The 72089-nt window shown below is 36.0% G+C and overlaps 1 protein-coding gene across 1 annotated transcript; it reads right to left on the bottom strand.

Annotated features, from left to right (window-relative positions):
• Nucleotides 1–39814: 39814 nt before the first annotated feature.
• Nucleotides 39815–40177, bottom strand: LOC122751132 (40S ribosomal protein S19-like). Its single transcript, XM_043998075.1, has one exon. The coding sequence runs from the start codon at nt 40175–40177 to the stop codon at nt 39815–39817; it is 363 nt and encodes a 120-aa protein (XP_043854010.1).
• Between the last annotated feature and the right edge of the window lie 31912 nt (nt 40178–72089).

The raw sequence follows: 72089 nt of genomic DNA, 5'->3' as shown, positions 1-72089 counted from the left end.
ATATTGTATCCTCTCCATCATTAGACTTCAAGCTCTTTAAAGTCTGGGAAATATGTGTATATATATATATATATGAAATTGTATTTTCAGTAGAGCATCTAGATGGTGCAATAGATAAAGCACAGACCCTGGATTAAGGAGGACCTGAGTTTGAATCCAGCCTCATCCACTTGACACTAGCTGTGTGACTCTGGGCAAGTCACTTAATTGCCCCCTGCCCCCCTCCTCCCCAAAAAGGTGTTTTCTCCATTAAACACAATACCTGGTATAAAGTAGGCATTTAATTACTTTTTTCCCCTAAGTCCTAAGTTGAAGGGACAAAGGTCTGAAGTTCTAACATCAGGCATCAACCAATGGGTGTGCTAGCATCTGTGGAAAGAGAGCAATATGACTTTGGGAACAGCCCTGAGCTTTTACCAGGTTGGTAGGTGGCTGCCTCCATTGTCTAAGGATCCTGCTTACATTATACACTGAAGTGATCACAGGACTATTAATTCCAAAGGAGAGGAAAGAAGTTCCATTTATGGTAACTCTTAGGTTAGGAGGCAGTTGGACATTATTATATTAATAAATAATTCAAGATGTATTAATTAAACACCTACTATGTGCCAAACACTGTACTAGGTACTGAGAATACAAGTACAAAGAATGAAACAGTCCCCTGCTCACAAGGAGCATATGTTCTTATGGAGGAAAGAAATATGTGTGTGTATGTATAATATAATAATGTAATTTTATATATGTATAATGTAAAGTGAATAACTACAAATATGTATAGAGTAATTAAAACCATGGTATTTTAAATTGTGGCATGTTGCCAAATACTCTTATTTTTTCTTTTTCTTTCTTTCTTTTTTTTTTTTTTTAGTGAGGCAATTGGGGTTAAATGACTTGCCCAGGGTCACACAGCTAGTAAGTGTTAAGTGTCTGAGGCCGGATTTGAACCCAGGTACTCCTGACTCCAGGGCCGGTGCTCTATCCACTGCACCACCTAGCTGCCCCTTCTTTTTCTTTTTTAAGAAACAAAAGTATATTCAATACCAAAGCAGTTAAGAATTATAGCCGTCCCATAAGTTCATGTCATTCACAATTATCCACTTGCTTTTTGAAATTCAATAGAAAACTGAACTAGAAATGGCTATCATCATATGGCATCATCCTTAATCAAAGTCCTGTACCACTATCCCCTGGTAACTGGGAGGAAACAATGGACCCAAACAAGATCACAGCCATGTAGTTATCTGCCTCTATAACAAAGGATTTGCTATATATTCATCAACTTGTGTAATTGTATGAATATAGACCTTTTATCCTCCTTTATCAAACATCAAACATTTATGAATTTGAGTTGAATTTTCTCCCTCAGATTCTAAGTTCCTCCCAAAGTTTATCTCTAAGATGAATTTAGAATGCTACCCATTTCAGTGATTTCATTGTTTCCATAACCAATATGAGTTAATTGGCAAAAAATACTGAACTCCAGATGGATGTGCACAATATTTTGCAATTGGATGACATATAATGATGTTCAAATCACACATTTCAATTCTATTTCAAAAACTTATGGGGCAGCTAGGTGGCGCAGTGGATAGAGCACCGGCCCTGGATTCAGGAGGACCTGAGTTCAAATACAGTCTTAGACACTTAACAGTTGCTAGCTCTGTGACCCTGGGCAAGTCACTTAACCCCAATTGCCTCACACACACACAAAAACGCCTACTATGTACAAGACTTTGGGTGTAAAAAGACAAAAATTGAAATAGCTTCTGCCATCAAGAAGCTTATAGGTTAATAAGACATGAACAAAACTAAATGTGATTTGAGGTAGAATTTGATAAGAGCAAAGGAAAGATAAATTTCAGTTGATGAGGAATCAGGAAAGACCTTAGAGAAAATGGTTTTGAAGGAAGATAAGGATTTTCCACAAGAGGAGATGAGGAAAGAGTTCATCCCAGGAATGTGAGACTTGCTGTATTAATATATGGAGGTACTGAAAGGTATATTTTGAAATAGGTCTGAGAAGGTAGGTCAGAAATAAATCATAGAAGATCATATGTGATAGACAAAGATATTTAAATTTTAGTGTGGGAAAAAAGGGGAAGTCCCAGGAGGAAACAGTGGTCACAATAGGAAAGAAATGGTAGTATGATGAAATTGTGGAATATAAAAAAATAATATTTTTCTAGCTGTTTTGAAGATGAACTGGAGGAGGATGAGATGAGGCAGAGAACTGTCAGGAGGTTATATGTCCTAGTGGTTTTGATGAGGGAATAGCTAGGAGGTTATTCCAATAATCTAGGTAGGTAATGATGAGGGCCTGAACTAGAATAATTTGAGATAAGAAGATGATTAGAGATAAGAATATGGATTTGAAGCATTCTGTGGGAATAGACTTTTTAGTAGGGATGTGAAAATTTACTTCTTGCTTTTTAAATTTTAAGCTTAAGTGCCTAAGGGGAAAAAAGGTCAAAGGATATAGTGTAGTTTGAAAGAAGAATAGATTTAGATAGAGGGGATGATTTCAGTTTTAGATATATGGGCATAAATGTTGAGATGCCCATCAGACAGTTGGTACCATGGAACTTGATTTCAGGAGAAAGAGTAAGGCTGAATGTCTTGGAGAGTGATCTCCAGGGGAAATTTGACTGAATACATAAATGATATAGTATATGGAGAGAAGAGAAATGGATTTACAACAGTGCCTTGTGGGTATATCTAAATTTAGGAAATGGGAGAATGATTGGTGAAGGAAATGGAGAAATAAACACTAGAAATATGGGGAAAGGGAGAAATGCAGAGGGAGGGAAAGAGGAAGAAAGAGAGGAAGAGAGATGCAACTATATACAAGTACTTATATAGGTACATATATAGGTACACATATGTATATATGTGAGACCTAGTTATGCTTCTAAGCAATAATGGTAAAGGAGCTAGTTGGCAAGGGAGAGCCTGAATGGGAGAGAAAGAGACAGAGAGATAGACACAAAGGCAGAGAAAGAGAATGATTAGGGATAGCATATTTGATAAGATTTGAGGAAATGGTAAAAAATATAAGAATATAAATGATGGCATTGGTAAGAAAGATTAATCTAATCTTCCAATCTAATATTCTGATTCACTCATTAAACTAAAAAAAAAGTATTTAGTTTTTGCCTTGTGTAAGACATACATCTAGTATTATAAAGAATACAAAAAAAGAATAAAGCATGAGCCTTGCCTTCAAAAGGCTTATTGTCTAGAGGGAGAGATTATACAAATAATTATAGTACTACAATTAAGATGAATGATTGTGAATATAATACTGCAATTATTATGAATATAATATTGCAAGAATACAATTAGAGTGAAATAATTGCATACAGGATCAAGAACACAGTCTTATTGGACTTTGTGCTGGTTAGATCTCATTTGGAATAGTGCATGTTCAGTGAGTATCCCATTTTATAGGGATACTAATAACTTAGAGCATATCCAAAGGCATATAACCACAACAAAAACCTATGTCACTTGAGAACAATTGCTGGAAATTGATGTATTTATTCTATATGATGTACAAGAAAAGCTGGTGTTTCATAGTGCATAGAGTGATAGATTTGAGGCCCAGAAAACCTCAACTCAAATTCTACCTCTTACATTTCCAACCTAACTGCAAAGTTGGACAAGTCACTTAACATCTTTGTGCTTTAATAAATTCCTCAGGATTTATATACTAAGTCATAGGTTATAATCTGTGTTGGTAATTCCAAAATTGGGAATCTCCTTCATTTAAAAATCACCTATCTTTTACTTATTATTTGTTAGACAGATGAGGATTTCATACTTTTCCAGAAGGCAGAATTAAGACTATTAAGGAAAAGCTACAGAAAGTGAGATTTCAAGTTAAAAAGTATGGATAGCATACTCATCAAATTGGGAAAGATGAGAAAAGGAATAATTGGTGTTGGAGGATTTGTAGAAAGGCAGGCACACTAATGCATTGTTGGTGGATCTGTAAACTAGATTAATCATTTTGGAAAATGATTTGCAATTTTGCTAATAAAATAGGTAGATGTCTATTATATTTAACCCATAGATTTCAATACTTTCTTTTGTCCCAGGGAGCTTATTGCCAAAAAGAAAAGCTCTGTACAGACCAAAATATTTACAGCAACACTGGTTTTTTTTGTGATAGAAAAGAACTGGAAACAAAGTGCTATACAATCAGAAAGTCATGATTGTATTACATAAATGTAATGGAATAGTACTGTGCTATGAGAAACAAAAAAGAATCCTGAAATGCTGTGCATGAAATGATGAAAAGTGAGCTAAGCAGAGCCAGCAATATGCAGTGATAATAAAAATGAAAAAGACAATGAGCACACGCCAATCAAAAGTGAATGTTGCAAAATTATAAGTAACAAGTTTTTCCCCTAAGAAAAGATATAAGAAGACATTCCCATCCCGTTCCCATAAGAGCTAAGAACCAATATCTTTTGTTGCATTGATTATTTTTTGCTGTTCTTTTTCTTTTCTCCCTCTTAAAAAATTCTTTATTTGTAAGGAATGGTTTTCTGAAAGAGGAGATGGGGATGATAGATGAGCAATGTAGATTTTGTAAAACAAAAGGTGTCAATTAAAAATCCATTTTTAAAAGTTTGTGGATAGCAATGTCCAGCAACGAAATGGGTTGCCTTGAGAAAAGTGGCAAACTCTTATCCACTAGACATGTCCAAGCAGAGATAGGATCATCCTTTCAGGGACATTATTTGTAGAAGAAATTTTGGTCTCCTGATGACAGAATACATTCTTTCCGTAGGTCTCAACTTGAATCCTTTCTAATTTTAGAGGCTCTTCTAGAACCTATGCTCCACTCTCATTGCCTTCAGTCACTTAGGATAACCTTCAAATCTGAATAAAATAACAGAGTGAGTCTTTAGTGGCTCAATAATAATAGAAACTTACATTTTTATTGTGCCTTAAATACTACTAAAAGGTATTGGTTAGATAGGAGGTAATATGAAAAAATTAAGGTTGTTCTCAGCTATAATAGCCTATGATTTTGAAATTTTAAGATTTTCTTCCTTGGGAATATTGGCTAAAAGTAATATTTAGTGAAAGCTAGGTTGCACTATGGATAAAGTACTAAGCCTGGAGTCAGAAAGACCTGAGTTCAAACCTGACCTCAAACACTTACTAGTTGTGTGACCCTAAGCAAGTCACTTACCCTCTTCTGCCTCAGTTTTCGCAATTATAAAATAGGGATAATAATAGCACCTACTTCCAAAGGTGGTTGTGAGAATCAAATGAGATAATACTTATAAGGCACTTAGCACATTGCCTGGCACATAGCAGGTACTTAATAAATGTTTATTCACTTTCCCCTAACTTGGTGTTATAAAACATTTATTTTTCCCCTGGAATCCTGATGCCTGTGCTTTGTTCCCTTCAAGCTATGTTCTTTTTTTGTGTCTTACTAAGTTCCATTACCATGACTAGTTCTCCCAAAACATAAAATATTGATGACAATGACAATGATACTTCAAGGATGTGTTATAGATTTTATATATCTATATTTATATTATATATCTATATATTGTATCTATATATTATATATTATACTTATAGATATTATTTATGTTTATCTTTAAGGTTTACAAAAGATTCCCTATATATTATCTTGTTTTTGTATTACAAACATCCTAAAAGGTAGATGATATGTTATCCCCATTTTACAGATAAAGAAACTGAGGCTGATTTGTGCAGAGTGGCATAGCTTTTAAGTACTAGGATCTGAACTCAGATCTCTCCCAATTCCAGTGTCTACCATCCCATATGGCTATCTTGAATGTGGGTACATCTTCCAATAATGGAGAACTTGACTACTCTCTGCCTCAATATATATACTGTCTTCATGAGTTGCTTTGGCCAAACAACCACCACCACCACCACCACCACAACAACAACAAAACCCCAACCCACCCGCCCAACCAAATAAACAAACAAAACTAGTCATCATAAGGGGACCAAACCTTTCCCTACATGGTGAACCTAGTCCTCTGATGACAGAATACATTATTTCCCTAGGTCTGTACTTGAATGCTTTCTATTTTAGAGACTCTTCCATAATTTAAGCTCCATTGTCATTGCCTTCAGTCACTTAGGATAACCTTCCAATCTTAATTAAATAACAGAGTGCATTTTTAGTGGATCAGTAATAATAAAAACGTATATTTGTATTTTGCTTAAATACTACTGAGATTTACATGAATTCTCCATTTTATCTGTCCAAACACTCTGTGAGATAGTTGTTGGGGTTGGATGGAGGACTCCTGGGTACACAGAGAGGTTACCATGAAAAGTTTAGGAAATCCAGTAGATAAATTCTAATTACATGCTCAAGAACACATGAAACTAGATAAGCACCAAAAGGGACAAGATAAAGGGGGTGTTTATTTGGAAATGGAGGAAGAGGAGAATAGGTTAAGAGACTTCATAAAATGAGAGATGTCCATGCCTATGTTATTGGGAATGTTCACTGATGCATAAGGAGAAAGGTAATGTAACTGAAGGAGGATGGGCAGTGAAACAGAGGAAAGGTTACTGACCTGCTTGCTCCTCTTCATATCTGGTATTCAATTCATTCCCATCTATGTTACTTTACACAGACTTGTCCCTTTTGGATAGAATGCACTCCCTTCTTACTTCTACCTCTTAAAAAATCCCCCACTTTTTTTTCAAAACTCATTCCAAGTGCCATCTTCTAGGATTTCCTAGTCTTCCAAAATGCTACTGCCTCCACAACCTCTATCTATGCAGGGTTTACTCTAATAGCCCTGTTCTGGGCTTTCTTCCCTTCTTTTTTTTCTCTATATCTCTATATATCATCATTTCAACTACCATCTCCATATAAATAACTCCCATGTCAATATTTACTGGCAATAACTAACATTAAAATATGTTCAGGGTCATAAAACTCATTAATATCATATTTTGAGAGCTGGAAGAAACCAGTTAGGTGGCGCAATGAATAAAGCAAAGCACTGGCCCTGGATTCAGGAGGACCTGAGTACAAATCCTGTCTCAGAAACTTGACCCTCACTAGCTGTGTGAACTGGGCAAGTCACTTAACCCTCATTGCCCAGCAAACAAACAAACAAATAAATAAGTAATAAATAGATAAACAAATAAATGAATGAATGAATGAATGAATAAATAGATAAATAAGTAAATGAATAATTAATTAAATAAATAAATGGAGGGCCTTATTTGATTTTTGTTGTTGTTGTTGTTTGTTTGTTTGTTTGTTTTGGGTGAGGCAGTTGAGGTTAAGTGACTTTCCCAGGGTCACGTAGTTAGTGTGAAGTGTCTGAGGCCAGATTTAACTCAGGTCCTCCTGAATCCAGGGCCAGTGCTCTATCTACTGTGCCACCTATCTTCCCCCTTAGTATTTTATAGAATAAAAGTTATCCTTAACTTCTTAGAACTAAAATCTAAGTTAGTTGAAGTTCACATAGGTACTAAGTGGCAAAGTTAGGATTTGAATCCATATGTCTGACTTCAAAGACAGGGAACATTTCAACTGTACCAATCTTTATATAGATTTTCAGGTAATCCTTAAAACAGGCTTATAGGTGCTACAGCTATTATTACCCTTATTTTATAGATTCAGAAACTGGAGTTCATAGAAGTTAAGAAACTTGACCATGGGCACTGAGCTGTGATGATCAAAGATTACCTTCAAAGGCACGAATTGGTAATGGTGGTGGGGGGCAGGGGTGGGGGTTGTGTATGAATACTGAGGAGATATGGGCCAACCTAGCATGTACAAGTCTTACTCCCATTTTATAGATGAAGAGGGCTTTGGAACTGCAGTTAGAAAGATCTGAGTTCAAATGTGACCTAAATGTATGACACTGAACAAGTTGCTTAAACTCCATTTGCTTCAGATATCTCATCCATAAAATGGGGACAGTACTAGAATCTACCTCCCAAGGTTGTTATGAGGATCAAATTACTTCATACTTGTACGGCTTTACAAACCTTAAAGCACTATTTAAATGTTAGCTAAGACTCAAAATGGTGACATAACCAAGCTCCCATAACTACTCAGAAGCAGGTGCAAAACTTGACCTTAGGTATTCTATGTCCAAGTACAATGTGCTTTCCTCTTAATACAACTGCTTTCCAGGCTTACTCTGAAATTTCAATTAAAATGTAAGTTACTTAAAGCAAGAGAATATCACACTTCTGTAGTTATACCTCCAGTGCATAGTAGAAGTCCTGGCCCATTTCAGGTGCTCAAAAAATGGTTTTTGCTTGTTGATGGAGTGTTTTTCTGGATTTGCATCAGTTGGTGGGAGTTGGAGGAATGATGACAATTGAATGTTTTCCCCCTCTGTAGTCAGAGTAGAAATGATCAACAGTTCTTTTAAGGTATTTTGGCTCTTCTCTACTATTTCCCCCTTTAAATGAACAAGTATTCATCTCTAAATGAAACAATAAGGAAAGAAATATTTTTGTTGTTATTGTTGATTCCTTGAATATAGTCTTCAGACAGGAGGATGCAGAAATGTGATGTAAACTAGAAATGTTGAGTCATACACAAAGAAGCATGGCCCTGGGCAGGATATCAGTGGTATTGCAGTAATTCATATGCCCACCTAGGCAAGGACTATACATATACCATCCCTGAATACTCTATTTATAAAGCTCCCTAGGGAAAGAAGATGCTCTAACTTGTTATGATATATTAACCATGAAATGCTGTGTATTTTTTCAGCTAATCAGTTCTCTAAGGTGCCTTGTAAAAGAATAGCACTGTAGCATTTAAGCCTCTCCTCTTAATGAACGAAGGAAGGAATGCAAAAGAAGTCCTTTCTTTCAAGGGGCTTATGTGGGCTGCCACTTGTGTAATGATCAGAAGGGATGAGATGACATGTAAGAGAAGCTCTTATAGGACTGGTTAGATTCTGCCGTTACTCTTGCCTCAGTCCTTTTGATAGCTCTGTTCCTTGTAGTGTGAATTCTTTGCCCATAACTTCAAATGAGAGCTGATGCTGTAAGGGGAGAGGTCATAAGGTTTTCTCTGCTCTGAGGCTATGTGATGCAAAAATATGGGCTTCAGTCCCTGACTATGCATTACTTGTTTGTTTTTTCCCTAGGTTTTAGGTTAAATTCTTCAACTTTGTGAGTTGTGAAGGATCTTGAAGGTACCCTGGTATCCCAATATTCCTAATTCTAGGTTTCATTGCAAGCATAGCATTGATACCCCAAAGAAAAAGGAGTTACCTTGTAGAGTGACTTTCTGGAACCAGGCAGGCCATTAGAAACTGAGACAAGGACTCATATTCCAATCATAGTACAACTGGATATGAATATTGTGGCACAGGAACTAAGCTAAAGTATATGCAGTTTGGGGAACCCTATGCCCCTCTGGTGATATGGGAAAATGTACTCTGTTCTTGTTATATCTCTGAAATAACTATCCCTTTGTAAAGATGTGACAATGTTAAATGGAACTGGGTTGGTACTTACTGGCCCTTTCCATAAGTTTTCTTGAGGGAGTCCACTCAATGTGTTGGACAATAAACATGGTCAAGATATCAATGGAACATTTGGAATGTCTATCCTTGCTCCTGGCATAAGCAGTCCTTTTTTGAAAAATCTGACATGGTTTGATGACAGTTTTTACACTGTTAACCCCGAATAATTATTTTTGTGTTGCAGCCTGTTTATGTCTAGCTTTGTGGAATTTGTAATCTCTTAAGAGTTTGCGGCATGTACTATGATATAAGGTGGAAAGTGATAGGGGCAAAGAAACATCTGAATAGTATGTATTTGGAAACTATGAGAAGGTAAGAGATCACTTTTAGGTGAATATGATAAAATGACACAATGGAAAATGTGGCTATCAATCTGGTCCTCTGAGAAGACATAGATGTAAAAAAGGCTGAGATAAGGAACTTGGGTATTCCAAAATTGGGGGTAGTGGTGAAGATTGACCTGCAGAAATACATTAAAATGCAGAGGACATGATGGGGAGTAACCCAGTTCATTCCCCAGGATGGCTATTTTATCTTTGATCTATGTGTCTCTTGCAGAATTTAGGACTTCATTTGAAATATCTATCACCATATTCTCTACAATATCTATAGGGAAGGGAGAGAAATTGAATGGCATTCTTTTTCTCAACCTTCTCAGGTAAGTAGCATAGTTAGAAAGGCAAAGGAGAATGGGATTACAGATCTGAAATGGAAACAGATTTAAGAGGTGATCTAGTCCAATTCCCTCTTTCTGTAGACAAGAAAGCAGAACTTGATAAATTAACTGTTTTGCCAATGGTAATACAATAGTAGGTAGCATATCCAGGATTTGAACCCAGATACTTTTTTTTTTTTAGCAACAAACATTTATTTTTATTTTCCAGTTACATGTAAATGTAGTTTTCAACATTCATTTTCATAAGATGTAGAGTTTCAAATTTTTCTCCCTCCCTTCCTCCCTTTCCTCCCCTCTCCACAAATAACAACCAGGTTATATATGTACAATCCACAAGTGTTCTTTTTATCAGTTCTTCCTATAGGGGTGCATAGTAAGCTTCCTCATTAGTTCCTTGGGATTTTCTTGGATCATTGCACTGCCGAGAGTAGTTAAGTCATTCACAATTGCTCATTAAACAATACGGCTGTCACTACGCACAATGTCCTCCCAACTCTGTTCACTTCACTATACATCAATGTTCATTAGTCTTTCCAGGTTTTTCAGGGATCATCCTTTTTGTCATTTCCTGTAGCACAAGACCATTCCACTACAATCATATAGAACAGCTTTTTCCATCATTCCTCAATTGATGGGCATTCCCTTGATTCTCAATTCTTAGCCTCCACCAAGAGTTGTTATAAAATTTTTTTTGTAAAATTTTTTCTCATTTTATCTTTTTCATGATTACTATTGTTAACTGTTTCCCTTCATCCTATTCCCTTCCCCATGATATTTATTCTATTATACATCTTCTTTCATCCTATTACTTTTTGAAAGGGATTTGCTTCTGTCTGTCCCCTCCCCCACTCTGCCCTTCCTTCTTTAGCCCCTCTCTCTTTATCCCCTTCCCCTCCTATTTTCCTGCAGGGTTAGAGAGATTATTCCACCCAATTGAGTATGTACATTATTCCCTCCTTGAGACAATTCTAATGAGATTGAAGTCTTTGAGCCAATTCTGATGAGTGTTAGGCTCATTTACTGCCCAGATTAAACAGATTACTCCACCAAGTTGGGTGTGTCTGTTAGTCCCTCCTTGAGGCAGATCTGATGAGTTTAAGGTCTTTGAGCCTTTTCTGATGAGTGTAAAATTCACTTACTGCCCTGCTCCTCTCCCATCTCTTCCCCCACTCCATAAGCCTTTTCCTGTTTCTTTCATGTAGGATTTCACCTCTGCCCTCCCCCAGTGAATTTGCTTCACCCCTCAATTTAATCCTAAAGATGTTATCACCTAGCTAAGTGACACAGTGGACAAAGCATCACCCCTGGATCCAGGGGCATCCCAGCCAAAACCTGGCCTCAGACACAAGACAGTGACCCACTGCACGACCCCAGGTATGTCCCCCAGCTCCAATTTTTTATGGTTCTCTAGGGTCTTGTATTTGAAAGTCAAATTGCCATTCAGTTCAGGTCTTTTCATCACAAATATCTGAAAGTCTCCTTTTTCATTAAAGTCCCATTTTTTTCCACTGAAAGATAATGATGAGTTTTACTGGGTAGGTGATTCTTGGTTGTAATCCCATTTCCTTTGCCCTTTGGAATATCATATTCCATGCCCTCTGGTCCTTTAATGTAGAAGCTGCTAGATCTTGTGCTATCATGACTGGGGCTCCACAGTACTTGAATTCTTTTTTTTTGACAGTTTGCAATATTTTCTCCTTGACCTGAGAGCTCTGGAATTTGGCTATAATATTCCTAGGAGTTTTCCTTTGGGGATGTCTTTCTGGAGGTGATTGGTAGATTCTTTCAATTTCTATTTTAGCTTCTTCTTCTAGAATTTCAGGGCAATTTTCCCTGAGAATATCTTGGAAGGTGGTGTCTAAGCTCTTTCCTTGATCATGGTTTTCAGGTAGACCAATAATTTTCAAATTATCTCTCCTGGACCTATTTTCCAGGTCAGCAGTTTTTCCCAGAAGATATTTTATCTTGCCCTCTATTTTTGTATTCATTTGGATTTGCTTTATTGTGTCTTGATTTCTCAACAAGTCACTGGCTTCCAATTGTTCAGTTCTAATTCTTAGGCAATTATTTTCATCAGAGAGCTTTTGTACCGCCTTTTCCATTTGGCCAATTTGACTTTTCAAGCTGTTGACTTTTTTCTCATGTCTTTCCTGCATCACCCTCAGTTCTCTTTCCATGTTTTCCTCTACCTCTCTGTGGGGGTGGATACCCACAATGTGGGATTGGAAGTCAAATTATTGTGAAGTGGAGGAAAGGAAGTGAGCTCCTGAACTAATGATATGATCACTCCAAAAAACATCCAAATAACGCCATAAGAAAATGACTGGAATAGCAAAACTCACAGAAGAATGTTCTGAAATCATCTTCTAACCAAGAACGGCTTGGAAGGTCAGAAGGAGGGAGCTGCTGTGCTAATACAGGAGTCAAGCCCAACCCCACAGTCACCCTGACACAGATCCAGTCCCAGGAAGGCTTCATCAGAGAAGCAGACCCCCAGAGCCAATGAATCAGCTAAAGTGCCAGTGTTGTCTGAAACTAAGCTCATAGTCCGGTGAGTGGACTGAGTCTTGGGCACGGGGGAGACTACAGGGGTATATGCTGATGCTAAGGCAGAAGTTGGATTTTACACCCCTGGTGAGAACCAGGAGGTAGACTTGAGTAGCAGTGGCCCAGATGGGGGAGGGGCACAGGCTCGTTGGAACTAACAACCACAACACACAAAGCTGGTTGATTAGCAAGTTGGTCTGTGGTAATCTAAGGACCAGGGAACAGGCCAGGTGAGTAAAGAACCTGATCCTCCTTAAATCATACCACCTGGGACTTCTTAAGCTTGGGATACTGCAGCCTGGAAACAGTGCCCCACTTTAAGGAGCTAAAAGTCAAGTAAAAGAAAGGCAAGATGAGCCAACAGAGAAAGGTGAGAACCATAAAAAGTTTCTTCAGTAATAAGGAAGACCAAGGGGCACCCTCAGAGGAAGATGTCAACATTAGGGCTTCTATATCTAAAGCTTCCAAGAAAAATATGAATTGGTCTCAGGCCATAAAAGTGCTCAAAAAGGACTTTGAAGAACCCAGTTACTTTGATACCAATCTAGTGCTTTTTCCCCATTGAATTGTGTTGACTCCAAAATAGAGCAGTGAACTTGGGGTAGGGAGATCTGGATTTTATTTTTTTCCCCTGAAATTTGCTATGTGACCTTGGGCAATTTCTTAAATCTTTTTAAGCCTCATTTTCCTCATCTCTAAAATGTGAATAATGCCTGTGCAGTTATCCCTTCCACACGAAGTATCACCTCTTTTGCCCCTCCCCCCCATAATCTGGAAAATCTATATACATTTTTTTTTTTGGCTCTCCTTTCATAACAGAGAAAAAGTCTGATTTTCTTTTTCTTCTTTTGTGGGTTGTTTACAGTACCTTATGGTAAAATTTGTGTTGATATTATACATATCATGTGTATACATATACATATATTGATATATGAAGATTCTGCAAAACTCCTCCCAAATTCCCATTTAGGGGGGAAGAGCCAAGATGGTAGAGCATAGACATTAAATGCACAGAGTTCCTGATACAATTACCCCAAAACAGCAATGAAAGAACCCTTGGAGGAGAAAAACCTACAAAAATACAGGCTGAGATTATTTTCCAGCCATAGACAGTTTAAAAGGGGCCATGCTGGGCTACTAGTAAAGTGCAACCTTGCAATCATGCCAACAGAGACCCCCGGCATGCCACACCAAAGGAACTTAACCCCTGAGACTCTGACTCAGCTGCAGCACCAGCATCTTCTGGAACTGAGCTTGTGGTCAGGTGAGAGGGCTGAATGGCTGGTCGGGGTGGGGTGGGGAAAGTGCAGGGGTTTCAGCAGCACCTAGTGAGGAATTCAGCTGTCCAACCCCAGTGGAGAACCAGGAAGAAATTCTGGTCTGTGGGAGGCCAAGGTGGGAGAGGGACACAGGCTCTTCAAAGCTAAGAATGACCCGAGCACTCTGCTGGATCGTTAACTAGCAATTTGGCTTGAGGTTATCGTTGGACCAGAGAACAGGCCAGGCAAGAACAAAACCTGCCCTCCCTCAAACCAAAACACCTGGGACCCTCTGAAGATGGGGAAAGTAGTGTAACCTAGAAGCAGGGCCCCCCAGTGGGGAGGTAAAAGTCAAGTAAAAGATGAGCAAGCAAAGAAAGTTGAGAATAATAGAACATTTCTTCATTGACAAGGACGATCAAGGTGCATCCTCAGAAGAGGATAACAACCTCAGGGCCCCTAGATCCAAAGGTTCCAAGAAAAATATGAACTGGTCTCAGGCTATGGAAGCCCTCAAAAAGAACTTTGAAGAGAAAATAGGAGAGAAAAAGGAAGATTTAGAGAGATGGAGGAAAGAATGGAAAGAGAAATGAGAGACATGCAGGAGAGTCATGAGAAAAAAGTCAACAGTTTGAAAAGTCAAATAGAAAAGGAGATAAAAAAGCTCTCTGATGAAAATAATTGCCTAATAATTAGGATTGAACAAATGGTATCTAGTGACTTCATGAGAAACCAAGACACAATAAAGCAAATCCAGATGAATGAAAAAATAGAGAGCAATGTAAAATATCTCCTTGGAAAAACAGCTGACCTGGAAAATAAATCCAGGAGAGATAATTTGAAAATCATTGGACTACCTGAAAACCATGACCAAAATAAGAGTTTAGACACCATCCTCCAAGAGATTGTCCAGGAAAATTGCTCTGATATTTTAGAAGCAGAAGCTAAAATAGAAATTGAAGGAACCCACCGATCACCTCCAGAAAGAGATCCCAGAAGGACAACCTCCAGGAATATAGCCAAATTCCAGAGCTCCCAGGTCAAGGAGAAAATATTGCAAGAAGCTAGAAAAAAGGAATTAAAATAATGTGGAGCTCCAATAAGGATAAAACAAGATCTAACAGCATCTACATTAAAGGACTAAAGGGCATGGAATATGATATTCTAGAGGGCAAAGGAACTAGGACTACATCTAAAAATTACAGACTCAGCAAAACTGAGTATAACCTTTCAGAGGAAAAATGGGATTACAATGAAAAAGGACTTTCAGGCATTTGTGACGAAAAGACCTGAACTGAATAGAAAATTTTACTTTCAAATACAAGACCCTGGAGAAGCATAAAAAGGTAAATAGGAAAAAGAAATCACAAGGGACATTAAGAGGTTAAACTGTTTACATTCATCCATGAGAAAATAATACTTCCAAAAATTCCCATTTAATTTCTTATGCCAACCTATAATATATAGAAACTGTGATGGGGAAAGTCAGAATGTGGAAGGGATAAAAGTAATATCTACAGTGTACTTTCTAAGGTTGTTGTGATGATAAAGTGCAAATAATGGATGTAGAGTACTTTGTGAGTCTTAAAATATTATGTAAATGTTTATTATTCTTATGTTTCTATGTGTAATATTTTAGAAAAACATTTTTGAAAAATGAAGTCTACTTAAGAGGACAATGCTGATCACAGGGAGATAAGAAGTTGTTCAATTCACATCAAAATTTCCCCAATTTCATTAGTTCTAGGGCCAGCACTCATTTTTAGTGCTGAAACCCCAGAAGTGATGTCCAGACATACCACCTAGGTCATGCAGAAGAGAAGAAAATTGAAAAGAGAAGAAAGATGAGGATAGAAAAAAGGCAAGAGGTAGGAAAAAAGAACAGGGAGAAAGAAGAAGAAAAAGAGAGTAAAAGAAAACAAAAGAGATGCCAAAGGTGAAAAAGTGCAGAGTGCCTGTATGACAGATTATTAGTCAGTATTTCATGGAAATGATGTAAAGCCAAGCAGAACTATCTAGTGTAATGAACTCCATGATGTCACTAGTTTCCCCAAGGTGGCATCTTATTTGAAATTGCCCCTCTGCTTTCTCCTCAGAATTAGATACAATCCAATTTTACTATTCTTCTGGAGACATGTGAAAATCATTGAAGTATTTTGATTCTTTTTTTTTTTTGGTGAGGCAATTGGGGTTAAGTGACTTGCCCAAGGTCACACAGCTAGTAAGTGTTAAGTGTCTGAGGCTGGATTTGAATTCAGGTCCTCCTGAGTCCAGGGCCGGTGCTCCATCCACTGTACCACCTAGCTGCCCCTAATATTTTGATTCTTAATCCAGGACAAACATTTGTTGTAGTTTATGGGTGTGTTGATGCTTTGCCTTTGAGAGAACTGGATGGTTTGGGTATACCCAAATGACCTATAAATTATTTCCTTTTGTAATTTATATTTATATATATATGTGTACATACATGTATATATAAATACATACATATTAACATATTTGCTATGCACTAGAAAAAATGGATTTTCTTGAGATTTGTTTGTTTCTTTTGTAGATCGAGTGCAGGTGCTCCACTAGACTAGCTTGGGGATCAGGCTAGGGAAATAATCCTTCAGAAAACACTCAGCTGTATTGTAGTCAAGATAACCAAGGATCGGTTCTGACTATAGGAAAATTGATTTAGGGGTCAGTCTCTCAGTCAGTCTGTCTCTCTCCCTGTCTCTCTCTGCCTTCCTGCTCTGTCAGTTAGTATCTCTCTCTCCCAATCTTTCTCTTTTCTTTCTCTCTTTGATTTTGTCTCACTCTCTATGTCTCTCTGTCTCTGTTTCAGTCTCCATCTCTCTCTCCTCTCTCCTTTGCTCTCTCTCTGTATATCTTTCCCTCTATGTGTGTGCCTCTCTCTCCTTTAATTTGTCTCTCCAGGGAGCAATTCACTATAGTGAGCAGAGTACAGGTCTCAGTCAGGAAAATTTTGGTTTGAATCCTGCCTTAAAAATATTTATTATCCTATCTCTCTGGGCAAGTCATTTAGCTCCTTTAGCTTCAGTTGTGAGAATCTAATGAGATAATTGACATAAAATGCTTTCTAAAGGTTAAAATATTTTTTAACCTTACCTATTGTAAATTCTCAGTTGCCTCCTGTAATTCATGGTCTTACAAAAAGCAATGGAATATCCAAAGGGATGTGGGAAGGAGCAGACTGTGAGGAAGTGGAAACAGTGAAGAATGACTGTCTCTCTTGCAGCTCAGAATGAAGGGGAGAACATAGAATGAAGGCAGAAGGGATTAGGATCATCAAATGAAGGTAAATTACCTGAGATTTCACTGATTTTTATACTCTTTACAATAGTTCAGATTCCAAATCTTCCATGCTGTAGTAGAAGGCTTTCATATAGTCATTCAATTTCGTAGAATTTCTATAATAAAAAACATCCATCAATTGAGAGCCATCCTTCTAATACGAGGACTACACTTAAATAAACTAGTCCTCAGATGATAGACAGGGATTGTCTGGGACCTCGACTTTGGAACTCTGTGGATATGACCACTTAAAACCAAGGATTATGTCCATGCCATGATGAAGCATCAAAGTACAGTATTATTGTGATGAGTTTATAAATAGTAAATATTATACCTATTATTCAAGTTTTCAAAAAGAACTCAAATTACCATATTTTCTTTTCTGAACGTATCCCCAAATGTTATTTTGAGAGAATATAAACTCAATCACATTTAAACAATGATTTCAAAATATCAAAATGTATTTAAAGATCCATTTTAAAATAGTAAAATATTTTAGATGAATTTAGTAAAATAGTGGTAACAATTCAGCTTCATTTTCTCTTCTACATAATCCACTTCCTCCCAAACCTTACTTAGAAATCTTTTCGGAAGAGGAGATGTAAACTTATATGTTCTGAGATGAGGCAAACAGAAAAACAGAAATTATCGGCCTGCAACTGACACATTATACAAAAATAGGGATTGGACTTATGATTTTTTCTTTCTTATACAAAAATCCCATGTGAGGAGCCTTCCTCTATCAAAGCAGGTAAATTCTTTCTCTCCAAATAATAGACAGTTGCTTAGAGCACTGGAAAATTAAGAAATCTGCCCGGGTTCCTGACACCAGGGTTATACACGTCAGTAAGTAAATAAGCATTTATTAAGTGCCTACTATGTGCCAGGCCTTGTGCTACATGCTGGGCATACAAAGAAAGGCAAAAGGTGGTCTCTACATTTAAGGACCTTGCAATCTAATGAGGGAAACAACAAACAAATATGAACAAATAAGTTATATACAGGACATATAGGAAATAATTTATAGAATAAGATCATAAGAATTAGCTTACTGTAGAAAGTGGAATTAAAATTTTGATTCAAATGAAACCAGGAAGTCATGAGATGGAGATAAAGACTGAGAGCATTCTAGGTATAGGGGATAGCTAGAGAAAATGGCCAGAGCTGAGAGACAGATTGTTTTGTTTGTGGCACAGCAAGGAAGCTTGTGTCAATAGATTAAGAGTATGTCCAGTCAGAAGACTGGAGAGGTCAGGGGTGTGGGAGTGCGGCTAGGTTATAAAAGGATTTGAATGTCAGAGGATTTTGTATTTGATCCTGAATGTGATTAGAAGCCGATGCAGCTTATTAAGAAGGGAGTGTGGAGGCAGTCAGGTGGTGCAGTGGATAGAACACCAGCCCTGGATTCAGGAAGACCTGACTTCAAATCCGGCCTCAGACACTTGACACTTCCTAGCTATGTGACCCTGGGCAAGTCACTTAACCCTCATTGCCCTGCAAAAAAATAAAAAGAAGAAGAAGAAGGGAGTGTGGTGTGGTGATGTATTTGGACCTGCGCTTTGGGAAATTTGCTTTGGTGGCTCAAAGGAGAATGGACTAGAGTAGGGAGAGATTTCTGGTAGGTAGATCCAATTTCAGGCTGTTGTAATATAGTCCATGTGTGAGGTGATGACACCTGTGCCAGTGTGGTGGCAGTATCAGAAGAGAGAAGGGAATATATTGGAGAGATATTGCCAAGATAAAGTTGACAAACCTTGGCAACAGATTACATATGGTTGGGAGTGGGTGGGGGAGGGCTGTGAGAGATAATGAGTAGTCCAGAATGATGTCTAGGTTGCAAGTCTGGAGGATTAAGGGGATGGAAGTGTCTTTAACAGTAATATGGATGTTTGGAAGGAGTGGGGATTTAGCTGGAAAGATAATAAATTTAGTTTTGAACAAGCTGAGTTTAAGATGTCTCCTACACATCCATTTTGAGATATCTGAAAGGCAGCTGGGGATCTGAGATTGGAGATCAGCAGAGAAGATAGGCCTGGATAGGTAGAGTTGAGAATTATCAGCATAGAGATGATATGATATCAGAAGCAGAGCTTGAACCCAGGGCTTCTTCTCTCTAAGGCTGAAAATCTATTGACTGAGCAACACTGCCTCTCATAATATGTCATGTTGACAATGCCCACTTTACCCATCATCGGATTACGGATTTAAAACTTTAATAGACATTATATAATTTCTTCCCATTTCTTCCCATACTTCTCACCAGAGTGAATGTTATTATGCTTCCAGAGATCAAGACCCATAACCTGAAAGATTTTCAGTATTATGTACTGCTACCATGTTCAGGACCAACCTCATGGGAAATAAAATGGACCATGGATTTCAAGAGATTCTGTCCTATGACATATTCTATGATACTATATGATAGACCAATAGTCATTCCTGATTTTGTGATAAATTTCAATACTAACTAATCCACTTTGAAGAGGGATTACACTTCAACGCAAGAGGAAAGATTCATTAAAATTCATCTCATCAAGATTCAACTTGAATGATATCCTCTATGCTAGAGAAACTCTCTAGTGGCTGTCAACTTCTAGTCCTAACTGCCCAAATTACTAATGGATGGAATCCAAATATAATCAAGAACTTTAATTTTCTGACTCCCCACTCCTCAGAAATTTCCATTTGAAGTAACATGGAAGAATTTTAAAGTTAGACAATTTCAAGGCCACTGTGACTGTAACTGCCATAGGTAAATATTCAAGTTACTTTAGGCAATAGTGATTGTGATATGGTAGGTGAAAAATGAAATACATATTGCTGCCTCCCTTGTTTTGACTTATGCATCGTTCCTGTTGGACTTATAGTTGTCAAGTAACTTTACAAATTCACTATGGAAATCAGATCAGACAGTCATCTATCACTGTCTCACACTCTCCATATTTGAAATGAAATATCAGAAACTACTGGGCCAAAGTTGAATAATAGCTTCCAAATCTGAGTGATATTTCACTTCAAATGAATCTAAATACACCAATGCCAGATTTTAAATTTGGTCACTGGGGAGTTAATCCCCCAAAGCAGGAGTTTTAAGTTTTTTCTCTATATTTTATACAGAAAATCTATAACTTAGTCAATCAATTCAAATGTAAAAAATAGAACTTGGAATATTTAGAAAAGTTTGTGCCTAAAAAGTTAGTTCACTATTGACTTGTTAAGATGACCTTTTTCTCCCACTGCATTGACCCTTCACCTCTCCATTCCAAAATGCATTATACGTTGAACTTTTCTTTTTTCTAAGTGATAGTTTCTTTTTTTTTTTTTAATTTGGAGACTGTTAAACTAGCCATGCCCCCTCAAGCAAGTGTTTTCTCTTTACACCACATTTTTCTCCCATCATTAAAGTTAGCCTATTGTAATAGCTTAGTCTATTTTTATGCTTCTATCTTTCTAGACTCTGGCAGTAGAGAGCTGTCTTTTTACCCTAGAACTTTCCTCAGTGCCTGGGGCCATATTGCTTTGGAACATCCATTTATTATCTGGTCCTTTCCTCCTATTGGTAAGTTCCTTCTGGGGCCTTCATTTTGGAAACAGGCCCAGGACTGCCATACTTCATTCCCTTTATGGCTGTACTTTTGACTCTACCCATTTCCATCCTTGCTTTTCAGCTCTCTTTTATGTGTTGCCTTCCCTCATTAGAATGTAAGCTCCTTGAGTGCAGGGACTGGGTGTTTTTGTTTTTTGGTTTTGCTTTTATTTGTATATCCACTGCTCAGCACAGTGTCAGACCCATAGTAAGCCTATAGAAAATATTTGTTTCCTGCCTGCCTATTTCTGATTGGCACAAGAGATAGGATGTGGAATTAAGTGTACAACTTTCAGCAAATACTCTCCACCACTCAAAAAAAAGAAAAAAAAAAGATTTTGAATTTTCTTTTATATTTTACTGCTCTCAGAAAAAATTGCAGCAGAAAACTACTGCTATTTTTGCCTTATGATTATCCACCTCATACCGAGGTATATGAGAACCCTGTATTTGTGGCAAAAATGAAAGAATTTATTCAATGGGGAAAGAAGACGGAAGAGACTATTAGAACAGGACTAAATCAATACCATGTTGCCTTCTAGCCATGAAATAAAGTCTTTGACTTTATTTTAAATAGATACAAACATATTTGTACATATTTATATATCCATCCAACTATTCATTCACTTATTTGTTTGTTTTATATCACAGAAATACAAGAAATGGTATTTTATTTTAAATTTTGTACCCCTCAACAAAAACAAATTCAAATGAACGCATAAAATATTTTAAATGACTACATATAAAATTCTGAACACACAAAGATTTACTATTTATTGGTAAATGTATTTTAACATTTTAAAATATTTTAAAACATATGTCAACTTTAACAAAATATTGAAAGATATTTTGCTTCCATATTCCCCTCTGATATTTTCTTCTACATATTCTTCAGACATTGCTATCATCATCATCATAATCAATAGTTCCACATTATGCATATCATGCCTCAGATAGACATGCAGATTATTCTGATGATCATTTTGTACTCAACATAATTTCATATAAATCTTCCTATTTGTATTCTTATTTTTCATCATTTCTTATGGTATAGTATCATCTGTATCTGTCTCTGTGTGTGTGTATATGTGTGTGTGTGTATGTATACATAAACAGACATACACACATCATGTGTACATGCATACATATATGCACACACATATACATATACATGCATATTCACAATTTGTTTAGCCATTTCCTAGTGATTGGATGGATGGGTTGTATCCATTTTTCCATTATTAATTAAGTTCTGGTTTTCCTTTAATGACATATATTGGTTTCATTTCAATGAGGGAAAAACAGTGGGTGAAAGGGTAGGTTTGAACTCATGTCCGCCTGAATCCAGGGCCAGTGTTTTATCCACTGCACCACCTTGCTGCCCCCCTAAACTCATATTTTTGTCTTACATTATTTTGATGTCTATTAAGACATCTCTTATTATTTTAACAACTTTGTTCTTTGGGCCTAATTTTGATATATTAATTGGCTCATAACTGAGAACTTTATCAACTTTCATTTTCTCTTTCATTAATATAGGCATTTCAGAATATAAAATTACTTTTTTGTTCAATTTTTTTCATTTATTTAGAATTTTATTTTCCCCAAATTACATGTAAAAATAATTTTAATGTCCATTTAAAAAACTTTGTGTTCTAAATTCTCTTCCTCCCTCCCCTCCCACTTAAGAACACAAGCAATTCAATATAAGTTATATATGTGTAGTTATGCCAAACGTTTCCACATTAGTCAGGTTGTGAAAGAAAACAGACAGAAAAAACTCAATAAAAAGAAATTTTAAAAATATATTTCAATCTGTATTCAGATATGATAAGTTCTTTCTTTGGAGATGGATCATATTTTTCATAAGTCCTTCAGAGTTGTCTTGGATAATTGTATTGCTGAGAATAGCTAAGTCATTAACAGCTGATCATCTTACTTTGCTGTTACTTTGTATATAGTATATCTCACTTTACATAAGCTCATATAAGACCCAGGTTTTTCTGAGAGCATCTTGCTCATCAGTTCTTACAGCATAATAGGGCTCCATCTGGGGGCAGCTAGGTAGTACAGTGGATGAAAAACCAGTCCTGTATACAGGAGTACCTGATTTCAAATCCAGCCTCAGACACTTGACACTTACTAGCTGTGTGACCCTGGGCAAGTCACTTAACCCTCATTGCCCTGCCAAAAAACCATAAAAACAAACCAAAAAAAGAAAAAAAAGTTTTCCTTTTCGGATCTCTTTCTGAAGGTGATTGGTGGATTCTTTCAATTTCTATTTTACCCTTTGCTTCTAGAATATCAGGGCAATTTTCCCTAACAATTTCTTGGAAGATGATATCTAAGCTCTTTCCTTGATCATGGTTTTCAGGTAGACCAATAATTTTCAAATTATCTCTCCTGGACTTATTTTCCAGGTCAGCAGTTTTCCCCAGAAGATATTTCACATTGCCCTCTATTTTTTTATTCATTTGGATTTGCTTTATTGTGTCTTGGTTTCTCATTAAGTAACTAGCTTCCATTTGGTCAATCCTAATTCTTAGGCAATTATTTTCATCAGAGAGCTTTTATACCTCCTTTTCCATTTGGCCAATTTGGCTTTTCAAGCTGTTGACTTTTTTCTCATGTCTTTCCTGTATCACCCTCATTTCTCTTTCCATTTTTTCCTCTACCTTTCTAACTTTATCTTCAAAGTCCTTTTTGAGCACCTCTATGGCCTGAGACCAATTTGTATTTTTCTTGGAAGCTTTAGATATAGGGGCCCTGATGTTGACATCTTCCTCTCAGGGTGCACCTCAATCTTCCTTGTCACCAAAGGAACTTTCTATTTTCCTCACCTTTCTGTGTCTGCTCATCTTGCTTTTCTTTTAAATGACTTTTAGCTCCTTAAAGTGGGGCACTGTTTTCAAGCTGCACTGTCCCAAGCTTCTGGTTTGTAGATGACCCCACACCAACTTCCTAATCAACCAGCTTTGTGTGTTGTGGTTGTCAGCTCTGATGAGCCTGTGCCCCTCCCCAACCTGGGCCACTGCTACTCAAGCCTACCTCCTGGTTCCCAGCAGGGTTGAAAAACCCAAGTTCTGCCTCATCACCAGCAGAGACCCCTGTAGTCTCCCTGCTGCCAAGGGCTCAGCCTTCTCACCAGACTGTGAGCTTAGTTCCAGATGACACTGGTACTTCAGCTGATTCAGTGGCTCTGGGGGTCTCCTTCTCTGGTAAGGCCTTCCTGGGACTGGATCTGTGTCAGCATGGCTGTGGGGTTGGGTCTGACTCTTGTCTCAGCACAGCAGCTCCCTCCTTCTGATGTTCCAATCCATTCTTGGTTAGAAGATGATTTCAGCACATTCTTCTGTGGGTTTTACTGCTCCTGGGATTGTCATATGGCATTATTTCGATGTTTTTTTCGAGCGATCATTGCTATAAGTATTTTTGTACATTTAAGTCCTTTAACTTTTTTGCTTTTTATCTCTCTTTTGGATACTGACCTAGTAATGGTATTACTAGGTCAAAAAGGATGCATGTTTTATAGCCCTTTGGTTATAATTCCAAATTGCACTATAGAATGTTTGAATCAGTTTACAACTCAAATAACAGTGCATCAGTGTCTCATTTTCCCCATATCTCCATCAACATTTGCATTTTCCTCTGTGGCCCTATTATTCAATCCAATAGGTATGAGGTAGTACCTCAGAATTGTTTTGACTTGCATGTTTCTAAGTAATAATGAGTTACAGCATTTTCTTCATATGGCTATAGATAGCTTTGATTATTTCATCTGAAAACTGTTCATATCTTTTGCTTACTTATTAATTGGGGAATGGCTCTTATTTTAACAACTTTGACTCAGTTCTCTATGTGTTTGAGAAATGAAGCCCCTGTCAGAGAAACTTGTTTCAAAATTTTATCACAGTTACTATTGCTAAGTGAATTTCTCTCCATCCTACAGCCTCCCCATGTCATTTACTCTATTCTCTATCTCCTGTCACCCTCTCTCTCCTCAAAGGTGTTTTGCTTCAGACTGCCCTTTTCAACAATCTGCCCTCCATTCTATTGCCCCCCCCCCCTTAATCTCCTTCTGCTCCTATTTTCCTGCAGATTTAGATAGATTACTAAACCCAATTGAGTTTATATGTTATTCTCTCTTTGAGCTAATTCTGAGGAGAGTAAAGTTCACTCCCTCCCTAGCACCTACCCCATCTTCCCTTCCACTCTATAAGCTTTTTATTACTTCTTTAATGTGAGATACTTTACCACATTCCACTTCTCCCTTTCCCTTACTCCCCATGCATCCCTTCCACCCCTTAATTTTATTATTATTTTTTTAAGAAACCATTCCTTCATATTCATCCCACACCTGTGCTCTCTGGCTAAACATAGTCCATTTAGCTAACTTAATGAGAAAGTTCTTATGAGTTGCAAGTTATTATCTTCCCATGAAGAAATGTAAACAGTTTAAACTTTTAATATCTCTTATGATTTATTTTTATTTACCTTTTTAGGGTTCTCTAGGGTCTTGTATTTGAAAGCCAAATTTTCCATTTAGCTCAGGTCTTTTCATGACAAATGCCTGAAAGTCCTCTCTTTCATTGAATTTCCATTTTCCCCCTGAAAGATTATACGCAATTTTGCTGGACAGGTGATTCTTTTTTGTAATCCCAGTTCCTTTGCCTTCTGGAATATCATATTCCAAACTCTTTGATCCTTTAAGATAGAAGCTGCTAGATCTTGGGTTATACTGACTGTGGCTCTACCATACTTGAATTGTTTCTTTCTGACTGTCAGAAAATTTTCTCCTTGACCTGAGAACTTTGAAATTTGGCTATAATATTCTTGGACATTTTAATTTTGGGATCTATTTCAGGAAGTGATCAGTGGATTCTTTCAATTTCCATTTTACCTTCTGCTTCTACAATATCAGGGCAGTTTTATCTGACAATTTCTTGGAAGATAATACCTAGGCTCTTTTTTTTTTTAGTGAGGCAATTGGGGTTAAGTGACTTGCCCAGGGTCACACAGCTAGTAAGTGTTAAGTGTCTGAGGCCTGATTTGAACTCAGGTACTCCTGACTCCAGGGCTGGTGCTCTATCCACTGTGCCACCTAGCTGCCCCACCTAGGCTCTTTTGTTGATCATGGCTTTCAGGTAGTACAATAATTTGAAATTATTTCTCCTAGATTTTTTTCCAAGTCAATTGTTTTTCCAATGAGATATTTCACTTCTTAAAAATTCTTTTGGTTTTGCTTTATTGTTTCTTGATTTTTCATAAAGGCATTAGCTTCCATTTGCTCAATCCTAATTTTTAAGGAGTTATTTTCTTCAGATAACTTTTATACTTCCTTTTCCATTTGGCCAATTCAGCTTTTCAAAGCATTCTTTTCCTCTTTTACCATTTAGCCTCATCTTTTCTTTATGTGTTAGTTTCTTCAGCATTTTTTGTGTCTCCTTTACAAAGCTGTTGACTTTTTTCATGATTTTCTTGCACTACTTTCATTTCTGTTTCCATTTTTCATCAACCTCTCTTACTTTATTTTCAAAGTTCTTTTTGAACCCTTCTGTGGCCTGACACCAATTCATATTTGTCTTGGGAGTTTGGGATCTGAGAGCTTTGACTTTGTCAACTTCTTCTGAGGGTGTATTTTGATCTTCCTTGGCACCATAGAAACTTTTTATGGTCAGCCTTTTTTCTTGTTTGCTCATTTTCCTAGCCTATTTCTTGACAGGTAAGGGAAAGTCACAGACTAATCTAATTTGAGAACCACTGGACACAAAGTTTTGCTGTCTTGTGAGATGTATGTACTGGGGTAGGGGTAAGGGCAGAGGTAACATGGGGCAAAATCCCACATGAAAGAAGCAGTAAAGGACTTATGAAGTGGGTGAAGAGCTAGGGGAGGAGCAGGGCAATAAATGAACTTTACACTTATCAGAATGGTCTCAAAGTCCTTATTCTCATCAGAGTTGGCACAAGGAAGGATTAATACTCACACCCAACTGGGAGGAGTAATCTATTTAAGATGGGCTGTAAATGAACATAACCCTCATCAGAATTTGCTCAGAGACCTTAATTTCATCAGAATTGGCTCAGGGAGGGAATAACATACACACTCAATTGGGTGGAGCAATCGCTCTAACCCTATAGGAAAATAGGAGGAGAAGGGGATAAAGAGGGAGGGGCAAAAGATGGGAGGGCATATTGGGAGAGGGGATAGTCAGAAGCAAATCCCTTTTGAAGAAGGAGAGGGTGAAAGAAGATAGATAATAGAGTAAATATCATGGGAAAGGGAATAGGATGGAGGGAAACAATTAACAATAGTAATTGTGAAAAAGAGAAAAGGGGGAAAATTGTACAAAAATATAGCAACTCTTTGTTGGATAAGAATTGGAAATCAAAGGGATATTCAGCAATTGGGGAATGACTGAAGAAGCTGTGATATATGATTGTAATGGAATATTAATGTGCTATAAGAAATGACAAGCAGGATGATTCCAGAAAAACCTGGAAAGACTCATATGAACTGATGTATAGTGAATGGGTATGATATTGTGCACAGTGACAGCAGTATTGTTCTATGAGCAATTGTGAATGACTTAACTACTCTCAGCAATACAATGATCCAAGATAATCCCAAGGAACTAATGATGAAGCATACTATCCACTCCCAGAGAAAGAACTGATATTGATTGAACACAGACTAAAAACACAAAACAAATCAAGAGCACTTGTGGATTGTACATATATAACCTAGATCAGATTGGTTGCTGTCTTGTGGAGAGGAGAGGAAAGGGAGGGAGTGGGAAAAATTTGGAACTCTAAATTTTATGAAAATGAATGTTGAAAACTACCATAACATGTAACTTGAAAAAATAAAATAGATGTTTGTTGAAAAAATAAATAAAGTGTGTCACTGTTTTCAGGGTGGAGGGTGCATTGTCCCAAGCTTCAGGGGGTTTGTATAGTTGTTTTCAGAGGTACTTATAGGAATTTGTAAGTTTTTAGTCCTTCCAAAGCAGTATGATTTAAGGAGAGGTATATTTACTACTCTCTTGGTCTGTGCTCTGGTCAGCAAGGAATCACATGCCTACGTTTTTGTACTGGAACTATGAACAGAGACCCATTCCACTTTGGCTTAAGGTCTAGTTTGCTTGTTCTCTTCCCCAATCTGGGGCTACTACCCAAGACTGTGACCTGTAACTGAGTATGGGAAAACAGAGTCCTCCCTCAGTGCTATCAAAGAGATCCCTGTTATTGCCTTCTGGCCAATTCTTTGATCCCTTTACAATTTATGGGCTGAGTTCCAGAAACAGTAGCTGCCACTTATGATTCAGAGGCTCCCAAGGCCTGCTCCTGGTTTGCTGAGACTGGGGCTGGGTCTGTGCTGGTAGGGCCTCTCCTTGCCTGTGCTCCATTCTCACCCTGGTACAATAGCACTTTCCTATTGACCTTGTAAGTTGTCTTTGGCTGGAAAATGATTTCACCCTGTCTTTTTCTTTGTTTTGTTGATCCAGGTATTGTCTTATGGCATTATTAGTAGGTATTTAGAAGGGTCTTGGGGGGAGCTCAGGCAAGTCACTGCTTTTCTTCCACCATCTTGGCTCTTCCCCACCCCAACTGTATTTTTTTTTAGGAATTGTTTCCTTCAGTCAATTTTTGCGCTTCCTTTTCCAAGCTGTTGATTCTTTTTCTGCCCATAATTTTCTTGTGTAACTCTCATTGCTCTCATTTCTTTTCCCATTTTTCTTCTACCTCTCTCATTTTGATTTTTAAAATTCTTTTTGAGCTCTTCCAAGAAAGCTTTTTTGTCTTGAGACCAATTCATCTTTACCATTGAAGCTTCATAATATTGTATTTTGCATAACATAGCATTTTGACAGTATTGTCCTCATTCAAGTTTTTCTTTTGGTCTTCCTTGTTGCCATAGATGCTCTCAATGATAAGTGTCCTTTTCTGTTTCTGTTTTTGTTTTTTAATAGAAATTTATTTTCTAAAATATATGTAAAAACAACATTTTAACATCAATTTTTTTTAAAACTTTGTGTTCCAACTTCTCTTCCCTCCTCCATTCCCATCCCCCACCCACAAGAACTCAAGCAATTCAAAATAAGTTATACATGAGTAGTCATGGAAAAATTCCCATATTGGCTAGTTGTGAGAGAAAACAGTCAAAAGAATCCAAAAGTTCAGATTAAGGAATTGTCAAAGAGGAAAAAAACCTTAAAAATGTGTTTCCATCTGTTTTCAGGTTCTATCAGTTCTTTCCCTGTAGATGGGCTGCAATCTTCATAAGTGTCCTTTCTATTTCTTACTCATATTATGGCTTATTTTTTTTTTTTTACTTTTAAAGTTGAGGTCTGATCCTGGGGCACAGGGGCCACTGATGTAATCTTCTTGTGCTGTGGCATAGGGGCCTGGTTATTGGATTTCTGCATTGGGACTTCTGTGGTTTTTGGAGTCCTCACCACCCTGGGCTTGTTCCCTGTGCTGAAAAGGCTTGGCCTAGTCATGCCTGTCCTGTGGGTGGTTCTCTAGCTTTCAGTTGGCCCTCTCAGACTGGGCTGGTGGGTCTCACAACTGGCCTGTTGTGCAATCATCCTGCTGAGCCAGGATCAAGGGGCCTCAGCTGCTGATTTGTAAAACTATTCTTTTTTTTTGGCAGTGCAATGAGGGCTAAGTGACTTGTGCAGGGTCACACAGCTAGTAAGTTCCAAGTGTCTGAGCCCAGATTTGAACTCAGGTCCTTCTGAATCCAGGGCCAGTGTTTTATCCACTGTGGCACCTATTTTTACATTTATTGTTGTTGTTGTTGTTGTTTTTGTACCACCTAGCTGCCCCCTCACCTGTTTATTTGTGCTCTGGCCAGGAGCCTCTTGCTGATTTGCCCAGATACCCTCCATGGTAAGCTGAGCTGTGCTGTATTTCCCTTTTTCCCAAGCAAGACTGATCTTTCCTGAATTATCTTCCAAATTATCTTAAATTGAAAAATTGTGTTTTTCTGTCTTTTTGTAGGTTCTGTAGTTCTAGAATTCATTTAGAGTCTTGATTTAATATTATTTCTGAGCGAAACTTGGGAGAGCTGAGGCAACTTCCTGGCTTCTCTCCACCATCTTGGCCTATAATCCCATATTTTCAAGAACCACTATTGCAACTCCAGATTTCCTTAGGTTTTGGTTCATTGTAGTACCATATGTATTTGCTTATAATCATTAAGATTTATGTAATGCTTTAAGTTTTGCAAAAAATTTTGTATACATTATCTCATTTGATCTTTATCTTTTGAAGAATCAAAATTTTAGATAATTTAATAGGCAAATGAGATATGCATGCATAAGCATGATTAAATTTTAGCCCTTTTTTAAAAAATGAAGATATACAGAAGAGTGCCATAAAATATTTTTTTCCAGTAATTGTATATTTTAAAGGAGTTATATCCAGCCTGCCCAACCATTACCCAGAGAATTTATAAAATCATCTAACTCATTAGGTAGATTATCTATGAAAGTATCATAGCAGTTCATGGACAAGAATAGTATGTGATAAGAAATTGTGGATGGATGGTTATGCTATGCATTTTGGAATGATTAGTCACCTTGATGAATTAATGGATTGACTGGTATATCAAGGACATAGTCTCCTCACAACTATTTATTCTTTGATCTTTCTAAAAATTCATCAAATATGAATGTAATGGAATACTATAGTGCTGTAAGAAATGATGGACCAACAGATTTCAGAAAATAAAAACAAAAAACTAAACTAAAAAGACTTAAATAAACTGATGCTGAGTGAAGTGAGCAGAACCAGGGGGAAATTGTACTTAGTAAGAGCAACATTATGTGATGATCATCTGTGAGAGACTTAGCTCTTCTTAGCAATACAATGATCCAAGACAATGCCAAAAAACTCCAGGTGGAAAATGCTCTTTACATCTAGAAAAATAATTATGGAGTCTGAATGCAGATAGCAGCATGCTATTTTTTTTGGGGGGGGGGCAGGGCAATGAGGGTTAAGTGACTTGCCCAGGGTCACACAGCTAGTACTTTTCAAGTGTCTGAGGCCAAATTTGAACTCAGGACCTCCTGAATTGAGGGCTTGTGCTTTATCTACTGTGCCACCAATTGTCACATTTATTATTTTTTTGTTTGTTTCTTTTTTGTGGTTTTTTTCCTTTTGTTCTGATTTTTTTCTCACAACATGACTAATGTGGAAATATGTTTAACATGATTGTACTATACAATGTATATCAGATTGCTTGCTGGTTTGGGGAGAGGGGAAAGAAGTGTGGGAGGAAAATTTAGAACTCAAAATCTTACAGAAATGAATATTGAAAACTATCGTTACATGTGTTAGAAAAAATAAAATAAAATTCTATTAAAATAATTTTTTAAAGTCCACCAAAATTGAAAATCTTATTTGTTCTCATTTAGATCTTTTATCACTGAGGATTTCTAGATTTTTTATACTTCTTGATATTTCTCAGTATTCAAAACACCACATAATTGCCATTGGAGTGCTAACTACAATGTCATGAAAAAAATGTTACCCTTGTTTTGAACCAAAAATGAAGGTAAATGATAGGATCAATTCTTACTTTGACCCTAATCTATCTACCATTCCCTCTTTGTTTCATGCAGTAGTGCTCAGTTGAAGCCATGCTGGAAGGAATATTATGATGCAATAATGTGACTAGTCTCATTACTTAGCTTTGTGCTTATGAACAAAAATACATTTATGCATATTTTGCCAACTTGTGTTTTGGCCAGGTGGAATAAAAGAGTGCTTTCCTAGGAATATAAGGAATAAATTTCTTAAACCTCACCTGTAACCCTAGGGCAGAAAAAAGTTGCTTTCAAGAAAGCAACTTATATGGCAACCTAAGTAGCCACTTTATCTCCCCTTTTCTGTATCTCTCCAAAGTGAAAGAAATGGGCATATGGAACAGTTGTTGATTTCCATTGTTAGGTAACATAATAAAACAAGAAGTAAAATTATTGTCAACATTTGCTACCTCTATTGATCTTTTCCCCTGCTCCCCTTTCCCTTCTTTTCCCTTCCATCCTCACTCCCTCCTGCCCTCCCATCCTCGCTTTCCCTTCCTCTCATTCCATCACTCTTTAACATTTCCTTTTTAAAATAAGATTTCATAGCTTTCATTAGGATTTGTGGTGAAATGATACAGAGAGAAAAAATAATCATAATATATACTACTGGAAGGGACTTTAAGTGTAATATGATCTAAATCCCTCCGCCCCCCCCCCCCCCATATTACTTATGAGGAAACAGAAACAGAAAGGACATTATTTTCCACAGGCCAAACAACTAGTAAGTGATAGAATTAGTATTCACACACAAAAAATTTAATTCCAAATTTAACATGTTCTCCCTTATACCAAATTTTCCACTTTTTGACTCCCTCATTTACTAGGGAAAAGTGATATTATTAGAAATCATTGAATGGCAAAGGATAGGCAGTGACTCCTCAGAGCTCTCCCCTAAATCCCTCCAAATCCCTTCAAATAATGCCATAAGACAATTCCTGGAGCAGCAGAATCCACAAAAGGATGGGGTGAGATCATTTCCCAGCCAAAGATGGCTTATAAGGTGCTCATGTATGGTCTGTTATACTGAGGTGAGAGTGGAGTGCAGATCCTGGTTGCACTAAACAGACCCAGCCTCAGACCCAGAGAACCAGGCCTCCAGAATCTTGGAATCAACTGAGGCAGCAGCTACTTCTGGAAATCAGGTCACAGACTAGTGATGGGGGTTGAATAGTTGGCCGGGGGGATATTGTAGGGGTCTTTGCTAGTGGAACTCTGTTGTGTTGCCTGTGCTCAGAACCAGGAAGCAGTCTTGAGTGGTAGCAACTCAGGTTTGAGAAGGGTGCAGGCCTTCTGGAGCTTTCAACCACAGTGAAACAGAATTCTGTTCCCAGGTTAAAGAGCAAACAGGCCTTTGGTTGCTTATAGATCAGGAGCACAGACTTGGGGAGTATAGAATGTGCCTATCCTTAAATTGTACCACCTGGGATGTCCTGAAGCTTTATACAATGTACTCTGGAAGCAGGGCCCCACTTTAATATTGAGAGAAAAGTCAAGAAATAGGATGGCAAAATGAGCAGACAGGAAGATCAAAATACACCCTCAGAAGAAGATAACAAAGTCAAACCTCCAACATCCAAAGCTTCGAAGAAAAATATGAATTGGTCTCAGGCCATGGAAGTTCTCAAAAAGGACTTTAAAGATAAGGTGAGAGATGTAGAGGAAAAAAATGGAAATAGAAATGAGAGTGATGCAGGTGGGTCATGAAAATAAAAGTCTACAGCTGGAAAAGTGAAATGGAAAAGGAGTTACAAAAACTCTCTGAAGATTGAGGGGCAGCTAGGTGGCACAGTGGATAGAGCACCAACCCTGGATTCAGGAGTACCTGAGTTCAAATCCGGTCTCAGACCCTTGACACTTACTAGCTATATGACCCTGGGCAAGTCACTTAACCCCAATTGCCTCACCAAAAAAAAAAAAAAGAATTAGGATTGAGCAAATGGAAGCTAATGCATTTATGAGAAATCAAGACACAATAAAGCAAAACCAAAAGCATGAAAAAATATAGGACAATGTGAAATATCTCCTTGGAAAAACAGCTAACCTGGAAAATCGATCCAGGAGAGATAATTTGAAAATTATTGGACTATCTGAAAGCCATGATAAAAAAAAAAAAAAAGAGCTTAGACATCATATTCCAAGAAATTATCAGGGAAAATTGCCCTGATATTCTAGAAGTAGAAGGTAAAATAGAAATGGAAAGAATCCACCAATCACCACCTGAAACAGTTCCCAAAATCAAAACGTGCAAGAATATTATAGCCAAATTCCAGAGCTCTCAGGTTAAGGAGAAAATATTCTGACACTCAGAAAGAAACAATTCAAGTATGGTGGAGTCACAGTCAGGATAACCCAAGATCTAGCAGCTTCTATCTTAAAGGATCAAAGAGCTTGGAATATGATATTCCAGAGGGCAAAGGAACTGGGATTACAAAAAAGAATCACCTATCCAGCAACACTGATTATAATCTTTCAGGAGGAAAATGGGAATTCAATGAAAGAGAGGACTTTCAGGCATTTGTCACGAAAAGACCTGAGCTGAATGGAAAATTTGGCTTTCAAATACAAGACCCTAGAGAAACATAAAAAGATAAACACATAAAAAGAAATCACAATGGATATTAAAAGATTAAACTGTTTACATTCCTACATGAGGAGATGATACTTGTAACTTATAAGAACTTTCTCATTATTAGAGCAGATGGATGGAGTATATTTAGACAGAGGGCACAGGTATGAGTTGAATATGAAGGAATTATATCTTTAAAAAATAACATTATGGGATGAAGGAGGAATGTACTAGTAGAAAGGGAAAGGGAGAGGTTGAATGGGGAGTAAAGTATCTCACATAAAAGAAGCAAGAAAAAGCTTATTGAGTGGAGTGGAAGATGGGGGGAGGTTCAGGGGAATTAGTGAGCCTTATTCTTATCACATTTGGCTCATGGAGGGAATAACATACACACTCAATTGGGAATCTAACTCTGCCGGAAAGTAGGAGGGGAAGGGAATGATGGGAGAGGTGTGAGAGAAGGGAAGGCAGATTGGGGGAGGGGGCAGTCAGAAGCAGAACGCTTTTGAGGAAGGATAGTGTGAAAGAAGATAGAAAATAGAGTAAATATCATGGAGTGGGAATAGGATGGAGGGAAACACAGATAGCAATAGTAACTGTGAAAAAATTTTGAAGCAGAGGCAAGAGCAATATAAGATTGTGATGAATGATTGATTGAATGACTGATTAATGATGATTGGATGAAGATGAGGATTGATTGATAATGATGATTGATGATGATAATAAAAATGTATGGTGCTTACTTTCCTGGGCTATTGTGAAGAAAATTCTTTGTCGGGTATGAGGTACTATATAAATGTTATCTGTTACTGTTGTAGCAAAAATCAACCTCATGGGTTTATTGTAAGGAAATATCTCTTTAAATTACTATATAAATGTAGTTTACTTTGAAAAATGATGATCAAGATGCTATCAGAAAATTCTGGAAAGAACTACATGAGTTGATGCAGAGTGAAATATCCTCTATACAGAATAACACTAATATTTTAAGATGATCTGCTGTGAATGACTAGGTTATTTTCAGCAATGCAATGATCCAAGACAACTCTGAAGGACTTATGAAAAATATAATCCATCTACAGAGAAAGAACTAATGGCATCTGAATACAGATTGAAGCATAATTTTTTTGTTAGTTCTTTTAAGTGAAGGTTTGTTTTTGTCTGTTTCCTTTCACAACTTGGCTAATGTGGAAATGTTTTGCATGACTACTCATGCACAACTTAAATTGAATTGCTTGAGTTCTTGGTGGTCAGGATCTGGGGAGGGAAGGAGGAAGAGAATTTGAACATTTTAAAAAAATTGATGTCAAGGGCAGCTAGGTGGTGCAGTGGATAAAGCACTGGCCCTGGATTCAGGAGTACCTGAGTTCAAATCCGGCCTCAGACATTTTATACTTACTAGCTGCATAACCCTGGGCAAGTCACTTAACTCCCATGGCCCTGCCAAAAAAAATTGATGTCAAATTTTGTTTTTACATGTAATTTGGGAAAAATTCTAAATAAAATATTAGAGAAATCATCTTTAATAATATACTAATGGATCTGGAACTGGCTAAGAAATAGTGGTGAATCAGTGGAATAGGTTAAGTACAATTTATATTATAGTAAATGACCACAGTAATCTAATAAATGATAAAGCCAAAGATCCAAGGTTTTGGAAGAAAAACTCATTTGACAAAAAATGCTGGGAAGACTGTAATAAAATATGGTAGAAACTGGGTATAGACCAGTATATCACACAGTATACCAAGATAAAGTCAAAATGGGCATATGATTTACACATAAGAGGTAAAACATAAGCAAATTTAGAGAGTATGGAATAGTTTATGTGCCAGATTTATGAATAAAGGAAGGATTTAGGACCAAAGAAGATATGGAGAACATCACAAAATGTTAAATAGATTATTTTGATTATAAAAATTAAAAAAAAGTTTTTGTACAAACAAAACTAATGCAACAACAAAAGACTGGGAAAAATTGTAACAAGTATCTCTGATACAGAACTTATTTCACAAATATACAAAGAACTAAGTCAAATTTATAACAATACAAGTCATTACCCAATTGATTATAGTCAAAGGACATGAACAGGAAGTTTTTAGACAAAGAAATAAAATGTATTTATACTCATATGAAAAAGGCTATAAATTACTATTGATTAGAGAAATGCAAATTAAAACAACTCTGAGATACCACCTCACACATATCATATTGACTAATATGACAGACAAAATAAAATGTTGGATATTGGAGAAAATATGGGAAAACTGTTATACTAATGCACCATTGGTGGTGTTTTGAATTGATTCAACCATTCTGGACAGCATTTTGTATTGTGCTTAAAGGGCTAGAAAGCTCTGCATATACTTTGACCCATAAATACCACTCTTAGGACTTATCTCAAAAATATAAAAAAAGTGGGGGAAGACCTATTTGTACAAAAATATTGATAGCAGCTCTTTTTGTGGTAGCTCAGAATTAGAAATTGAAGGGATTCCCATCAGTTAGAGAATGGCTAAACAAACTGTGCTGTATGATTATGATGGAATATTATTGTGGTATAAGAAATGACAGACATGATAATTTCAGAAAATCTAAAAAGACTTAAGTGAACTGATGCACAGTGAAGTGAACAGAACCAGGAGAATGGTGTACAAAGTAACAACAATATTGTTTGATCAAGAACTGTGAATGACAGTTATTCTCAGAAATACAATGATCCTATTGTTGTTTGTCCTTCATTTGCAGAGAGGACCATGGCATTGGGAGATGAAGTCAAATCTTTCAGTGAATTGGATTTAAATGAGGAAGGACTGTGCAGAGTCACCAGCTTATTCTCTCTTCCAGAGCCATCTGGGTCCAGTGGCAAGATATATATCAGGATGACTGGAGATGGCCCCAGATGTTTGAGGCATTGAAGGTTAAGTGACTTGTCCAGGGTAACACAGCCAGTAATTGTCAAGTGTCTGATGTCAGATTTGAACTCTGGTTCTCCTGACTCCTGGGCCAGTGCTCTATCCACTGTGCCACCTAGCTGCCCCAAGACAATCCCAAAGGATTAATGATAAAACATACTATCCATTTATAGAGATAGAACTGATATTGTTTGAACACAGACTGAAGCATGCTATTTTTCTTTCATTCTGTCTTTTACTTTTCCTTTTATTCAAGTCTTCTTGAACAAAATTAAAACTATGGAACTGTTTTATATAATTGCATATGTATAACCTATATCTGATTGCTTACTGTCTCAGGGAAGGATTGATAGAATTTGGAACTCAAAACTTTTAAAGATGTTTTAAAACATGTTAAAAGAAAGAATGTACTAATGGAAAATAATGTGGTGGATGTGAGGAAAAATAAACTTCCTAATTCCACGTATGTGCATTGTGGGAAGGGCCATACAAATATTGCCAAGTTAACTCATTTTCATATTTGTTGACTTTATAGTCAGTCTATGATTTGAAATTTACATTAAGACTGCAATATCCTTGCCACCTCTTTCTCTTTGTCAAGTTGAGGGAGCATTTACTTAGTACCTGCTGAGTGCTGGCACTATGCTAAATGCTGGTGTGGCATAGGATGTCACGAGGACCATCCATGCCCTCATAGAACTTGCATTCTACCCTCCTCCTCTTGATTATGATTCTACCCTTCCCCTGTAGGTAGGGGTATCAAGGAAGATAAAATCGCCCCGTGTTGCTGGAAATCAGGGTCAGCAAAAAAAAAAATTAAAAAAGAAAGAAAGAAAGAAAAAGAATATTTGTAATACATTGCCTGTCAAAGGAAGCTATATTATTATGAATTGCTTGAAGCATTATGGCATATTGGATGGAAGCCTGTACTTATAATTATGAAGACTTTGATTCAAATCCTTTTATAACATATATTATTTGAGAGACCATGGGCATTGGTGGCACTCCTGGATATGGCTGTATACTTTGTGGAAAAGAAACAGATACACTTGGCTCCTTCTCAGTAGGGTGGGGGGTGGCTAGGTGTCTCAGTGGAAAAAGCACTAGCCCAGGATTCAGGAGGCCCTGAGTTCAGATCCGGCCTCAGACACTTGACACTAGCTGTGTGACCATGGGCAAGTTACTTAATCCTTATTGCCCTGCCCCCCCCCCCAAATGTGATGCTGGATAACTATAATAACCTGGTCAACCTTACAGCTTTGCAGTTTTTTAAACCAGAAAAGATTAGTTGGAAAGAAAGAACGAGCCCTGACATCATATTTCTTTCTTTCTTTTTAAAAATATTCATTTGAACTTAAATATAAAAAGACAAAAAAGGAACATTTCCATGTAAACAGCACAACATAAGAAGAGGATTTGATATAAAACCATGAATTTCCATTTCATATCATTTACTTTTTCTTTGAAAAAAATCTATGTAATCAACACTACATATCATTTTCAAAGCTGCCCTGATTTTCTGTGCTTCTTTCTAAGTTTTCTTTTGTTCTCTGCTATGCACTTTTTTCTCCCTCCCTCCCTGCACCCTAGAGAAAGCTATCATTAGACACATATGTAAAATCATACCATACATACATTTAATTTTCAGTTCTTTCTATAGTTGTAGATAGCCTCTTCCTTTCTAGTTGATTTGAGTATAATAACTCAAAATGATTTACTCATTCAAAGTGGTTTTTAGAACAATATTGCTGTTCCTATGTATAATGTTCTCTTGGTTCTTCTCATTTAACTCTTCATTATTTCATTCAAATCTTTCCATGTTTTTCTAAAATGAAGTAGCTATTGATTTCTTGCCACACTGTAGTATTCCAACACAATCATATACCACAACTTGTTTAATAATTCCCCAGTTGACAGGCATTCTCTTAATTTCCATTTCTTTGTCACCACAAAGGTAGCTGGTATAAATATTTTATAACAAGTTCTTTTCTTTTTTCCTAATCGCCTTGGGAAACAGACATAATACTAGCATTTCTGGGTCAAAGAGCACACACAGTTTTTTTGTTTTGTTTTGTTTTGTTTTTTTAGTGAGGCAATTGGGGTTAAGTGACTTGCCTAGGGTCACACAGCTAGTAAGTGTTAAGGGTCTGAGGCCGGATTTGAACTCAGGTACTCCTGACTCCAGGGCCAGTTCTCTATCCACTGCACCATCTAGCTGCCCCTGCACACACAGTTTTATAACACTTTTTGCGTAATCTCAAATTGTTCTCCAAAATGTTTGGATCAGTTCACACTTCCACCAAGAGTGAATTAAAATCAATTTTTCCACATCCCCTCCAATATTTGCTACTTTCCTCTTCTATCATTTTAGCCCATCTGATAGGTTTAAAATGATATCTCAAAGTTCTTTTAACTTGCATTTCTCTAATCAATAGTGATTTAAAGCATTTTATATGACTTTATGTAATTTTTATTTCTTTGTCAAAAAAAACAAAACTGCCTGTTCAAATCCTCTTACCATTTGTCAGCTGGGGAATGACTCATGTTCTTATAAATTAGACAAAGTTCTTTATATATTTGAGATATGAGACCTTTATTTGAGAAACTGTCTTTAATTTTTCCCAATTATCTATTTTCCTTCTAATCTTGGCTATATTGATTTTATTTGTCCAAACCTTTTTTAATTTAATGTAATCAAAATTATCTATTTTGTACCACAAAATATTCCCTATCTTTTGTTTCTTCATAAATTGTTCTCTGCATAAATATGGTAGATAATACATTCTATGTTCTAATTGTTTTTTCTTTATGAACAAGGGAATTTATTAGTGAATCCGGTGTGGTCTGTCCTAATGCTTCTTCTTGGCAGCAGCCACCTGTCTGGCAATTCTGTCCAGGTTTTTCATTCCCTGATGTGTAAGCTTCTGACCCCAATCCTGGTCCTTCTCCACCATCTTGAGGCCTTCCAAGGCCCTGACTTTTTCAACAAGGCCTTCCAGGGCCTGTAGGATCCTTTGGGTCTCACTCTTGGTGCCTCTGCTGAAGTGACTGGTCATGACTCTGTTTTGCTGGTGCCCTCCATTGATGTTGGTCATGGATCGCACCCCTTCACTGCCTGGGAGGTAAAAGTGGCCGGTGGTGGAGGCAGCCCGGGTGTAGAACCAGTTATCATCATAGGGAGCCATCTCCCAATGTTTGGCCAGTTTGACCATGTCCACCCATTTGGGGACTTTCGGGCTTCCCTGACTCCTGCTGGTTCACATCTTTCACTGTGACTATGGCATTCTGAGGACTCTGAGTGGCCAGCCAGGGGAAATAAAATTTTCTTATGCTTACCTTTTCTTATGTTCATTTTTCATGCCTGTGTATCTGTCATATATCCATTTTGACCTTATATTGGTAAATGGTGTAAGATATTGATCTATGTCCAATTTCTGCCAGTTCGCTTTCCAGTTTTCCCAACATTTAAAAACCAAATAATGAATTTTATCCCCAAAGATTAAATCTTTATATTTGTCAATTAGAAGGTTACTATAATAATTTACTACTCTATATTGTGTCTACTCTTCCACTGATCTACCATTGTATTTCTTAGTCAGTATCAGATGTTTTTGATGATTACTGGCTTATAGTTTGAGATCTCATATTCCTAAACCTCTTTCCTTTACATTTTTTCATTATTACATTGATATTCTTGACCTCATCTTCTTCAAAATGAATTTTGTTTTAAATTTTTCTAGTTAAATAAAACAATTTTGGGGTAATTTAATTGGGATGGTATTGATTAAAAATATTAATTTAGGTAAAATTGAGATTTTTGGTTTTTGGCTCTGACTATCCATGGATAATTATTATTTCTCAGGTTATTTAAATCTGATTTTATTTGTATAATAGACAACATATTTACAGAAACTATAAAGGAAAACTTTTATATCCTAAAAGCAGAGGGTAAAGTAGAAATTCAAAGAATTCACTTATCATCACTTGAAAAAGATACCAAAATGAAAACTCGCAAGAGTATTAACACCAAATTATAGGACTTCAAGGTCAAAGAGAAAATATTTCAAGTAGCCAGAAAAAATCATTCACATATCCAGATAAAAAGAAGAGGAAAGAGAATACTAAAATAATCTGCTAGAAAAATGAAATTGAAGAAATAATAAATGAGTTCCCTAAGGAAAAAAAAATTCAGTATCAGGTAGATTTACAAATGAATTCTACCATATATTTAAGGAACCATTATTCCCAATACTATATAAACTTTTTGAGAAAATAGGGAAGGAGTCATATGCCATTCCTTTTGTGACACAAATATGGCTTTGAGACTGAAATCAGGAAGAGTGAAAACAGAGAAAGAAAACTATAGACCATTTTTCCTAATTAATATTAGAGCAAAAATTTTAATTAAAATACTAGCAAGGACACTATAGAAATATATCAGGAATATTATAATCAATGACCAACTGGAATTTATACCAGGAATGTAGGGCTGGTTCAATATTAAAACAACAACAACAACAATAAGCACAATTGATCATATCAATAACAAAACCAACAAAAATCATATGATTATATCAATAGGTGAAGAGAAAAAGCTGACAAAGGAAAGGAGGGAGATAATTTGAAATTCACAATTTAAATAAATTGTAAAAAATTTTTAAAAATGTAATAGGGAAATGGTTACCAAAGTAAATAAAAGTATATCAAATCCAGTTTTCACTCAAATGCTAGATGAATGAATAAATGAATGTAACCAAAGTAAAGTGAGACAAAATGATAAACTCATCTTTGTTAGGAAGAAATAACAAAAGAAAATATTCCCTCTTATCTATCTATTAGATGATTCAAGGCCTCTATCACACCTCATTTCTCCAGTTGCTAGTGGTTTCCCTCTTAATAAATGCATAATGAATGAATAAGTACACATTAACATGAGATATAAAGGAAGATGAGGAGAAAGAAGAGGGTGAAGCGGAGGGGGAGGGGGAGAGGAAGAAAAAGGAGAAAGAAGAGAAGGAGGAGGAAGAGGAGAAGCAGGAAGAGGAGGAGGAGGGGGAGAAGAAGAAAAGGAAGAAGAAGAAGAAGACAAAAGACAGAAAGAACAGTGTTGGGGCAACTAGGTGGTGCAGTGGATAGAGCACCGGCCCTGGAGTCAGGAGTACCTGAGTTCAAATCCGACCTCAGACACTTAATACTTACTAGCTGTGTGACCCTGGCCAAGTCACTTAACTCCAATTGCCTCACTAAAAACAAAACAAAACAAAACAAAACAAAACAAAACACTGTTATACTCTACTGGTAGCTATGCACTTAGACTGTATGGAGAGGTTTGGTATAAGGAAATAAATGTGAGCAAAATCCATTTCAAGTTAAAATGATTCTTTGGAAGAGATATTGGGCTCCACCAACAAACAAGATATTATTTTCGCAGTATTGGTAGAAGGAAAGATAGTAGAATGGGCTAGTGGTTAGACTCCTTTCCCCTAAAGAAAAGAGAAACATCTTTCCCCCATTATGATATCAGACTTCACCATATAATTATGGCAAGGATGGCTTCTTCCATGCTTGTGTGAGAATTCTACAGATAGGATCATTGTTGTAATGGGATGGTATAGGAAGGGACTGAGTATGATGAGGCCTAAGTGTGCCTTAGGGACCGTTAAAGAAGCAATAGCAGAGTTCTCTCTCATATGTGACTTGCTTTTACTTTCTCTGCCTCTTTTATGGACTGGTCATTATAGTAGCAGCCCACTAATCATGGTAATGGCTGGTATTAGGATACTTAATGTTGTCCTCTACTAACTACCCAAGTCTAGTTATTTAATTGGCTCTCATTGGCTAAGTACAGACATAGCAGATAGGGGGCCTCTGTTATAAATATTAGAGCTGAAGCAATCTTTGATAGTATCTGGATAACTGGAAAATTCAGATCATGATTGAAGATTGGAGTTGGGACTGGAAGTTGGGAATTTTTTATTTCAAAGAAGCATCTAGCTTTATAATAATAGAAGGTTTTCTCCTTAGTTTATGACACATACACTAAGCTCTTTCTACTTCAATATATTTAAGAAAATAACTCAATAATTGAACTTCTCCCAGAAACCTGGGAATGGAGACCTCTGAATCATTTTTCAAACATAAAGAATTTTTATATATTCTAATTTTTAAGCTAGTCCTATTATTTCATTGGTGTAAGGAGATGAATAATAAGGAGCTTCTACAAATATATATCAATACCTTTTCTGTGACTTAGAGAAAATTATTTGAGGCCATTGAGAGATTTGAGGAGTTACACATTATCACAGACAGTATATTTCAGAAGCAGAAATTGAACCCAGGTTTTCATAACTCCAAGGGAAATGCCTATAATATGTGGCTATTTATTTTGTTTCTCTTTGCTTTTTAAAATAAATATCAAGTGAGAATACATAGAACAAAGGCCAGGGATGGGCACTGTTAGGGCTCTTACCATTTATCATGAGATAAATTAATCTTCCCAATATACAGTATTGCTGAAGCTCTACTACCCGTTATAAAATGTCTGTTTTTTTTAGATTGGTTATATAGAGGATTAAATTATTTCCCCTATGTACACAGTGTTGTACATGGAGAAACTTTCATGAGAACACAAAATGCCTATAAAGTAGAAATTATCCTTCTCCTATGATGCCAGTGTTAGGTGGGACTTTTACTCTACTACTAATGAACAATAGAGGGTCCCCAAGCCAGAATATGAAGTTGGTATTTGGTTCAAGTCCATGAAGAGATGACAGGACAATTTAAAAAACTCATTTCACCTGTGCCTTATGAGCCAAAGTCTCTTACTTCTTATTGACCCAATCTACTGTGAACTTGATAAAATGGGGAATATGTGTATCAATCAAGGGAATACCCTAAAGGGTAGATTATAGCACAGTACCATCAATGTTTATTATTGTCTTGGTGTTGTGGGAAGTCTCTTGTTTATAGAACTTTAAGATGGAAAAGACATATGAGATTTTCCAGGCTTACATAATCATTTCTGAAAGAATGAGCATAGAAAACCTTACAGGTAAAGAAGAACATTAGAAATTGATAATTTTGAGTCTTTGTACAATAAAATTCATGTAAAGAAATTATCTCTCTGGGAAGTAACAGTGTTATGTGGGGTTAATTTCTCTTTGAAAAACAAATAAACAAACAAGTCTTTACAGAAATGGATGAAGCCTCAGTAGCAACCTGTCTCAACAAAGGACTTTGCTGCTTAATTTGCTGATAAAATGGAGCCCAATTGCCATGCATTCCTCTTTTCCCCTACTCTGTGTCTCAAAGCTTCTCTACATCTTTTCTCATTATCTTCTTCTTCATTACTATTGTCAAGGAGGAAGTGAGTCGTCTTGCCAATGTCAACTCCCCTATTTTTGCCTTGGATGTCATCTCTTCCAGCATCTTCTGGGAGTTTGCAATCTTCATCATTCCCTTTCTTTCCCCTTCAATCTCATTAGCTCTACTGCCTCCAATTGTGCTCAATGGGGAATGAGGAAAACCCCATTCTTCAAAATATTCACTTGATCTTGCCACTTGCTCAAGCTATTGCCGTATATGTCATCTTCCTTTGATAATCAAACTTCAATAAATTGTCCTCTGAAAAAGTTACCTCACCTTCTAATATTTATTTTTCAGTGTCTCACAGTTGGCCTTTTGACCTTTGCACTTAACTACAATTCCAGTAGTCATCTTTCTACTTATAACAGCAAAAGCTGCTGCTCCTTCTGCAGCTTTTGACATTGCAACATGCCCTCTCATCTTGTAAACTCTTTCTCAGCTTATCTTCTGGGACACTTTCTCTCTTGCTTCTCTTCCTATCTGTTTGGTTCCTCATTATAATCCATTTTTTGGGTGTAAAAATATTCATCTTCTGAATTCAAAACATGGGAACATTTTGAGGATTTCCTGGGCACCTTTTCTCTTTCAGCAGTTTTCCTTGATGATCTAATAAGCTCTCATGGATGTCTCTCAAATTCATATGTATAAACCTAATCACTTTCTTAACTCCTGTCCTTCATTTCCAACTACCTGCTAGATACTTCTTGTATGTCCTGTCAGCAACACAAAAATAAATGTGTGTAAAAAAGACCTTATTATTATCTCCTCAATCTAATTTTTTTTCTACTGACTTCCCTATTTCTGTTGAGGGCACCACTATATGTTCACCAGCATTTGCAATTGTGATGTCAATCCTTGACCCTTCCTTACCCTTGACCCTCCTTAAGCCTCAGTTTTATTTCTATATTTTCTCTTTCATGTATCCTTTCCCTCTATTTACATACTTACTACCCAGAGTTGGACGATTAAAAACAATCTTCTAATCCAATCTTCTAATTCCACTAATGATCCCTTTTTGCCCAAGAAATTTTTACATGACCCTGATTATGTAGATATATAAAATAAGAGTACATAACCTTTTACTCTTGCCAAATTTTTGCAACCCCCACATTCAGTTACACAACCCTGTGTAGGGTTGCAACACACAGTTTAAGAAGCTAGGTTCTCAGAAGATCATTGTACACAGTATCATCAACATTGTGTGTTGATCTACTGTGATGGATTATACTCTTCTCACCAATGCAAGGATACAGAAGAGTTCCAGGGAATGCATGATGGAAGAGAATCTCCAAATCCAGGAAAAAAAAGAACTGTGGAGTATAGATGCTGAATGAACCATACTATTTCTTTTGTTTTTGGTGCTGTTGTTTTTCTATTTTGAGGTTTTTCCTCATTGCTCTGATTTTTCTCTTATAACATGACTAATGCAGAAATATGTTTAATGTTATTATATACATACATACATACATACATACACACACATATGTATAAGCTATATCAGATTACCTGCTGTCAAAGGGAGGGGAGGGAGGGAGAAAAATCTGAAATTGAAAAGCTTGTATAAACAAAAGTTGAAAAATATCTTTACATGTAATGGGAAAAATAAATAAAATGCATTATTAAAAAAAAGAAGTTAGGTTCTAATTACTCTCCCTGTTTCCAGTCTCTCCTTTCTTCCATTCATCATCCTCCATATAGCTGCCAAAATAATATGCCTAAGACATAGATCCAATCATGTAACTCCCTTAAAATTTCAGTAGTTCATTTTATTTTTTGCTTCTGGACAAAAAAAATAAGCATTTTAACCTATGAGGGAAAACCCTCATCTGACTCCCACTCCCTTTTTCAGCCTTATCTCATGTTGTTCCCCCTCTACATTCCAACTAAATTTTCCTAGTATCTACTCCTGATCTCAATATTCAATGTCCTCTATCTCTATCCTATGCCTTAAATATATTCATGCCTGACTTCTGTTCCTACAAACCCTATCTTCCATCAAGGCTCAGTTCGGATGCCATTACCTCCATGAAATCTTTATTGATCTCTCCTCTCTCTCTCTCTCTCTCTCTCTCTCTCTCTCTCTCTCTCTCTCTCTCTCTCTCTCCCCCCTGCGCGCGTGCACGCACACACACACACACACACACACACACACACACACACACACACTATTGTTGTTTGACCTCTTTCTCAAAGAGGATCAGTGACATCAGGAAGGTGAACTCTTTACTTGCAAGTGAATTGGACTTAAGTGAGGCAGGGCTTTGCAAAGTCAGATGGTATGTGTTTGTGTGTGTAAATAGTGGATAATATACAACACCAACTCTCATAGAGAACATAGTAGCTACTTAATCAATGTCTGCTGAGCTGGATAGGAGGAGAAATCAGTGTTTCTAGGTGTGGAAGAGGAAAGTAAGAGTCTTTTCCCCTGTTAACAACAAACATTAATTAAGTGCCTACTGAGTGCAGAGCTTTGTACTAAGTGCTAAGGAAACACAAAATATAGATAAAATAGATTCTTTCTCATCAAGAAGCTTATAGTACAGAAGAAAAAAAGTTTTAGAATTAATTTTCAAATGAATAGTTCCTATTGTCTTACTTCTATGAAAAAACAAATTCCTTAACCCGTATATAAGGTCTTTACTTGGGTTACTCAGACTTAAATCAACCTTGATCTCATTGCCCTGAAGTATGTGGTAAATATTCTTCTTTCATCTACTTTAATAATATAAGAACTTCAGAAGGAAATCCCAGGGTGGTTGAGATATGTGATTGGAGAAATGTCAGATTAGCTAGGGAGATGTGGGAAGGAAATGGCAACTGAGGCATGAGTTACAACTGCTTGACCAATTTTATCAAAGAAACAAGATTTTAATATCTGCAAGGAGTCTCAGTGATCAGCTCACTTTCATGATGAGGAATCCAAAGGTCCCAAGACTTCTAGCAAGCTTGCCTAAAAGCACTATGAAGTATTGTCCTCTTTCTGTATTAGGGAGACAGGATTGATAATTAAAGGTTGAGATGAGTGATGCCAGGAACACATATGCTCACCTCAATGCTGATTCCTACATGAAGTCTTTCTTGATTTTCCAGTTGGTAATATTTCTCACTCCTCCAATTATCTTTAATTTATTTTGGATATATTTTGCATTTTCATATATATATGTATATATGCATTTTCATATATAGACACATATGTGTCTATATATATACATTAATATATACATATACATACATTCATATACACATACATTCATATATACGTATATATACATATACATACATATATATATATATATATATACACACAGGTTTTTTTCTCTGATAGAATATACACTCCTTGGGGACAGGGATGGATTTATTATTTTATAGAAAGGAAGAAGGAAAAATAAATGAGAACACTAGGAGGAGAAATATAGAGAAAGAGGGTGGGATCTGTAATCTCAGGTGTTGAGTTGCTGAGGGTGAAAAGATGAACCAGAGCAGAGACACTGACTTCCGGATAGGATGTAGGTTACAAGGAGAAGAAAGACAGTGGTGGAGGAGTTGTAGCATGGATATTTTATCCCACAAAGCATTATATCTTTCTCTGGTTTTCTGTTAGAAACCAGAATGAAAAGATACTTCCAGAATTTCTTGGTGAAGAAGAGAGGGCATGGACTCACTTGGAATAGTTGTCAAGAATGTTTCTAATATTTGTTTCAGTTCCTCTTCTCTGCTGATTAAATGCTTCCCCCAAATTCTACATGTGGTTTTCCTAGTTTTTTGTTTTGTTTTGTTTTTAAGCATGCTAACAACAATGACTTAGCTGTATTTACTGTAGAGGCCCCCATTACACACTAAGTCCAGATTAAAAAATTGAGGTACATTTATTTCCAAAATACTACATGTTGAATCCAACATTTTATAATGATGCCAGAATAAAATAGAAAAAGTTCTACATGGCATGTCAAATGTTCTGCACCTTTTTGAGTGTTATAGAATAGAATATGAGACTGTAGTTGGACCACAGTCACTGTCTCCATTAATAAGTAGTCTTGAACACAACTTTTAGTCTCTCAATATAGAAGATATTTAGTCCTCTTTTAGTCCATTCAAAGTATAGTAAGTAATGGTTAATCCAAAAACAGCCTTCTAGAGATACTCTGAATGCCTAATGAGATGAAATACATGTGAGGCAGAGAAAGCATAGGTCCAAGGAGAAATAAAAAATGTGTGATCCACTGAAATAAACAAAAAATGAAATCAAGCATGAATCACTTAGATAAAATGGGATCCTGAGAGAAAAGTGGCAACTTAAATAGTGGAGAGAGGAGGGAAAAATTGGAATTAGAAAGCCATGATCAAAGATATGGAAAAGTTAGATTAAGGAACCTTGAGTTAGGCAAAACAGGTTATTGTTCAAATTTTTTTTTAAAAAAAGAAAAAAGTATTTGATGAACTTGCATAAGATCCCTAAAATAGTTTGCATCTTTAAGCACTCAATAAATATCCATTGAACAAATGAATCTTTCTATTTTTTAGATTTCTTAGGAATATGCTGTAATGAAAAACTAAACTTAGGAACCAGAAGAATAACAGCAGTTCATTTTTGGAAGGGAAATAAAAGGACATTTAGATAATTGATGCCTGAGCCAGAACCTGGACTGCATTATTCCCATCTAGTTTTTGCTTAATAAATTGTCATTTATGGGGGACTCTAACTCTGCTTTTGGAAAGCTCTAGAAAGATTGTCCTTACATATATCCAAGATATGCTCTTTTGAAACTTTTATCTATTAATGGGCTAAGTACTTCCATCATCTCCTTCCTCATCCTACTTAGGTTTCAACTTCCCATTAACTATATATTTTTAATTTTGTTCTGTGACTCCCAGGCAATTCTCTAACACTATAGGTTGCAGAGAAGGTGCTGATCTGAATCAGGAGAGAAAGTTTTCTCATCAGGGAGCTTCCTCTATCAATGAAATAATAGATTCAGAGCCTTCTCATTCCCAGTCTAAAGACTATTCTCCTTGAAGAAGACGAATAAAGAAAAGAGAGAGATGGATATATTTTTTTCCATCATTTATTATTATCATCTCACTGACCTTCAGTAATAGTTTTGCCCCTTCTTTGATATTCCTCTTGCCTCTAAAATATTGAAATATTTATTTCCCTTATCATTCATTGATAGCTTCAACTTACTTAGTGCTATGATGCTCCTGAAACTATTCTTGGAGACCAGTGCCACTTGTTTTTTCTCATCAGTAAAATAGACATTACATATTTTGGCTACTTATTTTGCATGTATGTTCAGAGGACTAAATAAGATAAGATGTGGCCATGGGCAAATCAATCATCCTCTATAAACCTCAATTGCAACACCTGTAATATGGGGGTAAGAATATCTGTAGTACTTGTTTTATGGGGTTGTGGTGAGGATCACATGGAATAATATATGTACAGTGCCTTATAAACTTTAAAGTGCTATGTAAATGCTAGTTGCTATTATTATAATGATGCTGTATCTAAATGTTTTATAAAATCATAAAATCATAGTGTAAATTATTTGAAGACACTCATTATCATAAAATTGACCCTATCATGAAAAATAGAATAATATCCCCCAAAAGTAGAGAATCATAGATATTAGAAAGTAAAGGTAATCATTAGGTTAATAGAGCCATCTCTCTGTCAAATAAAATGTCTCCCTGCAGTATAATCTGGAATGCTTTGTCTGGTCCAGTTTTAAGTGAATCAAATGATGGGGCATCCCATGGGAGATTATTCTGCAGGCTAAGTGGAAGGTAATTGAGCTCACCATTAGAAAAAATTTCCCTGACATTCATCTTGAATTTTCCTTCTATTAATTTCACCCTGTTACTGCATCTTACATTCTTTTCAGGTCTACAGAGTTAACTTAAGTCTTGTGGACTTGAGCTATATGGACAGGAATCATTCATGATTAAAGCCAAAAGTCCCTACTTTTTTCTAATCTAAGCATTTTAAATAAATTGACACATATGTTTATGGGAAGTTGTCTTGAAGCATATCAGTATCCATAAACCCAATTTCTTTTCTGCTTTCTTAAATTATTTTCTTCTGCGTTTTATACTCTTTTGCACAAGCACACACACAGATGCTTTCATAGCTGAAAATTACACTAACATGTTTGGGACACTTTATATGTATGCACTCTCTCTCTATATATATAAGCATATACACATGTACACATATGTTTTCATGTGTGTCTGTTTCCATGTAAAACTAATCTCAGCTTTAGTTGTATATTTATATATTTAATCATTACTACAATTATATTTCCTGATATATTATATATTTGCATTATTTTATAAATTTCTTAATATCTTTATATTCTATTTCTTACATATATTTAAATATCTAAAGGAGATATTTGGACTTATAAAAATTTTTACTACTATTTTAAATACATTTCAAAATTATTTGATGGATCCAGAATCTCATACAGTGTGTTCTCCTACTACAACCACAGATTTCAATCCATCAATATCTTCACATCTTAAAATCCTCCTCATAGTTAGTTTTTATATAGTGCTTACTATGTGCCAGGAAATATGTTAAGTATTTTATGATTTTTTCTTATTTTATGTTTATAGCAACCCTGGGAAGTAGGTGCTATTGTTATTCTCATTTTATAGATGAGTAAATGGAGGTAAATAGCAATTAAATGTCTTTCTTAAGGTTACACAACCTTAAGAAATCTACCTTAGGCCAGATTTGAATTGAGGTCTTTCTGGCTTCAATCCCAGTCATCCATCCAATGTGTCACTTATCTGCCTCAATTTTTCTCTGTATCCTTTCCTAACTCCTCCACAGAGGAACTACCCTATACAGAAAAGGCTTTCCTCTGGTTCTTTTTAATATTTTAATATTGCATAATATTTAATATTTCAAATATCAATTCTACACCCCAAACTTTTGTATATTATATCATACACTTGCTATGAGATTATCCCACCTCCTTTTGTGATCAAATGTCTTCGAGTTGGTGGTTTTTAATGTCATTTTGTATATATAAACTATCATTGATAATATATTGTAACCTACTTTTGCCCTGGCCTTAGGTCTTCAGAAATTTTTATTCTTTTGAGACTATGGTAGTCTGTGGTTCACAACCTTATAGCAAAAGGGAGAATACTGATCTTAAAATACAGGCTTTGGTAGCAAGGAAGAGCTTGAAATGATTGAAAATGATCTGAAATTGACCAAATGTGATTCAGACTGAACTCCTCTTCCCTCAGGTGTCTTCCTTTATTCTCAATCAACAATGCCTTTCCAAACTATATTTTACTGACAGAATTACAGTCACATAATTTCTGAGATGCAAAGCATATCAGTAGTTGTCTAGTCCAAACTGCACCTGAAAAAAGGTACACACTCTGACAAATAGCTATATAGACTTTTCTTGAAGACATCAGAAGAAATAATCCTCCTATTTTCAAAGGCAACCCATTTCACTTTTGGATAATTCATAGGACAGGAAATTTGTTTTTATTCCTGACATCAAACTTAACTGCTTCCTTGCCACTTCTCCTCATTGCTTTTTGTTCTACTGTCTGTGGTCAAGTGGAACACGTCTAATCCTTCAAAAATTTGAACACAACCATCATGCCTCTACCATATCTTCCATTTTCTTGACTTAACACCCACCCCCTCCCAGTTCCTGCAGCCAATGATATGAGCCCAAGACCCATTATCATTGTTGTAACACTCTTCAGCATACTCTCTAGGTTACCATTGCCCTCCTTAAAATGTGACACTTGAAACTGAACACAAATGCTTTAGATGTAGTCTAAATAAATCTATTAGAGTACAGTTGCACTGCCACATCACCTACTCTGAGCATGCTACTTCTTTTAATTCATTCACAGATCACTGTGGAACTCTTGACTTTCATATAACATTTTCAGCTCACACTGAACTGTAAGTCTAATACATTTTCAGATCTCTTTAAAATGAACTGCTTTCTAGGCATGCCACCATCATCTTGATTTTTTCAGCAAATTGTAAGATTTTCCTTTATTTTTATTTTATTTTTTTAGTCTCCCATGCTCTGGCCTATTAAGGCATTTTTGGATGCTGATTCTATTATCCACTGATTGAACTATCCTACTCAGATTTGTGATAGATACACATTTGATAAAGTCTTTCATTTATACATTTATCTAAGTCATTCATAGAAGGGTGAGACAGTACTGGTTCAAGCACAGATCTCTGGGCCACTCTATTGGCCATTCTTCATCTATTTAGTTATATCCACGTTGATTATTTGATAAATTACTTTGAGTAGACATGCATCTCATTGAAGAGTTCCTGCTGTTTTCTAGTTTGATGTTATCAGTATGTTTTTGTCCTCAACTGGAAATTCTCACCATCTTTAGAGAATCTCTCATCTGGATTTTGTGTAGAGAATGCATGATAGTGGTGAACTTTATTGGTAAGCATATATTTTCATTTATCGTTCTCTTGAAATTGATAATCAGACGATTATTGAATTATCTCCATTGTTAAACAGATCAGACACTCTTTTGTGATCGTATCATCTCACAATGCCTCGTGTATATCTATTCCCTCTTATCTATGTATTAGATGATCCAAAGCCTCTATCACACCTCACTTCTCCAGTTGCTAGTGGTTCCCTCTTAATAAATGCATAATGAATGAATAAGTAGACATTAACATGAAATATGTTATTGGAGGAGAGCTTTGAAGACTGTTTTATTCTACCAAGTAAAATGTTTTCGTTTTTTTTTTTGGGGGGGGCGGGTAATCAACATAGAAGAGACCTATTAAATTTTATATAAAATTATGAGTGAAAGATTGCTAACAAAGTCTTTTCATGTTTTCACCAAGGATACTCATTATTTATGGCTAGATCATTTTAAAGGTAATTTTTATTTTTATTTTTTGTTTTTGTTTTTGGTGAGGCAATTGGGGTTAAGTTACTTGCCCAGGGTCACACAGCTAATAAGTTGTCAAGTGGCTGAGGCTGTATTTGAACTCAGGTCCTCCTGACTCCAAGGCCAGCGCTCTATCCACTGCACCACCTAGCTGCCCCTAAAGGCAATTTTTATAAAAATGAGTAAACAGGTATACATAAGTTTCAGTAGTTGGTTACATTTTCAAAATTTCCCCTTCAAATATAGTAATAGTCCCTGTGATATTTTCTGCTCACTAGTAAGCTTTGAATTCTTGAACAGATCTTGAGTCCATCCAAATGAGGCTATACATGCACACACCAGCCTAGCTGAAGTAGCAAGGTAGCCTAAGAGAGAGATGTGAGGCAGACTATTACAGACAAGTCAAACCACCTTGAATATCATCTTCCCTGTAGACCCAGATAGAGATATCTCAGTACACTGAACTCCAAATCTTTGGGAATAGCAATATTTCCAGATCATAGCTATCATTCTGGGAAGCAACCTCTCTGGAGATCAGTTTGATGACTGCTCCTGCAAGTGCTACAGGTATAGTTACTGAAGAAGAACAAGAGAAAATTCTTTCCACCAAAGTCTTTGCCCCTGTCAAGTAGTTTAGTATCATAAATCAAAATAATTTTATTGGTGGAATTAACATTAAAGAAGAATAATTATCTTTGTTTCTTGCACCATAAAGCTCATGGGGCCTTTTTATGTATCTGTCTTGTAGCTAAAACTTTTCATATTGGTCATTTTCAGAGCAGGTATTCTCTTACACACCTATTTTTACCATCCAACACTTAGCATGGTGCTTTTTACATAGTCAGCATTGAATAAATGGTTGTTTTTACATTCATTAATTCAAATACTTTTAACAATGTAGTGGGAGGGCGGCTAGGTGGCGCAGTGGATAAAGCGCTGGCCCTGGATTCAGGAGTACCTGAGTTCAAATCCGGCCTCAGACACTTGACACTTACTAGCTGTGTGACCTTGGGCAAGTCACTTAACCCCCATTGCCCCACCAAAAAAACAACAACAACAAAACCCAAAAAACCCCAATGTAGTGTCTAATATATGCTGTTTTCTGTTTTTGATCTCTTTAACCTCTTCTTGTCATAATTTTCTGAATGGCATTTCTGTTGTAACTACCAAGTTGTTCAAAATGTAGTAGTTCCACTGACTGATAGAAAAATTTTTTTATTCTAATAATTCTGGCATATCTGTTCCAATTCAAATTTATTTGCTGTCCTCCAGTTTTATTTAGACATGACTTTATAAGATTTGAATTAGTTGGCTCCCCATCCCAAATTATTACAAGATATTTTCACCTCCAGTGGCTTTTTTTGCTGTTGTGTTTTGAAATGGTATATATCTTACTTTTTCATTTTCTATTTACACATTTTGAAAATGATCTTGTGTTCCAGATGAATGCTTTTATTATTGACTAAGGTATTGCTGCTTAAAAATAAAATCAAGAATTTTAGGATTGAGGGACTCTCCCTCTCTAACTCCATCCCTCTCTCCCTTTCTCTTTCTCTCTCTCTCCCTCCCTCCCTCCCTCCCTCTCTGTCTCTCTCTGTCTCTCTCTTTGTCTCTGTCTCTCTCTCTGTCTTTCTGTCTCCTTTAACAGAATGCATTAAATTTGTCAATTTTTTCTAAGAAATGGTATTAACAAAATCATACAGGTATTATTTCCCATTTTTTTCATAGTTAATAGTTGGTTAAAAATTAAGTTTGGAGCTATAGTATGTCTATTCAGTATTCTTTATCCTTTGTTTTCTGATTCAGTGTTGATTTTGGAATTGTTTATTACCAGTTGATCATCAAATTGAACATGACTAGCAGACTCTAAAAAGAGTTCTTACATCAGTATCTAATCATAACATAAACTTAAGTTTACAATTTTATATAATATATAACAAACACTTAAAATTCACATATAGAACCTATATAATAGAATAAAACACTTTAAATTAATATATACAATGCCACATATCCATATGTGTATATACATATACATATGTATAAATATATATGTACCTATACACATACACACATACATACACATGCATAAGGGTTGTAGGTTTACTGCTTTTTGTTTGCATTCTTGTTTTTGTGTCACCATTTCTCCCTGCATATCTCTTTATGTTTCCCAGAAAGCCATGTCATATCATGAATAATTTGAAGACAAAAATAATTAGGATAAAAAAAATCAGCATAAGTGATCAACATATCAAAAAATTATGAAAATATTTTAAATGTACCACATTAATGGACTTTCCACCTCTGAAAAGGGTATGTTGAAGATGTCTTCTCACATTCTTTTGAACCCATGGTTATTCCTTATAATTTTGCAAAATTCATATTTTATTGTATTATTTTTTTCTATTTACATTATATATATATATATATGTTGGTTCTCTCTACTTGATTCTATGTAGTTTTATGTAGATTTTCCATTTTTCTTTGTATTCATCACAGTCTTAAATTTACACAGTATAGTAATATTCTATTACATCAACGTACCAGAATGTATTTAAGCATTCCCTAATTCATAGACATATATTTTGTTTCCAATTATTTTTATCACAAAACTGCATATATATATATATATACACACATAAATACACACATAAATACATGCATACATGCATACATACACATACATACCTACATACATACATACACACATATGGGGATTTTCTTCTTATTAATAACCTCTGGAGTGTAATCCCAGTAATTGAATCTCTGGGTCAAGGGGCATGGGCATTTTAGTTACATTTTTCATAATTCTAAATTGCTTCTCAAAGTGATTATACTTATTCACAGATCCAACAGCAATATATCAGTGTGCCTGTATTCTTGCAACTCCTCAAACATTGGTTATTGACATAGTTCATGATTTTTGCCAATTTACAGGGTTGTGAGGTAAGACCTCAGGGTATTTTTATTTCCATTAGTTTTATTACAAAATTTTTGGAACAGTCTTTCATATGGTTCTTAATGGTTTGTAATTCTCTGGAACACAATTCATATTCTTTGATCTATTAATAAATACCTTATAGTTACATAAGCATAAACACATGGTATTTGTATAATTTGGATATACAATTCTTTTTTTCTGTTTAGAATTTTATTTTCTAAATTACTTATAAAAACAAATATTGACATTGATTTTTTAAAGCCTTGTGTTTCAAATTCTCTTCCTCCATCCCTTACCACCCTCAAGAACTCAAGCAATTCAAAATATGAATGAATAGTCATGGAAAACATGTCCATATTAGCTAGGTTGAGAGAAAACAGATAAAAACAAAATTTCAGATTAAGGAATTGTCAAAAAATATGTTTCAATGCATTTTCAGATACCATCAGTTCTTTCCCCGTAGATGGATTGCAATTTTCATAAGTTCTTCAGAGTTATATTGGATCATTGCTTTGCTGAAAATAATCACATGCTTCCCAGCAGATCATCTTACACTATTGCTGTTATTTTTTATATAATCCATTTCACTCTGTTTCAGCTCATGTAAGTCTTTCCAGGTTTTTCTGATAGCATCCTGTTCATCATAACTTTTATATAGTACCTTAAACTTGACAAAGAATTTTCTTCACAATAACCCAGCAGAATAGATACCATACATTTTGCTATTATAGTCAATCATCATAAGTACTTCCCTCTGATCTATTCCCTTCCCCTGATATTTACAATATTTTCTGTCTTTTTTTTACCCTATTCCTCCTCAGAAGTGTTTTACTTCTGACTGTCCCCTCCCCCACTCTGCTCTCCCTTCTTTCACCCTTCCTTCCTTATCCTTTTCCCCTCCTACTTTGCTGTAGGGTTAAATAGATTACTCCTCCCAATTGGGTGTGAATGTTATTTCCACCTTGAGCACGTTCTGGTGAGAGTAAGGTCTTTGAGCTAATTCTATGTTCTAAATTTTTCTTCCTCCCTCTCTCCTCAATCCTCCCTATGAAAATGAGCAATTCAATATGTCATACATGTGCAGTTATGCAGAACATCTTCACCTTCCTCAAAAGTGTTATGCTTTTTACTGCTCCCTACACAAATCTGCCCTTCTCTCCTTCCCCTCTTCTCCCTCCCCCCATCTCCTTCCCCTCCCACTTTCCCTCAGGGCAAAATAAATTACTATACCCACTTGACTATGTATGTTATTCCCTCTTTGAGCCAGTTCTGATGATAGTAATGGTCAGTCACTCCCCCAATCCTTCCCCTTCTTCCCCTCCCCTCCATTAGCTTTTTTCTTATTTCCTTTATGTGACCTACCTCTCCCCAGTCCACCTCTCCTCTTCCCCCTCCCCCAGTCCATTCCTCCTAAACTTCAACCCTATTTTAAAGATGTCACCATGGGTTAGCTAAGTGGCACAGTGGACAAAGGGCCAGCCCTGGACCCAGGAGGCCCCGAGCCCAAAAACGGCCCCAGACATAAGACACTTCACCCTGCCTGCCCCACAAAACCAAAGATAAACAAAAATTAAATGCTTTACAGATATCATTCCTTCATATTAAGTTCAGACCTATGTCCTCTTTCTAAGTGTATTCCTTTCAGCTACCCTAATACTGAGAAAATTTTTATGAATTAGAAGTATTCTCTTCCCATATAGGAATATAAACAGTATAATCTTTTAATATCCCTCATGATTTCTTTTTCCTGTTTACCTTTTTATACCTTTCTAGAGTCTTGTGTTTGAAAGTCCAATTTTCTATTCAGTTCAGGCTTTTTCATCACAAATATCTGAAAGTCCTCTTTGTCTTTGAAGTACTATTTTTTTCCTCTGAAAGATTATAGTCAATTTTTCTGGGTATGTGACAGTTTCTTGGAAGATGCTGTCTAAACTCTTAATTTGGTCATGGATTTCAGGTAGTCCAAATGGTTTTCAAATTATCTCTCCTGGATCTATTTTCCAGATCAGCTTTTGTTTTATTCTTTTGGAGCTTCTATTTGTTCAATCCTAATTCTTAGGCAATTATTCTCTTCTGAGACCTTTTGTATCTCCTTTACCATTTGGCTTTTCAAGCTGTTGACTTTTTTTCTCATGACTCTCCTGCATCACTGTCATTTCTCTTTCCATTCTTTCCTTCACCTCTCTAAATCTTCCTTCTATCTCTCCTACTTTCTCTTCAAAGTATCTTTTGAGCACTTCCATGGCCTGAGACCAATTCATATTTTTCTTGGAAGCTTTGTATTTAGGGGCCCTGAGGTTGTTATCCTCTTCTGAGGGTGCACCTCAATCTTCCTTGTCACTAAAGAAACTATCTATTGTTCTCAACTTTCTTTGCTTGCTCATCTTGCTGTCTTTTACTTGACTTTTAACTCCCTCTTTTAGTGGGGCCCTAATTCCAAGCTACACTGTCCCAAGGTTCAGAGGGTTCCAAGTGTTTCAGCTTGAGGAAGGGCAGGTTTTTCTCTTGCCTGGCCTGTTCTCTGGTCTGCAGATAACCTCAAGCCAACTTGCTAATTAACCAGCCAGCAGAACTTTGTGCACTGTGGTAGTTCTTAGCTTCAACAAGCCCATGCCCCTCCCCCACCTGAGCTTCCTGGTGCTCATGATTTCTTCCTGGTTCCCTGATGGGGTGGGAAAGCTGAATTCCTACTTAGGTACCACAAACATCCCTGTATTCTCCCCCACAAACCCTGCCAGCCATTCAGCCCTTTCACCCAGCCATAAGCTTTGTTCCAGAAGATACTTGTGCTGTAGCTGATTTGGAGGCTCTGGGGTAAGTTCCTCTGGTGCAGTGAGCCTGGGGTCTGTGTTGGCTATCAAGGGGTTGGACTCTTCTTGCAGTCCAGCACACCCCCTATAATCTCTCATTGGCTGGAAAATAATCTCAAACTGTATTTTTGTGGGTTTTGCTGCTCCAGGGGTTGATTTATTGCTGTTTTGGGGGGTAATTATGTCAGGAGCTTGGTGTGTTTAATGTCTTTCCTCCACCATCTTAGCTCAACCCCTAGAAGTCAAGGATATACAATTCTTATCAGAGAATTATGATACAAAGATTTTTCCTTCTTCCCTAGGTGCATGATTTTATTTGTTCAAAAGCTTTTAAATTTCATATTATCAATATTATTTATTTTATCAAGGGTAACTTTATTTGCTTAAGAATACGTTAAACTTCCAACCTATAACTTTGAGAGGTATATGATCTGTTTCTCTGCTATTTTTAAAAATAGCATGATCTTTAATAGTAATATCTCCCATATATTTAAAATGTTTTGTGAAATATGGTGTAAGGTGTTTGCCTAAGCCTAATTTCTGACAATCCTTTCAATATTTTTCAAAAGTATTTTTTTTTAGCAAGTAGAGGGATCCTTCTGAAAAAATTTGTTTTCTGGATTATCAAACAATAGATCATTGAGTTTAATTGTTTATGATGCTCTCTTGTCTAGTTTATTCCATCAATCTATTTCTATTTTTCATTAATATATTTTGATTATTGCTGCCTTACAACATGGCTTGTTTTCTAGATATATTATTATCCCTTAATTGCTATGCCATTTTCTATTTTGGAAAAAATAATATCGATTTAAAATAAAATCAATTTAAAAAGCAGGATTTACAAGCCCAATTTAAAAGCAAAAAATAAACATTCAAAAGATAAAAAGTAATAAAGAAGGAAACAAATTATGTTGAATTGAACCATATACAACAAACCAATACCAGTATTAAGTTTATATTCTCCAAATGCTTTAGCATTCAAGTACATAAAGGCAAAATGAATTGAATCAGAAGAAGACATAGACAATGACAAAATCATTGCAGGGTATTTCAATATTTCTCTATCAGTTTTAGATAAGTCTAACAGAAATATAAATTAATGGGTTGGCATAGAATAAATTTCTGGTGAAACTAGAACTCAAAGACTTATGATATCTTCTAAATGGATAACTAAATAATATAAATAAGTATCAGCAGCACAGAGAACATTTTTAAAAAATTGACCATGTATTAAGGCACTGAAATACCACAATCACCAATGCAATGGTACAGAAGAGTTCCAGGGGACTCATGATGGAAGGGGATCTCCAAATCCAGAAAAAAAACAACAACTGTGGATGAGAGATGCTGATTGAACCATATTATTTCTTTTGCTTTTGGTGCTGTTGTTTGTCTGATTTGAGGTTTTTCCTCATTGCTCTGATTCTTCTTTTATAACATGACTGATGCAGAAATATGTTTAATATTATTATGTATATATATACATATACATACATATACATACACACATATATACATACATACATACATACATACATACATATATATATATATAAATAAAACCTATGTCAGATTACCTGCTGTCTGGGGGAGGGGGAGAGAGAGGGGAGGGAGGGAGGGGAGGGAGGAAGAAAAATCTGAAATTGGACAGTTTGTTTAAGCAAATGTTGAGAACTGTTTTTGCATGTAACTGGAAAAAAAATACTTTTATCAGAAAAAAATCAAATGTTTAAAAAGTCATAAATAGTAAATACATCTATTATAGAAAGCACAATAATGAAAATAATTAGTCTAGAAGAAATAAACAAAATACAGATTAAATGGAGACAACAAAATAATAAATAATGATTGAACCAAAGAAAAAAAAATCACAAAAAATGAATAATTAGGTGAAAGAAAATTTTAATGATGAGAAAAAATAACAAAATATCTGGGACACAGCAGAATCACTTCTCATGGGGAAAATTATATCCCTATAAGTATTTAATAATAAAATAACAAATGGGAGAATTATGAACTGAATATATACTTTAGAAAATTATACATTTAACAAATAAGGAAACCTAAAATAAAGACAGATGGGAACATATTAAAAATTAAAAGAGAAATAGATAAGCCAGAAAAAAAGAAAATATAGATATAATGAATAAAATAGGAAGGTGGCTGAAAAGACTAATAAAATTTATAAACCTCTAGCCAATCTGATTAAAGAAAGCAAAAAAAAAATCAATCAACAAAGTAGGAAATGAACAAGGTCAAATGACAACAAACCCAGAAAAAATAAAAATAGCTATTAGAACCTATTATATACAGCTACATACTAACAAAATTGTGAACACAAAAGAAATAGAATGCCTGAAAAAATTAAAATGTATAAACTAACATTCCATTAAGATTCATGCATTTATCTATTAAATCTATTTTTGTCAGTCTTCTCTTCAAGTCTACAATTTCTCTCACTTTTATTAGTTTGAGACATCATCTTCCTTAGTGGGATCCTCAATTCTCTTTTATTGGTTTCCTAAGTAGTTTTGTAAGTTAAATAACTTTTTCTTTAGAAATTTAGATGCTATGCCATTAGGTAGATAGATATTCAATATTGATAGGCTCTCAATATCATTGGTGCATTTGAATATAACATGATTTGTTTGAAACAATGATTCCCAGTTTTAATTCAGTCTTGTTGGATACTATTACAATTTTGGATTTGCTTGAGCTATCTACTGCATAGTAAATTTGAGTGTATGTAGTTATCTTGAAACATATCTTTGGGGGCAGCTAGTAGATAAAGCACTGGCCTTGGATTCAGGAGGACCTGAGTTCAAATTTGACCTCAAATACTTGACACTAGCTGTGTGACTCTGGGCAAGTCACTTAACCCTTGTTGCCCCACCAAAAAAACAACAACCCAAAACCCCACCATATCTTTGAATTAGGTATATCTATACTGTGGACAACATCTGGTTGTAGTGTTTTTTCTTAATAGTATTGTATTTTTCCCTCAACTTACATGCAAAGAAAGTGTTCAACATTCATTTTTGTAATATTTTGAGTTCCAAAAATGTCCTTCTTCCTCCCTCTCTCCCCTTTCCCTTCCCCACTCCAGCAAGCAATCTGATATGTATTGTATAAAAAATAATGTTAAACATGTTTCCACATTATTAATGTGAAAGGAGAGTCAAAACAAAAGATAAAATACAGAAATAAAAAACAACAAAAATGTAGTCAAAATAGTATGCTAGCATTCGAATTCAGACTCCATGGTTCTTTTTCTGGATATGGAGAGCATTTTCAATGACTCTTTTGGAATTGTCTTGGATCATTGTATTGCTGAGAAGAGCTAAATCTATCATAGTTGATCAGCACACAATGTTGCTGTTACTGTGTACAATGTTCTCCTGGTCCTGCTCACTTTACTCAGCATCAGTTCATGCAAGCCTTTCCAAGTTTTTCTGAAATCCTTATTATTTCACAACAGTATTCCATTACATTCATATAACACAACTTATTAAGCCACTTTCCAATTGATGGACATCCACTCAATTTCCAATTCTTTGCTGGCACAAAAAGAGCTTCTAAAACTATTTTTATATATGTGGGATCTTTTCTCTTTATGATCTCTTTGGGATACAAACCTAGTAGTGACATTGGTGGGTCAAAGTGTATGCACAGTTTTATAGCCCTTTGGTCATAGTTACAAATTGCTCTCCAGGATGGTTGGATCAGTTCATAACTCCACCAACAATGCATTAGTGTTCCAATTTTCCCATATCTCCATCAATATTTATCATTTTCCTGTTTTGTTATATTAGCTAATCTGATAGGTGTGAAGTGGTACCTCAGAGTAGTTTTAATTTACACTTCTCTAATCAGTGGTGATTGAGAACATTTTTTTTTTATATGACTGTAGATAGCTTTAATTTCTTCATCTGAAAACTGCTTATTTATATCATTTAACCGCTTACCAATTAGGAAATAACTTGTATTCTAATAAATTTGACAGTTTTCTATATAATTGAGGAATGAGGTCTTTATCAGAAACACTGACTTTAAAATTGTTTCCCAGTTTTCTGCTTTCCTTCTAATCTTGGTTGCATTGATTTTGTTTGTGCAAACCCTTTTTAATTTAATGTAATCAAAAACATCCCTTTTGCATTCCATAATGTTTTCTATCTCTTGTTAAGTCATAAATTCTTCCCTTTTGCATAGATCTAACAGGTAAACTATTCTTTCCCAACCTAATTTGTGTGTGGTATCACCCTGTGTATCTAAATCATGTACTCATTTAGAGCTTATTTTGGTATATAGTGTAAGATATTACTCTATGAGTACCTAGTTTCTTCCATACTATTTTCCAGTTTTTCCAGTAGTTTTTGTCAAATAGTGAGTTCTTATTCCAGAAGCTGAAATCTTTGGGTTTATCAAACAGTAGATCACTATAGTCATTTACTACTGTGTTTTATGTGCCTAACCTGTTACACTGATCCATCACTCTATTTCTTAGCTAGTACCACATAATTTTGAGGATTACTACTTTGTGTTCATATAGTTCCCGGTTTTGTCTTGGCAGGTAGACTCCCAAATATTTTATATTGTCTAAAGTTATTTTGAAAGGAATTTCTCTTTCTATCTTCTGCTTCTGGGCATTGTTGGTCATATATAGAAATGGTGAGGATTTATATGAATTTATTTTATATCCTGCTAAAGTTAGTAAATATTTTGAATAGTTTCTTAGTTGATAATCTAGGATTCTCTAAGTATACCATCAAATCATTTGCAAAGAGTGATAGTTTTGTTTCCTCCATGCCTAGACTAATTCCTTTTTTCTTTTCTTACTGCTAAAGCTAAAATTTCTAGTACAATATTAAATAATAGAAGTGATAATGGACATCCTTGTTTCACCCAAGCTTATTAGGAATGCTTCTAACATCCCCATTGCTTATAATGCTTACTGATTGTTTTAGAGAGATACTGTTTATCATTTTAGAGAAATCTTCATTTATTTGTATCTTCTCTGGCAATGGATGCTGTATTTTGTCTAAAGCTTTCTCTGTATCCATTGAGATAATTGTATGATATCTATTAGTTTTATTATTGATATGATCAATTATAATGATAGTTTTCCTTATATTGAACTAGCCCTGCAGTCCTCATAAAAATCCCAACTGGTCATAGTGTATAATCCTTTTGATAAATTGCTATAATCTCCTTTATAATATTTTATTTAAAATTTTTGCATCAATCTTAAATTTTCTTTCTCTGTTTTGGTTCTTCTTTGTTTAGGTATCAGCACTTTATGTCATTAAAAGAACTTGGTAGAACTCACCCTATTTTTCTAAATAGCTTATAAAGTTTTGGAATGATTGTTCTTTAAATATTTGGTAGAATTCATTTGTAAATCCATCTGGTCCTGGAGATTTTTTCTTAATGGCTTCATTGATGGTTTGTTCAATTTCTTTTTCTAAAATAGGGTTATTCAAGTATTTTATTTCCTCTTCTGTTAATCTGGGAAATTTATATTTTTGTAACTATTCATCCATTTCATTTAGATTTTCAGATTTATTGGCATACAGTTGGGCAAAATGGGTCCTAATTGTTGCTTTACTTTCCTCTTCATTGGTGGTGAATTCACTGTTTTCATTTTTGATGATGGTAATATGGTTATCTTCTTTCTTTTAAAAGTCAAATTAACCAAAGGTTTATCTATTTTATTGCTTTTTTCATAGAAACAGCTCTTAGTATTATTTATTAATTCTATTGTTTTCTTACTTTCAATTTTATTAATCTCTCCTTTGATTTTTAGAATTTCTAAATTAGTATTTAATTGGGGATTTTTAATTTGCTCTTATTCTAGCTTTTTTAGGTGCATGACCAATTCATTGATCTCATTCTCTACTTTATTCATGTAAGCATTTAGAGATATATAATTTCCCCTCAGAACTTCTTTGGCTGTATCACATAAGCTTTGGTATGTTGTCTAATTATTGTCATTCTCTTGCAAAAATTATTTATTATTTCAATGATTTGTTGTTTGATGAACTCACACATTAGGATGAAGTTATTTAATTTCCAATGAATTTGTGGTTTATTTTTCCATGGCTCTTTATTACATGCAACTTTTTATTGCATCATGATCTGAAAAGGATGCATTTACTATTTGTGCTTTTCTTCCTTTGAATGTGAGAATTTTATGCCCTAATACATGTTCAATTTTTGTGTAGGTGGCATATATTGTTGAGAAAAAGCTATTTTCCTTCCTATTCCCATTCAGTTATCTCCAGAAGTATATCATATCAAACTTTTCTAAAATTTTATTCACTTTCTTAACATCTTTCTTATTTATTTTCTGGTTAGATTTATCTAGTTCTGAGACGGGGATTTTGAGGTCCCCCACTAGTATAGATTTGGTGTATACCACTTGGTGCATATGTATCATGTTGATATGTCTACATTGTCTGTGGTAACTTTGAGCAAAATGCAGTTTCCTTCCTTTTCTCTTTTAATGAGATATATTTTTGCTTTTCCCAATGGTTGCCACTTCTTCTTCTTCTTCTTCTTCTTCTTCTTCTTCTTCTTCTTCCTCCTCTTTTTTTTTTTTTACTTCAGCTGAAGCATAATATATCCTGCTAGAGCCTTTTACCTTTACTTTATGTGTATCTCTTGGCTTCAAATTTGTTTCTTGTAAACAATGTATTGTAGGATTCTGGTTTTTAATCCACTCTGCTATCTGATTCCATTTTATGGGAGAGTTCATCCCATTCACATTTACAGGTATGATTACTAAATGTATTTCCCTCCATCCTATGTTTCTCCTTGTTTGTACTTTTCTCTCTCTTTTTACCCTGTTCCTCTTCACCAGTGTTTTGCTCCTAACCACCATCTCCTTCAATCTGCCTTCCCTCTGTCAGCCCCCCTGCCCTTTCTTTCCTCTTTCCTCTCCTCCTTCTGTCCTATCTTCTATCAGTATCCCTTTCCCTTCCTTTCCCCCTTCCCCTTCTAATTCCCTATAGGGTATGATCAATTTCTTTACACAAATGAGTATGCATATTATTACCTCTCTGAGTCAAATCCAATGACAGTAAGGTTCAAACAATTCTCATTCCCTTCCTTCTTTCCCTCTATTGTTATAGGTCTTTTGTGCTTCTTCATGTGATATAATATAGCCCATTCTGCTTCCCCTTTCCTTTTCTCCCAGTACAATAATTTTCCATCCCTTAATTTTTTTAACAGCATCACATCACAGTAAACTTATACCCATACCCTCTGTCTATGTATCTTCCTTCTATCTGCCCTAATAGAGATACAGTTTTTAAGAGTTACAAGTATTTCCTGTGTAGAGATGCAAACAATTTAATCTTACTTAAAAACATTTTTCCTGTTTACCTTTTTATGTTTCTCTTGAGTATTGTCATTGAAGAGCACATTTTCTCTTCAGTTCTGGTCTTTTCATCAGAAAGTCCCTTATTTCATTGACTGTCTATCTTTTCCCCTGAAAGAGTATGCTCAGTTTTGCTTGGTAGTTTATGATTGGTTGTAATCCTAGCTCCTTTGCCTTCCAGAGTATTATATTCCAAGCCCTGAAATCCTATAATATTGAAGCTGCCATGTCCTATGTAATCCTGACTGTGGCTCCATGATATTTAAATAGTTTCTTTATGGCTACTTGCAGTATCTTCTCCTTCATATGATAATTCTAGAATTTGGCTACAACATTCCTTGAAGTTTTTATTTTGGGATCCCTTTCAGGAGGTTATTGGTGGATTCTTTCAATGAATATTATTTCCTTTATTTCTATTATACCAGGCAAGTTCTCCTTCATAATTTTCTGAAATTTCCTTTCCAGGCTATTTTTTTTTTGACCTTTGAATAGAATTTTATTTTCCAAAATATATGTAAAAACAAATTTTAACATCAATTAAAAAAAAATTGTTCCAACTTCTCTTCCTCCTCCATTCCCACCCCCCACCCACTAGAACTCAAGCATTTCAAAATAAGTTATACATGAGTAGTCATGGAAAACATTCCCACATTAGTTAGGTTGTGAGAGAAAACAGTCAAAAAACTTCCAAAACTTGAGACTGAGGAATTGTCAAAGAGAAAAAACATTTTTTTTTAAAAATGTGTTTCCAGGGGCAGCCAGGTGGTGCAGCAGACAGAGCACTGGCCCTGGAACCAGGAGTACCCGAGCCCAAATCCAGCCCCAGACACCCAACACCCACCAGCTGCATGACCCCGGGCAAGCCACCCAACCCCAATTGCCTCACCAAAAAAGAAAAAAGAAAAAATGTGTTTCCATCTATTTTCAGATACTATCACTTCTTTCTCTATAGATGGGTTGCCATTTTCATAAGTCCTTCAGGGTTATATTGGACCATTGCCTTTCTGAAAATAACCACATGCTTACCAGCAGATCATCTTACACTATTGCTGTTATTTTGTATACAGTGCATTTCACTCTGCTTCAGTTCATGTAGGTCTTTCCAGGTTTTTCTAATAGTATCCTGTTCTTCATAACCTGAATAAAGCACCTTAAACTTGACAAATAATTTTCTTCATATTAGCCCAGCAAAGTCATCATACCTATTTCCCTCCATACTATTCCCTTCCCATGATATTTACTCTATTTTCTATCTTCTTTTAAACTATTCCTCCTCAAAAGTATTTTACTTCTGACTGTCCCCTCCCCTACTCTGCACTCCCTTTTTTTTTCACCTTTCCTTCCTTATCCTCTTCCCCTCATACTTTCCTTTAGGGTTAAATAGATTACTCCTCCCAACTGGGTGTGAATGTTATTCCCTCCATGAGCCAACTCTGATGAGTTTAAGATCTTTGAGCTAATTCTATGTTCCAAATTTTCTTCCTCCCTCTCTCCTCAACCCTCCCTATGAAATCAAGCAATTCAATATTTCATACTTGTGCTGTTATGCAGAACATCTTTACCTTCCTCCAAAGTATTTTGCTTTTTACTACTCTCTCCTGGAATCTGCCCTTCCCTCCTTCCCCCGCCCCCTCTCCCTCCCCTCCCTCAGGGCAAAAATATATTACTATACCTACTTGAGTATGTATGTTAGTCCTTCTTTGAGTCAATTCTGATTATATTAAGGTTCACTCACTCCCCAATTCCTTCCCCCTCTTCCCCTCCCCTCCGTAAGCTTTTTTCTTGTTTCTTTCGTATGAATAACCTCTCCCCAGACCATCTCTCCCTTTCCCCTTCCCCCAGTCTATTCCTCCTACACCTCAACCCTATTTTAAGGATGTCATTATGGGTTAGTTAGGTGGCACAGTGGACAATGCACCAGCCCTGGACCCAGGAGGCCCCAAGCCCAAATCCGGCCCCAGACATAAGACACCCCACACAGAACAAAACATAACATCCCTTCGTATTCAGTTCAGACCTGTGTCCTCTATTAAATCCTTACTGATATAGTTCTTATGAGTTTGAAGTATTATCTTCCCATGTAGGAATATAAATAGTTTGATCTTTTAATATCCCTCATGAAGTCTTTTTCCTGTTTATCTTTTTATGCTTCTCCAGGATCTTGTATTTGAAAGTCAAATTTTCTATTCAGTTCAGGTCTTTTCATAACAAATGCCTGAAAGTCTTCTTTCTCCTTGAAGTTCCATGTTTGCCTCTGAAAGATGATGCTTAGTTTTGCTGGGTATGTGATTTTTGGCTGTAGTCCCAGTTCCTTTGCCCTCTGGAATATCATATTCCATGCCCTCCGGTCCTTTAATGTAGAAGCTGCTAGATCTTGCTTTATCCTTATTGGAGCTCCACAGTATTTAAATTCCTTTTTTCTTGCTGCTTGGAATATTTTCTCCTTGACCTGGGAGCTCTGGAATTTGGCTATAATATTCCTGGAGGTTTTCCTTTTGGGATCTCTTTCAGGGGTGATCAGTGGATTCCTTCAATTTCTATTTTAGCTTCTGCTTCTAGAATATCAGGGCAATTTTCCCTCACAATCTCTTTGAGGATGGTGTCTAAGCTCTTGTTTTGGTCATGGTTTTCAGGTAGTCCAATGACTTTCAAATTATCTCTCCTAGATTTATTTTCTAGGTCAGATGTTTTTCCAAGGAGATATTTCACATTGCCCTCTATTTTTTCATGCAATTGGATTTGCTTTACTGTGTCTTGGTTTCTCATAAGGTCACTAGCTTCCATTTGTTCAATCCTAATTCTTAGGCAATTATTTTCAGCAGACAGTTTTTTAATCTCCTTTTCCATTTGGCTTTTCAAACTGTTGACTTTTTTCTCATGACTCTCCTGCATTGCTCTCATTTCTCTTTCCATTCCTTCCTCTCTTTCTCTACATCTTCGTTCTATCTCTCCTACTTTCTCTTCAAAGTCCCTTTTGAGAGCTTCCACGGCCTGAGACCAGTTCATATTTTTCTTGGAAGCTTTGGATGTTGGAGCTTTGACCCTATTATTATCTTCTTCTTCTGAGGATGTATTGTGGTCTACCTTTCCCCCAAAGAAGTTTTCGATGGTCTTCTGCTTTCTCTGCCTACTGATCCTGGCTTACTGTTTCTTGGCTTTTTACTCCGTAAAGTGTAGCACTGCTTCCAGGACACAGTGTTCGTGGTACAGCGTGGCCCAGGGGGTGATTGGGCTTCTTCTCAGCCTGCCTGGCTTGTGAGTAATCACAGCCGCTTTCTCTTTGACCCAGAAACAGAAGTCTGATTGAACTCTGATTCTCTATGGTTGGAAGCTTGGCGTTCTTTTACCCCTCCCCCACAGGGCCACCACCACTCGATTCAGCCCACTGGTTCAGACCCAGGGCGCTTTGCCCCAACTCCAGTAGATACTGCCTCCACTTCACCCCGGCATACCACCAAACCCCCTCACCAGTCCGTTATCGGAGCCTCAGAAGCTGCTGGTGCTGAAGACATGGGCTGGAAGCAGTGTCCCTGGCTGAGTCCGGACCGTTCACTTAGTTGTTCAGCCTGATCAGTAGGTGATCAGAATTGCCCTCTTTTGCAGAGAAACAGTCTCATTCTGTTCTTGTGTGCATTAGGCTGTTCTGGGTTTTGATTTTAACTGCATTATTTGGGCGTGAATGGATGGGTTTATCTGGAGCTTGTGGGAGTCACAGCCTCTCCTCTGCCATCTTGGCTCTGCCCCTATTTTTTTTTTTTTAACATAGCTTACAGGTAGTCCAATAATTCTTAAATTAACTCTCCTGGATGTATTTTCTGGGTCAGTTTTTTTAAAAAAATAAGGTATTTTACATTTTCTTCTAATTTTTTTTTCCATTCTTTTCATTCTGTTTGACTGATTCCTGATGTCTCATAGAGTAATTAAGTTCCACCTGCACAATTTTAATTAAAAATATATATATTTTCTCCAATCAACTTTTGTACTTTTTTTCCATTTGGCCAATTCTACTTTTTAAGGAGTTATTTTCTGTAATAAATTTTTATGCTTCTTTTTTCCAAGTTGTTTATTTTTTTATAATTCTCTTGTATAACTCTAATTTTCTAATTTCTTTCCCAATTTTTTTCTTCTATCTCTCTTATTTTATTTTAAAATCCTTTTTGAGCCCTTCCAAGAAGGCTTTTTGGTCTTTAGAAAAATTATCTTCCTCTTTGAGGCTTTGAATGTAGAAATTTTGACAGTATTGTCATCTTCTAAGTTTGTGTTTTGGTCTTCCCTGTCACCATGGTAGTTTTTTATGGTGAGGGTTCTTTTCTGTTTCTTTCTCATATTTTAGCCTATTTAATGGCTTTTAAAGTTCAGCGGTGCTCCTGGGGTACAGGGGGCACTGTGTCAAGCTTCTTGTGCTGAGTTCCAGGTGTATGATCACAGGCTTTCTCCTCTGAAGCTCTAGGGCCTCATGGCTTACTCACTGCACTGGTATGGCACAACATGGTTATGCCTGTTGTGAAGGGAATACCTCAGCTGTCAATTTGCCTTCTTCATTGGGGTTGGAGGCCTCACAACTAGACTGCTGTGCCACTAGCCTTCTGAGTCAGGAACAAGAAGCCTCAGCTCCTGATTTGTGCTGTGGCTAAGAGTATCCTGCTGGCTTACCTAGAAACCCTCTGCTTTGCTCCCCTTTTACCCAGAAGAGACAGACCTTTAAGGTAGTCCATGAGTTTAAAACTGTTTTCAAATGAAAATATTATTTCCTCAGTAATATACTATTATTCCCTTTCCACCTACATATATAAGTTCCTAGTACTACTAATGTTAGTGTTACTCCTCCTCCTTTTCCGCTTAACATTACACTACTAGTGAACATTTATATAGTGCTTACTATATGCCAAACACTGTGCTTTGCATTTAATACTCACAACAACCTTGGGAGCTACATGCTATTATCCTCATTTTTAAAATAATGAAATTCATCTGTATGTTTCATCTAAAACAATATATCACAACAATTTTATTGTAGAAGTAGATATAATTTAGTATTTTATTAAGCCAGACATGAAGACAATTGCAAAAATATATACAATACTGCCACTCATCTCACTATTTTTAGGAAAGTATAGTTATTTTAAAAATAAAATACTTACATCAACATGTATTGGGTTTAATTTTATTTTCAAATGAATTTATACACACTTATTTTTAAAATTATGTTTTGATTTACAATATGGTAAATATAAATAGACATAACACATGTAAATAAAAGCTTTTTGGTATCCTCAATAATACTTAAGAGTGTAAATGGTTCCTGATATTACAAAGTTTGAGAACCACTGCTCTACTGTTTCATCAAACTGTTAATGAAGACTATTATAGTTTTGTTATTTCTCTCTGGCGATTTCATTAAGATAACAAGTCTTTAATCACATTAGTAAGGTGTCTATTGATTAAAACATTTAACTTGTTAATCTAAGTCTGTTACAGAGCCTCTTCACTTTGTTCTTTCCAGCCTGCAAGTCATTCAATGATCTTTAATTCTGTAAATTGAAAGTACAGCTCAGTTGGTCCCTTTATAAATTGCTCAGTTATATTGTTTTTAACTGCCTATATTTTATTCTCTAAGCAAATACTTAAATTCAACAGGGAAGTGATTTGGGATTAAATTCATTGTTCTTCACCTTCCTCATTTCATATTGAAGCTTCTATTGTTTTTT

This window comes from Dromiciops gliroides, chromosome 1 (genome assembly GCF_019393635.1).
Source record: "Dromiciops gliroides isolate mDroGli1 chromosome 1, mDroGli1.pri, whole genome shotgun sequence".
Taxonomy (NCBI): Eukaryota; Metazoa; Chordata; class Mammalia; order Microbiotheria; family Microbiotheriidae; genus Dromiciops; species Dromiciops gliroides.
Note: the sequence above shows the minus strand (reverse complement) of the source record. Positions and strands in the feature narration are given on the sequence as shown.

Excerpts from the sequence above, each read along its gene's own strand:
- LOC122751132 (XM_043998075.1), bottom strand. The coding sequence starts at position 40,177 with ATGGTCAAACTGGCCAAACATTGGGAGATGGCTCCCTATGATGATAAC.